This window comes from Helianthus annuus, chromosome 2, assembly GCF_002127325.2.
Source record: "Helianthus annuus cultivar XRQ/B chromosome 2, HanXRQr2.0-SUNRISE, whole genome shotgun sequence".
Classification (NCBI taxonomy): domain Eukaryota; kingdom Viridiplantae; phylum Streptophyta; class Magnoliopsida; order Asterales; family Asteraceae; genus Helianthus; species Helianthus annuus.
Genome location: NC_035434.2, coordinates 60,837,010 through 60,909,098, shown reverse-complemented (window position 1 = coordinate 60,909,098; position 72,089 = coordinate 60,837,010). Strand labels below are relative to the sequence as shown.

Sequence of the window (72,089 nt, the reverse complement as noted above, 5' to 3'; positions counted from 1 at the left end):
CAGTTATCGCTAATCCATTGGAAGATATCAAAACACAAGCTTTTCCTGTGCCTTTATCCAACCAAACTTTCTGCAAAAAAAAAAAAACCAAAATCATATCAATAAACTTTATTTAAAAAAAAAAAAAGCAAAAGAACCCATTTCAAGAAACATCAAGATCACACCATCTGCTTTAGTAAATTACTACCTAACTCAATTCAGTATCAAACCAAATTATCATGTCATCATTGTGGGATGTTTTGGATGTGAGTATGCATCATGCATTTAAACTAATTATTGCAATTTCAAACAAATTATAATCCGCTTTACAACTCTGTTTCTAACAAAACCTAATCACCAACCAAAATACATATTCAATTACACATAAACACATACAAAAGTGAAGTCTTTATGCAACAAAAATTGTTTCTAAATAAAACCAAAAAGAATCCCAAAATCAAATCAATACACTTCACTAAAAACACAAGGATCCAATTCAAAATTACCACTATTGTTATTTCAAGTTAAAATCATCAGTTTATAGTACAGATTCCAAACAAATAATAATCCAATTTACAAATCTGTTTCTAACATACCCTAATCACCAATCAACAAACAAATTCAACCAATACACACAAAACACTAATAATTGGCAAGAACAGAATTACCTACGTTTCAAACCCTCTTCTGGCCTCCCGAGTCCCGAGCGCACCACACCACCGAAGTCTCCATCTCTGGCAGCCGACACCAACCGTTCACCGTAGGCTGAACATCCAAAGGAGTTCCTTGAAATGGTGTGATCGATTCCACAGCTTCAGAGGTTGAGAGAACCCTAATTAAAAGGAATAAGGTGGATGGAGGCGGACTTATGATTTTGTAATATATTATTTTAATCAATATTAATTTAAGTATTGCATTTAAAACATCATAAATGTTGATTTTAAAATAGAACATGTAACTAAATTTTAGATTATATATAGATGTTATCAATATTTGTAAAAGAAATCTCAGTTAAAAATGTCATGTGCAATACACATGAGGGTAAAATGGTCATTCCCTCTTAACTCTTTTAATTCCCGATTTATAACCCACACCAACCCCTCACCAACCCAAGTTCATCTCTTTAATTATTCTGTCATCAAATTAGGGTTTTCTTCATCTTGCAATCGATCATGGTTTTCTGCCATTGTGGAAAAGAGGCAATAATTCAGACATCATGGACAAGCAAGAATCCTGGTTTTCTGGAATCGATCTGAATCGGGACTGTTCCAGATAGATAGAATTGTGAACCTATGATGGTTGATTCTTGGAAGAAATGGAGTTTGTCGGACAAACCGTGAGGAAAGAGTTCGAAGGATTTGGGGTTTTTTCGGGAGTTGTGAAATCATACGATTCCGAATTGTGATTGTTCGAGATCGGTTACGACGATGGTGATTATGAAGAAATTGATTTTTCGGAGTTGATTGTTGCTCGTGTGGATGCATATGGAGTTCGTACGGTAAATCAGTCTTCGTATCTGCATCATATCATTCAAAGTGTGTAGGTATTGCCACTAGTCTTTTGCCAGATGGAGATTGGTATTGCCCAAAGTGTGTAGTCGATAAGAAAAATCTGGATATTAATTCAAGAAGCAGATTTATTGGGGGTTGACACACATGGACAGTTCTATTATAGCACATGCGGATACCTCGTGGTGTAAGTTCTTTGTTTTCAGTTTTAGTAATGAAGTAATTTCTTTTCTTGTTTTGATTGTTTTCAAATTTTGTTGTTGATTGAACCTTTTGCTGAATTTGCAAGTCAGATCCCTGTGATGTTGAAACCTCGTATCATTACTATCACATGAATGAGTTCACTGCTCTCATCGATACACTGAATTTGTTGAGTGGTCCTTATAGAGATATATCAGATGCCATCACCAAGCACTGGCATTTATACAATAAGCTTTATGGAGAAAAAAGTAAATTAGATACAGAAAAATCAGGAGAACTAGAGAGATCGTTGGTGTGGGATATAAATGGGAAATTGAAGAGGTTGAGAGGAAAATGACCAGTTTACCCTCATGTGCATTGCACATGACATTTTTTAACTGAGATTTCTAACCAGATTTGGCCTAAAGGACAAAACGTGCAAGATTTTGAAAGGTTAAGGACACCTCCTGTAAACTTTTGGCCAAAAGGACAGCGCCTGAAATTTGATGTAAACATAAAGGACAAAACTTGTAATTTACTCTTTTAACATATTTCATTTTCTTTATACAGTAAAAATCTATAAAAAAAAGGGGGAATTTTATGTGTGAACCTACATTTTTTACTCATGTTTTGATCGATTGCTAATTATCTTTCTTTGCATAGAGCTCTTAGAAACATATAGGTGTGTTTAACAGATAATGTTTGCAGACTTGTGGGTAAAACCTCACATAAACATGAAATTGGACACATACCAAACATGATATGCGTATTCTTAGGTTGACACAAACATGAGCTTTTTTTGACTGATTATCGTTCTTCAAATTCATCTAATAAATGCTTCTTAAATATGTGAAACTGACCCAAATAAATGGAATCGAGTATTTTTACAACTCACTTTTATTAGTTAACCAAGCATTTTCACAACACATTTACTAAGGGGTTGTTTGGCAACTTCTAAATTGGTAAATGTTGAACTAGTAAAAGGTCTGAACCATTAAGTGTTAAACCAATAAGATGTCTAAACCATTAAGAGCCAGTATAATGTTTAACTGTTCAGAGGCAAATGTCTGACCACTTCAGATAAGAGGTCTTAGCCATTCAGACTCAGTATAATACTTAACTATTCAGAGGCAAATGTCTGAATCATTCAGACATCTACTCGTGAAACAAACAGTCTGAACCACTAAATAGTCTCTAATTATTTTCACAGCTCACTTATGGACAAAGGTAGTTCACAATTACATAACAGGGACTAAATCAGAATGAAAACCCAACAAGTAACAACCAATCAGAAATAAACGTCTAGCGTGGTTGCACCAAGTTGTAAACAAAGGTTATTACACACTTACACCATGGTAAGGATTCTATTCTCTTTTGCTTAATCTTCCGAGTTGCCCAGCTTCACCAATTTATAACGAAATCCTGGTTTGCCAGAGAGGAGAGACTTTATCTGAGAACCCCAATTCTTTATCTATTTTTCTGCCCCAAAAGCCACTACGATCTTTCAAGTTACACCCAGTTAATAACGCCATTAGCGTTGTTTGGTTGTTTCTGGTTGTGAAGATCATCTTTGGTTCCCAATTTTGGTGCATACCATGGCTTTCTTGTTAACCACCATGTTGTACAAGTTTTTGAACCTTTCACGAAACAGTACTTCCGATAGCCATATATCTTCCCAAATCTTATCATACCCCACGTCACAAATGAGTTTATCACATACATTAACATTCGTCTTTATTAAAGATATTTAATTTAATTTAAGAATAAAGAATTCAACAGGAACTACAAATTTTTCTTCAAAATATAACGATCCATTTGAAAAGAAAAAAAAAACAATCCTCACGATGGGTTTTAAAAAATCCATGAGCCGGTACGGCAAAAGGGACAATATATTAAGTGTAACAAGTAGTATCGGAGTAACCCTTAAGGATTGTTTGGGTGTGTGGCAACACTCAACAATGATATCGACACTTTGTTGAGAAGGTAAGAAATATGAGTGTGTTATAGAAAGAAAATTCCCATATTGTTGCTGATAAAGCAAAGAAATGATAGTTTCTAAGAAATACCTAGTAAAATTATGCACAAACGATTTGAAGCTATAATCACCAAGAACAATATGATTTGGAACTATAATCACCAAAAACTTTCTTATAATTTAACATCATGATGAACTCTTGAGAATTTCTGTCATGTGTGAATAACTTTTTTAGCATATTAGAATATGTAAGACATAAATAGACTTTTATTAACTTCTTTTCTTAATTGTTATTTTTTTTATAAATAGTATATTTTTATGTATTACAAGGTTTATAAGGAAATTTATTTTAAATTTAAGGGCAAAAAGTGTTTTATTAACTAAAAGTTGTATTAAATGAAACAATCTTATGATATATTTTTTCGATAAGAGAGAATTACGTTGTAGGATAATTTTGATCTTATAGGGTAATTTTGATCTTATTAGGTAATTTTGTAGAGTATCATAATCTTACTATATAATAAAAGAAACCTGATTTTGGACACGTGTCATTTATTGAAGATGTCTACATTTGTAATTTCCTACCTTTTCATACTTAATATTATTATTTATCAAATTGACACTTTTTTATTTAGTTTACCCTTATCTCTTATTTTATGAATAAAAAAATATCGATTATTCTATCTCTTATTTTCATATTGCATTTTTTTTTTAATTTAGTTTGTACTTATCTTTTCCGTTCAAATGGGACGGAAGTAAAATTATTGGGTTTCACATTTGTAATTAGTTATTTTTTTTATTAAGATGCTATCGTTCTATTTGCTCATGTTCAAAATGATCAGAAAAAAAAACTCAGTTATTTTTTTTTCTAGGAAATCATAATCCTTTTATTTGATTCAATCATTCTAGAAGTTTTAAAACTAAAATATAATCTATCACAATCAAATTCACATTTCAAAACCCTCAAAATTCAACCATTCAATAATCACAATTACTAACACGTATAAGCCCATATATAATCTAACCTACTTTTAATAAAGGATTCCTACATGAAATTCATAAAGACTTTTTGTTAGGGTTATTGGATTTTATCACCTCAAACTATTGGTTATTGGTCGCGACCTCCCAAACTATCACTTTGACGCCCGCCACCCCCAACTTAACACTTAGTGTGTTCTGTCACCATGCCGTTAACTGTTCACTAAGTTTTGATCATGTTACTATACTTTTGAGGGTGTCTTAAGATCCCTAAAACCTTTCTAAGATCCCTATGACACTCTCAAAAATATAGTAACAGGATCAAAGTTAGTGATCAGTTAACGACGTGATAACAGAACATACTAAGTGTTAAGTTGGGGGTGACGGACGTCAAAGTGATAGTTGGGGGTGGCAGCGGCCAATAACTAATAGTTACGCGTGATAAAATCCAATAACCCTTTTTGTTATACACTTAATTGCATATATAATCTAATCAAACTTTTAATAATGTATATATGTGTGGACGTTCGGAGGGCAAAAGTGAAATTGCACTAATTTTAACGTTATTTCACTAAGTTTGTGAAAATAACGTTAAAAGCGGTGGACGGTTAATCATGCATCATCATCATGTGGTGGCGTTGATAGCAGAAAGACAAAAGGGAACATGCACTAATCGGTCTTTGTTCCGATTGCTGAATGTTATGTGCCTTATGTCCAAAGCTTGATGCAAAACTGCTATCGAGTCAGGGGTCTTACTGAAAGCAGTCTCTACATCTTACTCTCCTTAGACCCTACCTTAGCTTTGCTATTTGTGGGATTTACTGAGTATGATGATGATGATGATGATTTAGTATATATAATTAGATTTATTCAACCCGTATAATACACGTGGTTTATAAAGATATAATTTTTTTTATTATTTAGTTTATAAAATTACATTTATCCAACTCGTGTAATATACAAGGTTACAAAATTACATTTATTTAACCCGTGTAATACACAGTGTTTTTAAAGATATAACTTTTTTTATTATTTAGTATATATAATTAGATTTATTCAACTCGTACAATACACGGGTTTTTATTATTTGGTTTATAAAATTACATTTATTCAGTACAATACATGAGGTTCTTAGAGATATCATTTTTTTTATTATTTAATATATAAAATTACATTTGTTCAACCCGTGTAATAAACGAGATTTTTATAGAATAATTGTTTTAATTTAGTATATAAAATTACATTTATTCAACCCGTGTAATACACGGGTTTCTAACCTAGTTACTCTACAAATGATAATATTGATCTTGTAGGGTAATTTTGATCTTTGTAGAGTAATTACGTGTAAAATAATTACGAAAATACCATCATGTCTTTTTTACTTTGTGGTTTTTTTTTACTTTTCTATTTCTTTCGTACGTTTTATACAATAACATACTTTGTACGTGATATTTACTATAATTTATTATCATAACATAATTAAATTTACACGTCAAACTTGTCCTGAAAGACAAGGATTAACTAATTAAGGGAAAACTATAAACATTCATGGTATTTTTTTAGTTTGTCGACATTGGGGGGGGGGGGTTTCACTAGTGATAGAATTTATCACTTACAAGTACCAATCAAGTTCCGCTATAAACATTCATGGTATTTTTTTAGTTTGTCGACATTGGGGGGGGGGGTTCACTAGTGATAGAATTTATCACTTACAAGTACCAATCAAGTTCCGCCATGTCATCGACCATTTTTCCATCACTCATAACCTTTTTTAGTGGGGGTGGTCATCACTCACCACCACACCCAACAATTTTCCCCCAAACAACAATTACACTCACAAAACAAAACCTTCACGCGTTGAAAAAAATAACAAAAATGGAATTGCGTGATGCTATAACGCGTTATAGCAAGGAGGCGGGGTGGGGGAGATAATAGTTCCACGCGTTATAGTTGTTTCCGTGATATTATCACGTACCCACCCCGTGGGCTCTTACTATTATTGTTAAGTTTTTATCAAAAATTATTATCCAAGTTTTATAAGGTTTATATATTATCGTAGCAAATCGTATTAAATGCATGTATTTTAACAATCTACAAATTTTGAATGCTTAGACAACAAAAATACCCCAAGTTTTATAAAGTATATACATGTTTTATTTTCAAACGACCAATAAATGCCTTAACAGAAACTTTAAACTCAAGGTTTAATCCTAAATTAACCCAGTTACTCCTTGAGATTAATCTTGATATTATTCTCTTTCAATTTATGTCTATCGGTTAAAGTCTTAATAAACTTAGTTGGTGTATGTATCCAATTAGAAGTCATTGTTTGATTAGGATATAGATAACTTGATGATCAAGTAATATATAGTATAAATATAGGTTTATGAATCTTGTAATGTATTGTTTATTTGTGTTTATGATCCAATTCTTCCCACACTCCAAATATAATCTCCATCAATTACCGCCATCTTCACAACATTTTCCTTGATTTGTTTCTTCTATCAACAACCTAAAACTTCATCTTCATCAACTTTTTGTTTGTTTATTTCAGATGGATATCAATCTATTTCCATTAATATCTATACCAAACATTTTCAACCAAGACCCACTTCAAAGACCGGTGCATTATAAGTTTGCACTGACCAAGGAAGAGATCTCTAAGAATTTAAAGTTGTCGAATTATTGTGGAAGCAAAGAAGAAGGCGAAGTGTGTGTCATATGTCAAGTTGAGTTTGAAAATAAGGAGACGTTAGGTGTTCTTCGATGCAAACATCGATACCACCCCGAATGCATCAAAGGATGGTTGATCAGGCAGAATGTTTGCCCTTTGTGCAAGGCTCAAGGCTTAAAGATCACTTTGAAGATGTTTTGGATGAATTTGTTAAATCATATGGTACAAAAACTGATTCTTTTTTCCTTTCGGGTATGTTGAAATTGTTTGATTAACGTACATATAGGCAAGGTAGTTGGGCATTCATATATATGTATTCGTCTTTAATATAAGAGAATGATTCAAGAAAAAAATTTAATAACAGCTGGTTATAATTGAAGAGTTAATTATACAAATAATCTTTGTGCTTTACTCAAAATAATTGTCGATTAAAATTCAATGTTGCCGTCAAGGTACGACCCAAAGAGTTACACTTTGGGCAACGAACATATAACGGTGTTTTAGTCGTTACTCACCGGATCACGAAGTAATAAGCGTAATAAAAGAAACGGGTAATTGTTTAGAATAATTACGGAGAACCGGATTTAATATTATAATTAATTTGTTAATTGTAATAAATTATATATATATATCTATACTATATAATAAAAGAAACCAATGGAGGGACACATGTCATTCATTGGAGCCATCTATTTTTTAGTTTTATCATCTCTATCTCCTACTTATTTATAATTAATATTAATTAAAAGATAATTATAAAATAAAATTTAACAAGTTTCGATTATTTATAAAGCTTTTCGTATTTTATTATGGCTTATTGCATATCTTACATGTAGTGGCCCATGTCAGCCCATTTGGTTCATGCAAAATAAATTAATAATGTCTTAATGTTTCACCAAGCAATTAATAATACAAATAGTGTTTGTTTTTTTTAACTACAATTAAGCACCCCACGTTGTGGCGGAGATGTAAAAGCATGTCAAATAGCACCAATTCAACACAACTGTCAGCGACTATCAACGCTGAAGTTGTGGCGTGCTAAAGCGAAGAAATAGACCGAAATGTAGAAGACTTAAAAAAATAACTAAGTCGATCTAGGACTCATGCGTTACGACGAACCTTAAAACGAAAATCTAGGAACGATGAAAAGTATAAGGGAACAAAATTGAAGTAAAAAAGTTGTGAGGTTAAATTACAAAAGATAAAAAGATTTGGGTTAAAAGAAAAAAAAATCATTTTTGTGAGGTTAAGATTGTAAGAAACCAAAAGATAGAACGTATAAAAAAACAAAAAAGTCAACCAATGACTCACGCGTTGCGACAAACCTATAAAATAAAAACGATAAACGTAAAATCTTGGACTATACATAGACGTTACGCCGTATTACCTCGCAAAATTATGAACAAAACGTAAAAACGTTGAACCACACATACACATTGCTTCGTGGTAACTCGCAAAATTTAGTACGAAACGTAAAACAAAAATATACGAAAGATGAAAAGTATGAGGGAACAAAGTTAAATATAAAAAAGTTGAGGTTAAATTGTAAAAAGAAGAAAAGTTTTGGCTTTAAAGTAAAAAAAAATTGAATTTTATGAAGTAAAAATTGAAAAAAATTCAAAGATTTGGGTTAAAAGTAAATTTCAAAATTTTTTGAAATATATCCAAAACGTATAGTATACACTCTATGCATATAAAACTATAAAAAAAGTTGAGGTTAAATTGTAAAAGAAGAAAAGTTTTGGCTTTAAAGTAAAAAAAAAGTTCAATTTTTTGAAGTTAAATTGCAAGAAATTCAAAGATTTGGGTTAAAAGTAATTTTTTTTAAACACCCAAAACATATAGTACAACACTTTATGCATAAAAAAGTTACTAATTTATAGTATATTAATAATATAAATTTAAACAATTCGTATAGGAGATAATATAGTCTTTTGAAAGATTTATTAGATTTCAAAATTATTTATCTTGAAATTAACAAAAGACGTACACTAAATATAAATTAATATAATATAAAGAGTTAAATATCATTTTAGTACCTGAAGTTTGGGCCATTTTGTCAATTTAGTCCAAAGATTTTATAATACACGGGGTTTATAAAGATATAATAAGATATAACTTTTTATTGATTGTATATAAAATTACATGTGCTCAACCCATACAATACAGTACAATACATGAGGTTCTTAAAAATGTAACTTTTTTCATTATTTAATATATAAAATTAAAATTACTTAACCCATACAATACACGAGGTTTTAAAAATATAATTTTTTCATTATTTAATATATAAAATTAAATTTATTCAACCCATGTAATAAACGAGATTTTTAAAGATATATTGTTTTATTATTTGATATATAAAATTATATTTATTCAACCCGTATAATAAACGAGGTTTTTAAAGGTATATTTTTTTATTATTTGATATATAAAATTATATTTATTCACCCCGTGTATTACACGGGGTTCTAACCTAGTATATATATATATATATATATATATTGTTAATTATTTAGATGATTAAAAGGAGAGATAATTGTTTTAGTTATGAGATAATTATGGAGGAGTTGTGATTAGATTACAATTAGGGATGACAATCGAACCCAAACTCAATGGGTAAACCCGAAACCCGACACATCTGGGACGGGTTTAGGGTCGGTTAATCGGGTTTGGGACTAGTTTTTATTTTTTTTCGCAGGTTTGGGATGGGTTTGGGATTTGATGATATACCCGTTTACCTGACCCGATTACCCGATAAAGTAAACCCGTTTACCCGATTGTATACCCGATATAATTTCTTCTATATTTTTAAATATGTAAATATATAATACATCATTTTTTTCTATACACATAGGTATTTTATCCCGTATACATTATAGTTATTTGATATATTTCTTTAGTGATAATACTAAATGTAACTGATTAGTAGTGATAGGTTTTGGGTCGGGTATACTCCATGGGTAAACTTTTTAAAATTAATGGGTTACCCGAAACCCGCGGGTATACCCGATACCCGATGGGTATTTACCCGCTAGAAACCCGACGGGTTTTGGGACGGGTTTGGGACAAACTTATCTAATCGGGTTTGGGGTTGGTATTACCTAAACCCGTCCCAAACCCGACCTATTACCATCCCTAATTACAATTCCTAATCCTTGTATATCTTTAAGTTAAAGACTTCCATAAAAATCTCTATATGATCTATCAAAAGCTGATAGATATTAATTAAAAAAGGGACATACGAAAGTTGATACAAGTGGATGACTAATTAGTCTCCAACTACAACTCTCAAATATATATACACGTGACTTTTGTAAGTAAGGAGTAGAGGCTTTTCAAAAGTCCGCAAGAAACAGAAACAATATACGTAACTTCAATTTTGACTTTTGATCGGCTGTCGCAAAAGAACAAAAAGAAGGAGAAGCAACAATTTACAAACAAGTCACTTGTTTCTTTGATTACGCATAAGGTTAGGTTTTGAACTTTATTCTTTTTAGATTTAGGTTTCGTTTGAAATCGTTTCAAACGAACAAATATGATTTCGTGGTCAACGATCATCTAGCGAGATCGTTCGTTAAACCAATGTGTCTTTCTTGGATGTCACGATTCTTTAATTTTATATAACCTATTTTGATTGTAATGATATCACTGGTGGAAACGGTTTAGAACCGAACCTCGTGTACATGTTTTCCGCTGCCTTCGGTTTGTTTGACAAATTGACTAAAATTATTTTCTAAAAGTTACACGAAAATTCTAAAAAAATAACGTCTTTGGGGTCTTAAGTTGCAAGTAAAGATTCTGTGGTTTCCATTTTATAACATTTTGGGGTACTAAGACCAACCCGACATTAATTGTATGTTAAATTTATACAAAATGACTAAAATAATGTTGCCTTACTTGAGGGACCATTTATGTAATAAACTCTATTTAATTTGGTCGATTAAGGTACCATCTCTACTTGGAATTGACAAATGAGACGAACTTGTTTTTCAAAGGAGAACTAAGCATACAATTAACAAAAATTATGAAATTAATGAAGAGCAAAAACAGATTATTAATGGAAGAAAGTAAATATTTCATGTGGAAACCACTATGATTAAGTTTGAAAACCAAATAATATGAACGAATGTTAAAACTCAAGGTGGAAAAATATAGGTCCAGAAAAGGGAGTTGGTTTTCAAGTCTGGCACGTGATGAGTGAACCCTAGACCCGGTTGGCAATATCCGACACCATACTAACACGACATATAAATAATCAGATTTTGGGTTGTCAAATCTAACATGTTTAATAATTCAAATCGATTGGTTTAGTTAAACAAACTGTGTTTGGGTTGACTAGTTTAACACATAAGTCGATCCGCTAACTTGCTTATGCCGTTAACCTAGTTTTTTTTTAACTCACCAAAACCCAATTAACATATTTACAACTTAATTACTACCCATCAATGTGTTTGACACGTTTAGATAAAGGGGTTAAAATGGTCGTGTTCGGGTTACTTAATGTTACGTGTGTGTGTGTGTGGGGGGGGGGGGGTGTTAGGGATGATATTTGAACATGAATAAAGATGTGGTGTTTGGGGTGAGCAATTCTACTGTTAACTGACAAGATTGAGACCCGTAGACCGTAGTACTATCTATCAACTTAATATTTGTTAACTAACAAGATTGAGACCTGTATGCAGTCATTTTATAAGAATTTGAAGGAGTTAATAAATTTCTAAAACCTAAGTAGTAAATACATAATTATAATTAATAGGAATAATTACAAAAATAACTATTAACCAAAACTATTTCGAATTTGGCAGCCTCACACGTCTTTGGAGCGGCGCATCATGCGTCAGGGGCGGGCCCAATGCTTGCTACGACTCAAGTGCGTATTCGTAGTATATTTGTTTCGGTTTTATATCAAGGATACCCCTAACCAACCAAAACTTGTAAATAAGGGAGCCCGATTGAAACAATGGCCCGGCCAATTGCCCAAATTATTAATAATATGATTGAAATTGTGGCCAATTAGTTAGATATTTGTTTTACTTTATTTGTTTATTGTCGTTCTTTTATATTGTATGATTGCACGGTAAAAAAAATGGGATACCCCTGATTTAATGGGCTAGTTCCGCCACTGTCATGCGTGGTATGCGTCTTTCAAGCATGGGATGCGTCTTTGGAGCGAAACCCAATAAAAAATAGACACATGACCACGGGATGCATCCTTGGAGCGAGGCATCATGCATGGGATGCGTCCGGCGAGTTTTCCGGCAAGTTGCAGGTTTCCGGCAAGTTTCAAAATTAAAAAACCTTCTACTAATCAGTTCATTTACACTTAGTGGCTAATAAAATATGGGTGTACATATTCCCACACCCAACTCCCTATTTCCACACCTTACTAGACGCCTCGTATAGGCCTATACGAGGCGTCTAGGGTTACTTTTTCTGACCAACCTCTGAACCTCGTACAACGTCACATCAGACGGGGAGTCTAAGCCTGTACGAGGGACCAATACGAGGGTGCTAAGACGCCTCGTACGAGGCGTCTTAGAGACTGATTTGACTATGTGTCTGACATGTGACTTAAAGCAATATGGGGCGTCTAGAGCTATACGAGGCGTCTATATTTCATATAAAGTGCAACATACAGTGCATTGTTGGTCCACCCGAGCATTCAACATTCATTTCATTCTGTTTCTTCTACTATTTCTTCGAAAGAAACTCTTGTTGTTTGCATTTGTGTTCTTATCATCCCGAAGTGTTGAAATGTCATCATACTGGGACGGCAACTATGTCTTCGGGCAGTATTCTAGCGACAACTGGGTGCCCGAAAGCGTTCTGGTAACAGTTATTAGCTTAAATGTTTTAATTACTTGTTGTTTTAGTTTATTATTTACTAATGATGATACGGTCCTCTATTTTGGAGAAGTCTGGCGTTCTCGATTCTAACGAGCAAGAGGAGGTTGTGTCTAGTATACAAGGAAAACAAAACAGACCGTTTTTAGATTTGAACACGCATCCCCCTGTTGATGAAACAGCCCCTGTAGATGACTCATACCATGCTAGTCAACCAAGTTATCCGACGTAACAAGGGTATCCGGATTATAGATACGGGTGTGAATATTCTTACGGAGGAGACGGTGGATACGGAGGAGACGGTGGATACGGAGGAGACGGTGGATACGGAGGAGATGGTGGATACGAAGGAGACAGTGGATATGGTGGATACGATGGATCCGGAGGAGACGGTGGTCATCAGCAATTCATTTCCCCGGACAGTCCTTACGTTCATCAAAACAATCCGGACGTTGGAGGATATGGTGGTTATGGTGGATATTGGTAGATATGGTGGTGAGGAACCCCCCATCCCGGACAATCCGTACTTAAAAAAGCAGGTATCAATTTTATTTTGTTATGTTACATAGATTAATTATTTTGATTATTATTATTATTATTATTGTTATTATTATTATTATTATTATTACTATTATTACTATTATTTTATTATTTATATTATAATTATTATTATTACTACCACTATTATTATTATTATTATTGTTGTTGTTGTTGTTGTTGTTATTGTTATTGTCGATGTTACAGGTTTTCAACTCTTTAGATGAACTAAAGAAACGGATACAAGAAATAGCAAACGCGGATGGTTTCGTTATTGTCACCCGTCGATCAAAGAAAATCGGGGGAAGAACCGGGAGGGTATGGCTTGAATGTGACCGTGGTGGTGAGCACCACACTACAGCAACACTTAAAAAGCCAGAAGCAAAAAAACCGGTTGCCCGTTTTACTTGCTGCTGTGCGAAACCACCCGTATGAAACCTGGGAGATAAAAGACGGAAAAATTAAACATAACCAAGAACTTTGTGAGGACCTGTCGGCCCACGCGTTTGTGCGAAGGTTTACTCCAAGCGAAAAGAAACTGATCGAGAAGCTGACAGCTCAAAACATGGAGCCGCGCAAAATATTTCAAACGATAAGGAAGCAGGACCCCGACAGGTTTCATGTTCAGAAAGACGTTCAAAACATTGTGGCGAAGATTAGAGCCAAACAAAGACAAGGATTGACTTCCATGCAGTCATTAGAAAACGTGCTGATAAACGACTTTATTTACGAGACACGGGAGGAATCCGGAACAGAGATCGTAACAGAGATCTTTTTTTCTTCATCAGTACTCGAGAGACATGTGTCATGCATTCCCCCACGTCATGCTGATCGATGCGACGTACAAGACAAACTTATACAATATGCCATTTATCCAGATTGTTGGTATGACGTCTACCAACCATTCGTTTTGTATCGCGCATGCCGTTGTTAGTAAAGATCGGGGTGATAACTTTGTGTGGGTGCTTGAGAGGATCAAGTCAATGTTGGATGAATGTATGGAGTCACGTGTGATTGTAACGGATAGAGACCTGGCCCTTGTGGGCGCGTGTGCTAAAGTATTTCCAGACGCCTCCAGGCTTCTTTGCAGGTGGCACATACAACATAATGTTATGAAGCACTGCAAGGCTGCCTTCACAGAAGAAGACTGGGATAAATTTTTGTCATTCTGGGGGACAGTGATTGAGTCTCCATCCATACCCATCTACGATTACCACTTGCGCAACATGCGAATGCGACTTGTGGAGTGCAAACGTTCTAGTAAGTTTTTCTAACAACATACGACTCACCTATGTAAATTTTATTAAATTATTTTTACTTTTTAGGGGTCTTCAATTATGTGTACGATAACTGGCTAAAAGACTATAAGGAGATGTTCGTCTTTGCTGTGACAACTGTAAAAAATCCAGGTATCCGTACAATTAATTAACCTTGATTAATGCTTAATGACTATGCTGAATTACAAATTAACTGCTTTCTGATTTCTGCCATACACAAACATGTGCATCATACATTGTTAAATGTCATACCAATATTGCATGAAAGCTATATTGCCTCAAATGATGCATTAATACAGTTAGCACAGTTATCTGATAAATCAGGAATATGCTGACGAAGTTCAGTACATAGACAGACAGTGTTTTGAGACCCAGTGTGGGTCGGAGACTAAGCACTACACTAATATAGAGTGTAGGGAAGTAAGGACCCCAAAACTGCTTTTCTAGGTGATAGTTTAAGTGCCGGAAAGTGCCTAGAACTCACCCAAAGTGCTGAATTCCGCAAAATTCAGCATAAATCAGCATTTTAACACATTAATATTATGTAAAAACATGATAAAATGGTCCTGAATGCTTTCCTAAGTGTCAGGAATTAAAAGTGTCACAAAAGGGTACATAAAGAACACTAAATTGTAAGTTTAGCACTTTAACGAATCACTATCCAACCGAATAAACGGACACTACCTGAAACACCAAATTTACACTAGAAGCATTGTTTTAATGTTTCCAAGCTAGTTATGATCCCCGAACATTATAACACCTCCTAAAAATATCTAATAACTGAAACCCGTAACTAATACTTGATTTTGAACTAGTAAGTAATCAAACTAGTTAAAGCCTACTCTACTACCCCCCTCTATAATCGGCCATACCCCCTCCATATCTTCAAGATTTGATTTCTATATTTAATTAGATCTTGTTCTTACTTTTTAGAGCATATTACTCATGAGGTATATGAAGAGCATGGATATAAGTATGATATGAGAGGTTAAGAGTTCATAATTCTTCACACACATCACATCACACACTCGATCTCTCTCTCCCTCTCTTGCTCTCCCTCTCGGCCGAACATAGGCACCACCACCACCATCATCATCCAACTTTCTTCAACCATTACAAGATCATACAAAGGTTCTAGGAGGTATACAAGGAAGTGTGGTGGCTTTGGAACTTGAAGGACCTTCTCTATTTGCTTTTATCCTCTTGATTTTTACACTTGATTCATCCCTAGCCTTGTGCTAGTGGTAAGATCCTTGTACACTCTAGTTTACTTCTATTTTGAGTGGTTAAAGTAGTATCATAATCAAAACTTCAAGAACACTAAAGAACATAAGCATGTAACTTGAACATAAGCTTGATTTATGAAGTAATCTTGGTGAAACTAAGTTGTTTAGGGTATGAAGGCTTGTTAATCATTGATTGTTTGTAAAGATGATGTTGATCATCATAACATCTTGCTAAATCATGATTAGAAACATAGTTTAGCAAGATGAGAAAGTAAGAAGGTTGTAGGATGAAAGATCATCCACACTTGAATCATGAACTTGAAAAGGATGCTTTGGTTTCTTGAAAAATAATGATCAAAGTGAGTTAATAATCATATAGATCTAAAATTTATGAATGGTTTTTTTCAAAAGAATCAAGCTTAAAATATGAGTTTTAATGGATATTGGTTCTTACATAAACAAACACTATTTTTAATGGTTAAACAAGTGTAGAAACACTTGTGTAACAAGAAGATTACATAAAGAAACATTTCTAGAAAATGTGTTTTGAAGTTGTAAACATCCAACTTCTTTAAAAATGAAGTTTTTAAAGAAGTAAACACATTTTTAAGGGTAACTAAACTCACTAAACACACTACCAAGTTACTACAAGTTTTCATAAGCTTTCAAGTTCATGAAGTAGTGGAATAAGCATGATTTTGGCAGGATTGGTAAGTGAATGTTGTTTGTTGATGATTGTAAATTGATTGTGGTGATTTTTACAAAAGAAAATGATATGCTTGAAAGCATGGAAACCTCCATTTTTAGGGGAAACTATGGCAAAATTTTCTAAAAAAATATAAATACTTAGAAAAATATTTTAAACAAATATTTACAAGTGTGTTTTAACCATGAGATTTCCATACAAACTTTGCCATAATTTTTGTTACAAAAATATAAGTATTGGAGGTTGGTTTTTATAAATAAAAGTGGCTAGATATATTTAGAACGTATACTTATACATTAAAGACACACATGTGTGTGATTATGTGTATACTTTGTGTAATAGTTATATTATTTTAGGACTTGAAATAATATAACACATCAAGATACCAAGAATTACAATCCAAAATGTTACCAAAATCCCAAGGAATAAGTATATAAGTTACACACAAAATGTTAGCGAAACCGACCAAGAAAGGTATCTTACAAAATATTCCGGAACTTAATTCGCAAGTATATTTTGGTAAATAATATTTTGGACACAAGGAATCGAAAGTATGATTTTTATTATCACAAGAGTATATCATATTTTAACAAGAAGGAAAAATATGATTTTTGGTGAATATATATATATATATATATATATATATATATATATATATATATATATATATTCCTCGGAAATATTAGAAGATATATTATTTTTGGGAAAAATAAATATTTTCTTGAGTAAACTTGAAATACATTATTTTGGATGAAAATAAGTTTATAAGTATTTTCTAAGTGAGACTTGAAAATATATTATTTTGGGAACTACAAATATTTTTGGCAAAGAAAAAATTAATTTTTCTAAGTAATATTCCTTAAAATATATATTTTGGAAATATGTAATGGTTATTTATTAAAGATAATATTCCGGAATAATTAATGTGAAATTAAGTATGAAGATACTTAATAAATACAATAAGAATACGTATTCTCGTACGTATAAATATACACCGGAATACGACCCCAAAATATGGCAAAATACGCATGTATAAGATACTCACATCCTTGGGAAGGAAATACAAGTATAAATACTTGAGAAGTATTATTACAACAATATTGTTAAGCAATTATTCCAAAAATTTAAAAATATAATTTAAGTTAAAATATTAATTATTTTAACAATAATTATATAACATGGAATAATAACAAAGGCATAAAAGAAACGTAACTCGAGAACGTTAACACTAAGTCAAGGCACGGCCTGTTCGTCTAATAGACATTAGTACGTTGTTTGTAGCCGTATTAACCGGAGAAGTACGAGTTACGATTGTTGAAGACGCAAGACTGTAAGTTTCGTGGTCCCCCTTTTACTTTAACTGTTTTCAGTTTTATAACTTCGGGGGTGAAATACATGTTATAATTGTTTACATACGTTATTATTTGGTATGCTTAGCTAAGGAAGGGTACACTTAGATCATGTGAGTGGTGGGCATAACGCTTAAGGCCATCAATCCTAGTTGTAGGACCAAGGGACATGAGTGATAGATCTATTTGGGTGTAGCGAGCCCCGCCCATGTTGGACCAGGGTTTGGCCCATGGGTAGACTATGTCTTTCAGCCGGAAGCCCGGTGCAAAATTTGCTAGGTTTGAGCTACCTGCATCACGTCACACATATCAATGGCCTTGCAACCCATTGGTGATCTGTTTTCCTTGTTGCTTCATACCGGGATTTATAAACTAACATACATACTTACAGTGATTTCAAAGGTTTTTACATACACACAAACAAACGCACGAACTCGCTCAACTTTTGTGTATGTTTTCAAAATACATGTATTTCAGGGAATTAGTAAGTGGATCTGGCGGGCGTTGGAAGTTTCATGCTGCGTTGTGAATAAAGATGTCATCCATGGTTTTGAGGTCTGGGTTGAGTGTCTTTTTCCTGGACGAGACACGTCTACCAAACCTTGGTTTTATTTAATGTCTTTTGATGAGTCCTTATTGAACTCTTAAAACAATTCATATGGTTTGTAAAACTTGTGTTTGAAGCCTACGTTTTAAAACAATGTTATTATGTTTTAAACTTATTTAATGGATGAACGTCTATGGTTTTATCATATAGTTTTTGTTATGATTGAATGCAATGGTATTAAGAAAGTCACACCATAATCACGCTTCCGCAAAAGTCAGGGTGTGACAGCTTGGTATCAGAGCTTCGATTGTAGCGAACTAGGATTCCTTCTCGAGTCTAGACTACAATCATTAGGGCTCTCACGAAAATGTTTTTACAACATGTTTTCATTGCATACACGAAACGCCCAGATCCAGGAGACAAACATTTTTACAAACAAAAGACACGAAACACATTTCAAAAATTTATGCTATGGTTCAGTCTAAGAGACTGTGTGGTTCAGTCTGAGAAGACTGGGTAGTTCAGTTTGAGAAACTGGGAGGTTTAGTATGAGAGACTAGGTAGTTCAGTCTGAGAGGCTGGGTGGGATAGTCTGGGAAGACTAGGATGGATACGTGAATACATTGTTATTATTTACATGCTAAATGATGGTTGTTGATATATGTGCATATGTTGTGATTGCTTTGTTACAGACACTATGTCTTCGTCTGAGAGTGGGTTGTCTGATATGTCGACCCCATGGCCATTGTCTCTGATGATGAGATTATCCCACAACAGGAGATCTTTACCTCCGACACCGAGAGTGACCCGGAGATGATGTCAGATGACGACGATGATTTCCAGCCTTTTGCGCTGCTCGATTTTGGCAACGATGTACCGCATGCTGATGGTCTCCTCGATGAGGATCCCTTTCTTATTCCTATTCCTGACCAAGACCATCTCATCCTCGGACATCCCGATGGTGAGCATGTCGTGGTTCCGATCCTCGCCCCTTTGCCTCTTGCGGCCTTTCCTCTCGAGGATTTGCCTTTTGATGACTTGTCTGATGATGATGTCGATCTTTTTATTGATGGTCCCCCTGATGCTGCCCAGGGTGATGGAGTTCCAGCTGAGGATGTCGTTGTTGTTCCATTTTTTGAGAATCCTATTATTGAGGATCCCTCTGATCATTCTGTTCCAGACTCCTTTGAGTCTGTGTCATCCTCCACCTTGCACGCAGTGGGACTGCAGCGATACCCCACTGATTCTGATACTGATACGGCCCTGTCTGCCGCACCTACTCCTCCGCACGACTTTGAGTTTGACCTTGAGCTAGACTTTGACCCTAACGATCAACCTGTTGATGCACCCGCTGATCCTAAGATGTTACCCGCGGATCCCGAGCCGATACCCGCTGATCCTGAGCTGGTACCTGCTCCTGAGCCTATACCTGCTCCTGATCCTCTTCCTGATCATGATCCTGTACCTTTTGGCATGCCTGATGTTGCACCACTTATACCAGACCCGATTCCTGCACCCGCTGACCCTGCTGCTTTTGCTGATCAGATAGACCCCCGTTACGCTTTCACCAGCAATGGATGGATAGATGATGATGATGATGTACCCCCTTTTGTTGAGCCAGTTACTCCCCCTCATGTACCTGCACCTATTAATATTGCCCCTTTTCACCCGATTGTGTCCGATGTACACCGCATCGACCTGCCTATCACATTCTTGTAGGACATCCCTCCACCCCGTCCAGGGGAAGGCCCCTCTAGCCAGCAGCCTGGCCATGTTCCACTCATGTCAGCAACTTTTCCTCACATGCCTCAGTATACATCTACTGCTCATTTTAATTCTGCACCGCCAGGCGAGCCACTCATATGGTTTCCGCCGAACACTATGCCAGTTTCTGATCCCTACCATCCCTCGCACTTTATTGGCTACACGAGGGATGAGTTACTCCTGTCCTTGCAGCTTCAGCAGGAGATTTTGTGTCATAGAGTTATGGAGCTTGAGAGGATTCCACGTCCTCCACCTTGTTCATGTCCGTCACCTTTTGCGACTCCACCTGCTCCTCTCTTTCCTTATCCAGATTTTGATGTTCGATTTCTCACCATGAAGCAGTAGATCAGTTATCTGTTGCGGCACGTTTATGATCTTGAGGAGGAGCTAGCGCATGTGCGCAGCTTGCTTTTTGTTCCTCCACCTCCTCCTCCACCACCATCAGCATAGCCAGTTTTTTGTTTTATGTAGGTAGCCTGCTTTTGATGAGAGTATCGCTATTGAGCCTAGCTTGCAAAGCCTTTTGGATACCACTTTTTGAGTATATGACTGTTGTAGATTGATAGAAATTTTGGACAAGGGTAGTGTGACCCTGTAGTCCCTTTTGATGCGATATGATACATTTGTAGAACATGTAACTGTATTTGTGGTTGATGATTTATGAAAGCTCAATCGTAATCTCATTATATACATTGCTGAATTATACATTGGTGATATGAATGTGATGTTATGTGCTTGCTTGCGTTGATAAATGCTATTACGTACACGTACTACATACTTATTATATGCATAAGACCTGACCTACACAATCTTCTTTTAGAAGATGCCTCCTCGGAGAAACAATCAGTTGCCCATAACAGAGGCTGAACTACAAGAACGGATTTCACAAGCAATAGCACAACACGAGGCCTTGCGCTCTGAACACAACGGAGGTACCTCAGGAAATAACCCACCTCATGGTAATGTTTAAGCCACTAAAGACACATTACATTACATTTGGACATTCCATGTGCGTTCGCTAATGCTTTCTTTGAATGATGTGGCTTAGGCTGTACCTACAAGCAGTTCCTTGACTGTAAGCCTCTGAATTTCGATGGCACCGGAGGTGCTGTAGCTTTTGTTAGATGGGCGGATAAAACTGATTATGTGCTAAGAATGAGCAAGTGTGAGCCGGAGCACCAGGTCACCTACATTTCTAGACTTTTTCTTGACGGAGCTCTATCGTGGTGGAACCTCCAAGTTCAGAATCTGGGAGAAGAGGCTGCGTATGCTATGACTTGGGATGAAATGAAGGAACTCATGTGCAAGAAGTACTGTTCAAGGGCTGAGATTCAGAAATTGGAAACAGAGTTTTGGAACCTCAAGATGGATGGTCCAAAGATTGCTGAGTACGTACAGAGATTCCATGACCAATCTCGCGTCGTTCCTTACATGGTTGATCCGGAGTTCAAGCGAATCAAGCGTTTTATTTGGGGATTGGCACCCCTAATCATGAGCATGGTGACGACATCAAAGCCTCCAACAATCACCGAGGCCATTGATCTAAGTGTGGCATTGACTAAAGAAGCGATTAGATTGAACAAGTTTTCAATCTCTGATGGAAAGAAAAAGGAGACTCATGTCAAGTCATCTGGAGAGAACAAGCGGAAGTTCTCTAACTTCAAGAAAGGTACCCAAGGAAGTAGTGGTGGTAACAAGAAAAAGGATGAAAACCCACCAGCTAAGGTCAAAACTGGTGTTGCAAGTTCAGAGAATAAGGGGAAAGGTTACATGGGCACTTTGCCTAAGTGTGATGTATGTCTGTTACATCATGCCGGCCCATGTAGGTATAGGAAGTTTGAAAGTTGTGGAAGGAATGGTCATTCAAAGGAGACGTGCTAGGCTGGTAATGGTCGTGGTAATGGTGGCCAGAGAGGTAATGGTAGTGGTAGTGGAAACCGTGGTGGAAACGGTACTGGGAATAGAAACAATCAGGGAGGAAATGGCGGTAATGGTAATCGTAGTGGTATTGGGAACCAAGCTGGAAATGGAAACCACGACAACAACCAAGGTGGTGCTGGAAACAAGCAAGGATGCTTTAGTTGTGGGGATATTGGGCACTTTAAGAGAGATTGCCCAAAGAACAACCAAGCTCAGGGGAGAGTTTTTAACATTGGAGCTAGGGAAGCTCGCCAAGATCCGAACGTAGTCACGGGTACGTTCCCTATCAACCAACACTTTGCATCTGTACTGTTTGATACTGGTGCAGATTATAGCTTTGTATCTCTAGAATTTAAGAATATGCTTGGGTTAGTAGCTAGTAAGTTAGATATTCCGTACTCGATAGAGCTAGCTAATGGAAAGCCAGTGGAAGCAAATGAAGTAATTAGAGGCTGTGTAATAGAGCTTGGAGAGCATGAGCTTACGCTTGACCTTCTGCCAGTCGAGTTGGGAAGCTTTGACGTGGTAGTGGGAATGGATTGGTTGTCGAGCAACCGAGCGGAGATCGTATGCCACGAGAAGATCATTCGTATTCCGATGGCAAATGGAGAGACGGTTGTAGTGCATGGAGAGAAACATGATACGCCTCTAAGGGTTATCAGTTGTTTGAAGGCCCGAAGATGTTTGCAGAAAGGATGTGTTGCTGATGTGCACAAAATGCAACATATATATTACATCATTTGTGGCATAAAACTAACCCTTTTTTAGTACTAATGTTGGAAAAAGTGTGCTTTTGTCTTCCTTTTGTATTTTCAGGATTAAATGAACTCAAATGAACAAAAGAAGCAAAAATACAGCTAAATCTAACATAAATACAAGAAAAGGAACAAACGTGGCATGCCCGACCCCCCGGCAGCATCTTCCCAAAGCAAAACAAGAAGACAGAAGACTAAACACGCCCCGTGCTCAGTGAGCACGGGGGCGTGCCCAAGTGCCAGCAGAAAAGACAAAGTGATAGAAGCTTCTACTGCCCACCACGGGGCCGTGCTCAGCGGACACGGGGGCGTGGTCAACTGTTGCAGACGCATTTAATGAAATTGCGAATTGCAATTAATGAAGAGAGAGACTCGGATGGACACGGGGCCATGCCCAGTGGACACGGGGCCTTGCCCAGGCTTCTGTTCAGCCTATAAATAGGAGTGCTTGGAGCTCTTGCAACTCATCCCTTGGCACACCACCTCTCTCACACTTCACCCACCACCCACCACCATCACAACACCACCATCACAACATCACACTTCATCCACCACCATCATCCATTGTCCATCATAGAGTGTGTGAGTCGTCTTGGGATCCAAGATTGATCGTAAGAGTTCTTGACAATCAAAGGCCATGTTTGCCTAAGTCTCTTACATCACTTGGTGAAGACAAGTGTTTAGTGTAATACTCTTTATTTTTAATCTTTTGCACTTTTTAATTGGTTTTGTATTAATGACTTTAATTACTAGTTTCTTATGTTGAAGGTGATTCTTCCATATCGTTTGTCCGTGGTGTCTTGGCATTATTTTACTGTCTATATAAAATAAAAAATTTTCACCATTCATATCTCCACGGTCTATATGGAGGTATGTTGGCTATCTGGTCGGGGGTTAAGGGAACGGTTTGGTAAGAGTCTTGCCATTGTTCAGTGTATAGATCTCGCAAAGGACCTGGATCAAATTTAGTAGAACCTCCTTCAATACCCAACGGTATTGGATGGTGGGGGCCAAACTCTTTGATCCCCACATAAGTTAAACTACTATTAAAACTTTAACCCGGCTTCTTAGGACTGTATCCCTGCTGACTCAGACTACTTAGCCGAGGGCAACGTCGCCTTCAAAAGAGGGGCCTACCACATTATACATTAATAACCTAATTAATTATCTTTCAATAATCCGACCCTATAGGATTGTATCCTTGCTGACTCAAACTACTGGGTTGAGGGTAACGTCACCTTCAAAAGAGGGGCCTACTACAATAACTAAGATAATCTCTTAAACAAGTGCAAAAGTGCGAAAATAATCAAATGTTACACTACACATGAGTCGGATCCAAGTGATTCATCTTATCTATCTGTTTTTACTTTTATTTTTTTTTTCAGCATTTTAGTTAGTTTTATTTTTTTTTAGTTTAAAAACTTTTTTCTAACATTTTGATTTGATTAGACGTTGAGGATAAACCGGTACTAAAAGCTCTTGTGTCCTTGGACGACCTCGGTATCTTACCAACGCTATTCTACGTCCACGATGGGTGCACTTGCCCATATGTGTGTTTAGTGTTAGTGAATATCGTGTTTATAAATTTAAAACTTGGCTAAAAAGTGTAAAAAGGGCTTAAAATATACACCTAAAATATATACACACTGACACGCATCAAGTTTTTGGCGCCGTTGCCGGGGACACAAGGATTTTAAGAAAGTTAGGAATCAGCGGCCTAATCATTTTTTCTATTTTAATTTTATTTTTTTAGGATTTTCTTAGTTTTTCAGCTTCTGCAGAACTCAGCACGGGTCGTGCCCGCTGAACACGCCCCGTGCCCAATCATTGGAACTGGCAATCCTGTTTTAAGTCAGACAGTAAGCTGAACACGGGGCCGTGCCCACTCAACACGCCCCCGTGCCCAAGATTCAGTTACTGAAAACAGAACCGTAAGATCCCGACGGTTGGTAATTTCTGACACAAACATGAGTGATAATGATACTTTTTACTTTCGGCACTCTTATGGTACGCGGTGTCAATTATGTGGAGGCGGTCATAAAGAATTAGAATGCTATTTTCTAAACTATAAGCCCCACTATATAGACCCATCGTTTTCCTGTAGCCTTAAGAGGGGCGAAAGTAAAAATAATCCTTATCTCTCCCTCGAATGCGCTCAACCGGATATTCTAGGAGAAATGCTCCTCGACGAACTATTTCAACTAGAAAATCTAGTTCTTAATTGGTTAAAAGAACTTAAGATGGATTTCCTTAATTCATCTCAAGACGAAGACCAAGGAGAATTGTTGGGTTCGGATTCAAATAAAAACAACCTCGTTGCTCCCAACAGTACCTTCCCCTCTAGCGAGGACTTGGACGATAGTCGTCCCTGTGCTGATTGTGCCGTGAAGGACTCCCCATCGACTTCGTTCGATGCATACATAGACCTGAGCGATTCGGCATACACATTCTTTAACGAGAGCCCGGAAAAGGGTTGGACTTGTCCACCTACATTTATCATGGGAATCACCCTCACCGACAACCCCTTGCGTTCTCGTCTTAGTCTAGAGCAATTAAGGTATCTTAGGCACTTTGGGGTTGTCCCATCCAGTAAGGAACCGCCCGATCCGGATAAGTTCCTTGAAAATAGGCAACTTCCATAAGACAGCTTCCAGACACGGGGCCGTGCCCAGGTCAACACGCCCCCGTGTCCACCAAAAGATTCTCTTCTGATTTAATCAGAATACGAACAAAAATGTGTCAGAATTCTGTCTGCACACGGGGCCGTGCCCAGCCAACACGGGGCCGTGTCCAGCGTGCTGTCGTTTTCTATAAATACAACAGGATTCCTGCTCATTTGGACCACTTCAAAAGACAAAGATTCCTGAGATCTTCACTCATACTATCCTAGGTATGTTCTAAAAGAAGGTTCTCAAGAGCCATCTTGTCTTTTCCACTTTTGTTCATTGCCTTCTTCCTTAATTTTCAATCACTACCTCCATTAAAGTTTGGAAGCTTCATGATTCCAACCTTTATTGTGGAGTTTGTAACGTTATTATTCAAGGGATCTTGTTTAAAATAAGTTATGCAACTTTGTGTTGAATTATTTATGCTTAAAATTTACCTATGAACCAAGAAAATAATTTAAAACTCCAAGATCCTTTGCTTTGAAAACCTGCAGACGACTGGACACGGGCCGTGTTCATTGAACACGGGGCCGTGTCCGAGGGACTGTTTCGTAAAAATTGAGCTCTTTTCGGTCTGTTTTCCCAGAATGGCGAGCAGAACAAGCGGAACGTCTTCATCGCACTCAAGGAGCAACCAACAGGGGAGGAGGTCGTCAACGGCGGAAGACTCTCTTGTAAACTATGTTTACGCCTTAAGAGAAGCTATTGATGAAATGACGGGGGTGGAAGAAGCATTGGTCGATCGTATCAATCACCTAACGGTGGGTCTGGAAGGGTGTCTCCGGGAGGTCAACCTCTTGCACCAGAGGTTGAACATTCTCGCATCTCCTCCTTTGGTGCCTATAATAACCCAAAGGGCATGGAATGTGGTGCCTGAAATCATCATACCAGCCGAGTGGTACACCATGCACCCGGGGCCTCCTCGAGACATTTTACAAGGGGTTCCAGTTGGTGTTTCCCCTCCTCCGCAAGATGTTGAGGAAAACGAAGCCGCCTTCTTCCTCTCAAGAGAGATAGAAGAATGGCTTTAACAACATCTAAGAAGATAACCCTCGTCCAAGAGTCCTACTACACTTCTCAATACTGGAAAACTAATTCTGGGATTTTGGCTCTTAATGAAAAAGTAGGACTCCTTATGATAATTTTATGTATCACTTGACCTATCTAGTTTAGGACTTTTTATTTCTCTTCTTTGTTTTTAATTTTCTAGGAACGTTATGTATCTCTCTATGATTTGAATGAAATGATGGTTTTTATGTTTGAATGGTGTTGTAGTGAATAACACACACTCGGGATGGTCAAGGATAACAAGGGAAACGAGAAACATCACCCCATACACGAAGACAGGGCCATCCGATGAAAATTTCTTCATTACAGCAAGTTCAGCACGGGCCGTGTCCGCCCAACACGGCCCCGTACTGCACAATCTGCAGCAATCGCCCAGTTCAGGTAACTAGACACGGGCCGTGTCCACTGAACACGCCCCCGTGTCCAGGCTTCTGTTCCTCTTTACTAAATTTTGTCACTGGCACCTGAACATGGGGTCGTGTCCAGAGTGCCAGTAACATAAAATTTTGCTTTTAACACTCTTTTACACATTCAATCAACCTAAAAACTTATTTTTGGGACACATTGAGGACAATGTGTAATTTAAGTGTGAGGGGGGGGGGGGATGCTAAAACTTTGAATCTTGCAAGTCCTAATTAACAAGCCTTACACAAAACTCTATTGGAACAGCTAATCACCCCAAATTTTTTCAAAAAAAAATTCATTTTTTTTACTTGTCTAAGTTTAAGTTGGGAATTTCAAGTTCTAACAAGGTTATATTTTTACAAGTTTACAACCGATAGCGTCGTGATAAAAAGAACCAACATAAGAAAATTATGAAACGGCATGACAAGCTTAGTTAAAATTTGATTATATATACTTGATCATATAAAAACCCATTCCCACAAAAGTGAGTTTTGAGCCTTTATTGAGTATACAAATACATATCTTTACATTAAATGCTCATTTTTCGTTTCTTGTGTGAATAACCGCTTGGTTCATACGATTCTAGAACTTGCCAGGACAATGCATTCCCGATCCTTACCAACTTAAACCCGAGTAAGTAAATGATGGAGGCATTAGGACTAACCCTTTTTTTCTTTCTACACCATTATTTTTCATTTTTTTACCACCTACCCAAAATCCCCGTAGTTAACCCCTTTGAGACTAAACCTTTTCATTTCTTAACCCAAAACAATCACCCTTTTTACCCACCTAAACCTTTTTTATTTTTTTACCCTTTCTTTTAGTAACAAAGCTCGGTTTTTCTTATGACTTTTCAAAAAAAAAATATATAGTTGATGAAACAAATAAACAAACAAGTTCATCAAAATTAACCTTGTTTGAAAGAAATGGTTCATCAAAATAAAAATAAAATTGTGAAAAATAAAAAGTCTTTAAAAAAACCGATGTTTTTTACGCTTTTCGCCCTTTTACTAACCACTAACCCAACCACCCACCTTTAGCCCAAGCCTAACCCTTCACCCAAAAAGTCCTCTTGATATTTACAAAAGTATATAGTTAAAAAGGAGGAGAATTGATTGCTTGGCAAGCCTATGGTAGGAGTAAGTTCCATGCCGCTCTCGAGTGATTCACTAAAAATACACCTTCGGCCGAGTGTTGAGTGATCCCTCGTGAGGTATGTGAATTTGTATATAAATGGAATTTTAAAAAAGGCAAGTTATGCCCTAATAAGTAATTTATCTTATGAAACGTTTTTAATAAATCATGACGAATAGGATTGTAAATAAATAAAAATAAAACTTAAATAAAGAATCTTGGAAATCCCGACACTCTATGACAAGTCCAAAAACCTTCTCTTCTACCCATTCCATTTAGGAGTGAAAAAGCCACATTATAAAGAGTTTTGCTTGAGGACAAGCAAAGATTCAAGTGTGGGGGTATTTGATGTGCACAAAATGCAACATATAAATTACATCAATTGTGTCATAAAAACAAACCCTTTTTTAGTACTAATGTTGGAAAAAGTGTGCTTTTGTCTTCCTTTTGTATTTTCATGATTAAATGAGCTCAAATGAACAAAAGAAGCAAAAATACAGCTAAATCTAACATAAATACAAGAAAAGGAACAAACGTGGCATGCCCGACCCCCCGACATCATCTTCCCAAAGCAAAACAAGAAGACAGAAGACTGAACACGCCCCGTGCTCAGTGAGCACGGGGGCGTGCCCAAGTGCCAGCTGAAAAGACAAAGTGATAGAAGCTTCTACTGCCCACCACGGGGCCGTGCTCAGCGGACACGGGGGCATGGTCAACTGTTGCAGACGCATTTAATGAAATTGTGAATTGCAATTAATGAAGAGAGAGACTCGGATGGACACGGGGCCGTGCCCAGGCTTCTGTTCAGCCTATAAATAGGAGTGCTTGGAGCTCTTGCAAGTCATCCATTGGCACACCACCTCTCTCACACTTCACCCACCACCCACCACCATCACAACACCATCATCCACCACCATCATCCATTGTCCATCATAGAGTGTGTGAGTCGTCTCGGGATCCAAGATTGATCGTAAGAATTCTTGACAATCAAAGGCCATGTTTGCCTAAGTCTCTTACATCACTTGGTGAAGACAAGTGTTTAGTGTAATACTTTTTATTTTTAATCTTTTGCACTTTTTAATTGGTTTTGTATTAATGACTTTAATTACTAGTTTCTTATGTTGAAGGTGATTCTTCCTTATCGTTTGTCCGTGGTGTCTTGGCATTATTTTACTGTCTATATAAAATAAAAGATTTTCACCATTCATATCTCCACGGTCTATATGGAGGTATGTTGGCTATCTGGTCGGGGGTTAAGGGAACGGTTTGGTAAGAGTCTTGCCATTGTTCAGTGTATAGATCCTGCAAAGGACTTGGATCAAATTTAGTAGGACCTCCTTCAATACCCAACGGTATTGGATGGCGGGGGTCCAAACTCTTTGATCCCCTCATAAGTTAAACTACTATTAAAACTTTAACCTGGCTACTTAGGACTGTATCCCTGCTGACTCAGACTACTTAGCCGAGGGTAACGTCGCCTTCAAAAGAGGGGCCTACCACATTATGCATTAATAACTTAATTATTTATCTTTCAATAATCCGACCCTTTAGGATTGTATCCTTGCTGACTTAAACTACTGAGTTGAGGGTAACGTCACCTTCAAAAGAGGGGCCTACTACAATAACTAAGATAATCTCTTAAACAAGTGCAAAAGTGCGAAGATAATCAAAGGTTACACTACACATGAGTCGGATCCAAGTGATTCATCTTGTCTATCTGTTTTTACTTTTATTTTTTTTCAGCATTTTAGTTAGTTTTATTTTTTTTTTAGTTTAAAAACCTTTTTCTAACATTTTGATTTGATTAGACGTTGAGGATAAAATGGTACTAAAAGCTCTTGTGTCCTTGGACGACCTCGGTATCTTACCAACACTATACTACGTCCACGATGGGTGCACTTGCCCATATGTGTGTTTAGTGTTGTGAATATCGTGTTTATAAATTTAGAACTTGGCTAAAAAGTGTAAAAAGGGCTTAAAATATACACCTAAAATATATACACACTGACACGCATCAGTTGCCTTCTTGGCGCACGTCGTGGACAGGGAAGCCGCTGAGCCAAAGCTGGAAGATATCCCAGTCGTGAGGGAATATCCTGAAGTCTTCCCCGAAGACTTGCCAGGATTGCCGCCCCAACGACAAGTCGAATTTCATATTGACTTGGTTCCAGGCGCCGCACCTGTAGCCAAGGCACCTTATCGACTTGCGCCTTCCGAGATGCAAGAATTGTCGACGCAACTTCTAGAGCTTTTGGACAAGGGATTTATCAGACCAAGCTTCTCGCCTTGGGGAGCTCCAGTACTATTTGTCAAGAAGGACGGTAGTTTTCGCATGTGCATTGACTACCGCGAGCTGAACAAGTTAATTATCAAGAATCGGTACCCATTACCGAGGATTGAAGATCTTTTCGATCAACTTCAAGGTTCAAGTTATTACTCCAAGATCGATCTTCAATCAGGTAATCATCAGCTGCGAATTCAAGAAGAGAGTATACCAAAGACTGCCTTCAGAACTCGTTATGGATACTACGAGTTTTTAGTATTGCCGTTTGGTTTGACAAATGCGCCAGCAGTATTTATGGATTTGATGAACCGAGTTTGCAAGCCATATCTCGATAAGTTCGTGATTGTGTTTATCGACGGTATTTTGATTTATTCAAGGACGAAGGAAGAGCACGAACATCACCTTAGAACCATTTTAGAGCTGCTTAAGAAAGAGAAATTATACGCAAAGTTCTCAAAGTGCGAGTTCTGTTTGCGTGAGGTTCAATTCCTTGGTCACGTGGTAAACGAAGATGGAATCCATGTGGATCCCACCAAGATCGAGGCGATCAAGAATTGGGTAACTTCGAAGACGCCAACCGAGATCCGTCAGTTTCTAGGTTTAGCTGGGTATTATCACAGATTCATTGAGGATTTTTTGAAAATCGCTCAACCATTGACCTCCCTTACTCAAAAGGATAAGAAGTACGAACGGGGAGATAAGCAAGAAGAAGCGTTTCAGTTGCTGAAGAGCAAGCTTTGCGATGCACCTATTTTATTCCCACTCGAAGGCACCGATGACTTCGTGGTGCACTGTGACACCTCGCGTCAGGGATTGGGCTGTGTGCTAATGCAGCGACAGAAGGTTATCGCTTATGCATCGCGCCAGTTAAAGGTTCATGAAAAGAATTACACCACGCATGATTTGGAATTAGGCGCTGTGGTGTTTGCCTTGAAGATTTGGCGACACTATTTGTATGGCACCCGATGCACGATCTTTACTGATCACAAGTGTTGATGCACTGATGTCTGTTAACTTCGTCTTTATTGAGTCTTGTAATGTATTAGATAGATCAGGGCACGCAAAACGAGAAAACATGTTAAAGGTTAATTCCGCTTGAAAGGTGCTTGATGTGACTTCAAACGGAATAGAGTTACAAGCGAAATTAACTAATTCTGCACGGAATTAGCTAATTCCGTTTGAAAGGTAATTCCGTGTGAGGATGGTTCAAGCGGAATTCCACACCTATAAATACATGTGTGCCTGATTCATTTGAAAGGGAATTAGAACAGTTGATTGAAAGCCGAGGTGCTGTCCGTGTGTCATTTGAATCTGTAAAAGCTTAGAATCAATCAATAAGAAGATAATTAGAAAGGAATAAGCTGTTTTACGTCAATTACATTGATTCCGCCTTTGTTTTTGATGCTGAACTCATCGGATTGACTCGTTAGGGTCACACGATGATCCAACAACAAGAGCTTACAACATATATTCGATCAGAAAGAGCTTAATATGAGACAGCGACGGTGGGTTGAGTTGTTAAACGATTATGATTGTGAAATCAAATATCACCCAGGAAAGGCGAATGTCGTAGCAGACGCCTTGAGTCAAAAAGAAAAGATTAAGCCCATAAGGGTTAGGGCTTTGGAGATGATTATACAGACAAACCTCTCGTTGCGCATTCGTGCTGCATAGAGAGAAGCTCTTAAGAAGGAGAATCTTGTGTATGAATATCTCCATGGGATGGAGAAACAGTTGGTACCCATTGAGGAAGGAACGTTGTGCTTCATGGGAAGAGTGTAACGCCTCGTATTTCTGCATTCTTTATTTTATTTTTTTATTTTTATTCGTAGGAATTACGGGCCACTTAAACGTAAGAACGGGCTTATGGGCCTTGGGCCCAAGCCCATTTAAAACAAGAATTAACCTAGTGTATATATATATATATATATATATATATATATATATATATTAGTAAGTGTAGTCAAAACCCTAAATCCTTCATTTTACTTATCCTCAGCCAACACCCACACTTCTGTTCCCTCCTACTTCACTTTTTCTTTCTACATCTTATCTACACCCTTCATCTTCTTCACAATTCAAACCACAACAGACAAACACCTCAAAACTTTCCATGTTCTTTGCTATTGCTGTGCGAAATTGTCAAAGGGTTTGTAGTTTCCATCTTTAAACCAATCATGAACCTGAACTACAATCCAAAAAAAAAACATCTTTCATCCTTTTCTTTTTTCGGAAGCTTCAAAGCATGCTAGCAGCCTAGCATCACGAAACGTATTTTAGGAGAAACGTTATATACATGACATATTGTTTTGTCTGAGAATCCCACAACTCGTTTCCGTATAACCCACATACTCACCAGGAAGATCAGACGTCGTCGGAGTTTCATCAGAGACGACCGGAGTTCGAAGATCTCGTCGGAAACAAGCCGAAGACCACCAACTGTCGTTTCATGCACCCGTACCGTCGGAGATGTAGAAGCTTCGCCGAGTTACGAGACGTTGTCGGAAAGATCACCGGAGACCGCGGTTCATTCCTTTTCGTTTCGGTATAATCTATCCTTTCAGTCGAGTTGTTTTATTTAGGTATTTATTTGTTTCGTTATAAGAAATCATAACTAAGGTGAAAAAAGAATATGAATTGCACATATGGAAGATATGAACTAAGAAGATGATGATGATGTTTTATTTGTTTTGTTCTCTCTCTTATCTCTTTCAAGAAACAAACTAACAATGTAGTTTAAATATGAGATAACTGTTATGAAGTTAAAAGTCTATTTCAAATATTGGGAATATACGTTCACAACAACAAAGTCCAATTCGATTTTCCGACTAATGGCGTGATCAGAGAAGATGATCCTTCTTCAGTTTTGTTTGCTATTTTATTTCTTTCTTTGTATTTATTTTCGTTGGATTTTGTTGGCTCAATTAGAAATTCCAAAATAACTTGAGTTAATATAAGCTAACTTATGATTGTCAAATTACTAATTATATATTTAGGCTTGCATAACAGAATGTTCTCTTTTAACAAATGAAAATGTCGAACTGCTACTGTTGTTCTCTTATTAAATGAAGAAGATGAATTGGTAGAATATGTAAATCGTTTAAAACCCATTTAGTCCAATAAGTATTTTATTTTTAGTTTATTATTATTTTTTTACTCTTGTATAATTCAACCCTTAAATCTGTTAATACCACATTTAACTATTAGTTTTTTTTCTTCCTTTTCTTTTATAACTAATCATTTTAAGATTTAATAATAACGCAAATAGTTAATAATTTATTTTTCTCTATGTCCAAATAAATTATAATATGCAAATAATCAATATGTAAACAATAAAATATAACGAATAGTTATTAACTAGATCGTTACGTGTTATTCTAAATATCTAGGTTAGTCGCTCCTGTTCGTTCTCTTGGAATTCCCAATCTTACTCGTGCGAGAAATCGCAAACGCAACCAATGTGAGTATACTTGACCCATTTTCTTTTTATTCACTTTGGGTGCAACATGTTTTACTTGTTAAAGTGCACAATTCACAAACATGCTTTTCTTCATTCGATCCATGTACATGCTTTGTTATGCTTAGGTTCATGCTAGAATACATACTACTTGTTAACTCGGCTTAAACAATTATAGCGTTATAGGAGTAGCACACCACCCGACGGGGTTTTGTTGAGTCTTTATTCTATAACGGTCTCGTTACTTTTGTGACGAGGGATGCTAAATACTAGTGGACACTAGAGTTGACATATTGTTATGCATGATAGTTTGACCTTGTATACCAAAGTGCCATGTTGGATTGAAAATACTTTTATACTTATGTCACGAGTCTAAAACTTGTGTATTCGCCAATACTTTTGTATTAAACTATGCTTTTTAAAACATGTAGCATGTTTTGAGATAAAGTTGATGATGCATGGAACCTAGTAGGATGCCTAGATACTCACTTTAAATTTCGTATACTTTTGTAATGTTATTCATGTATCTCAAGTTTGTGTATTTTGCTTCAAATCTTTGTAATTGATTCTTTAGAAATGGAAATGAAATTATTATTTAAATACTTGTCACAATTATTAGTGTTATGATGTCTCGAGCAATCTATTTCGTCTCACTCCGATGTTTCCGCCATCGGTTGGGGTGTGACAAGAAGTTTGGATTCCCCTCTTTGGTGGTCTTAGAGACGTGATTTTTGATGAAGCTCATAAATCGAGGTACTCAATCCACCCAGGATCGGACAAGATGTACCAAGATTTGAAGGAATTCTACTGGTGGCCAAGACTGAAAGGTGATGTGGCAACTTATGTTGGAAAGTGCTTAACCTGTGCCAAGGTAAAAGCCGAATATCAGAAGCCTTCAGGACCTTTGTAGCAACCCGAGATACCCATGTGGAAGTGCGAGCAAATCTCAATGGATTTTATAATAAAGCTGCCAAAGACACCCAGAGGTCATGACAGGATTTGGGTAATCGTAGACCGTCTGACAAAATCTGCGCACTTTTCGCCAATCAGAGAAAAGGATAACACTAGTAAGCTAGCTGAGCTGTACCTAAGGGAGATAGTTGTAGGATCATTTTCAGACCCAAATGAGTCGATTAGAAGAGATCTTCACTAATACAAAAGGCAGAAACAGATGTATCGGTGTTATTTCAGCTGAATTGCACGAGAAATCACTTTAAACTGTCTTTTGATTGATATCAGATCGATTACAATGCTGTAGACACTTCGGCAGAGCTTCGCTACCGGAATCAGATTCGTTACAAATGAAATGGCACTTCAGGTATTTATAGGCTGGTGATTTCGCATGAACCAGTTCATGCGAAATAGTGATTTCGCACGAAATCATCCAAACGAAAACACTTTCACACGAAACCCTATTTCGTGCGAAATAGTAAGCTGATTTCGTATGAAATGACTTCAGTGTCATTTCGTGCGAAATACCTATAAACATACATTTCTCGTTTTCCGTGCCCTGATCTATCTAATACAATACAAGACTCGATACAAGACGAAGTCGACAGACGTATACACCAACAGACTCCCCCTCGGATGTTGACGAGTATTCAGTGTCGAGTCTTCGGTTGTCAAACCTTCAATCTTTATCAGTCTTCTCGCTCTCCAAAGATTCTCCATTGAAAGCATCCTTAATCAATCTTCTTCTCTTCTTCTTCTTTTACCAGGATCTGAAACTAGCTCTTACAATCTCTTGATCAGATCTCTTGATTCCTTAAGTTCATCAACATCATTATCTTGTGAACTTTAGGATTCGAACCTGACTATCTACATCTTCAACCTCCCTCTTGATGTCTTCAGACTCCCTCTATCGATAAACTGGGATCACAGTCTGGAATTCTTGGCCTAGGATCTTGACCTGGCTTACCCTCTAATCAGGTATCGGAACCTGGTTCTTTCCAAACTTCTTTCCTGCACAATCTCTGTCACAAACATAAGTTTCACAAATTTAAAATTTTTCAAATTCAAAAACCACTTGCAGGAATCATAAAAAATGATTTAGTCTCTGATGAACCACTTTGTAGAAAAATATTCTTTTATGCACACTCTCCTAAACCTATTCATCATGTTTAGCACTTGGAACTTTGAAAATCAGGTTTTCCACATCAGATGTCGAAAATCTTTTTGAATTTTCAAAAAATTTATGTTAAAACACAATTAAAATATTTTTGAATTTTTGATTTTAATGAAATGTAGTAAAGAAATATTTACAGATAATCTTTTTGTGAGTTTGTGTAAGAGGATCATATCAGTTTATGATACAAATCACTAACACCGTTAAGCTTTAGACATTTTAAGTTCTAAATGATTCACATAGATTGTCAGTATACTGATCCACTTAAATTTTTACACAATGTTCAACTGTTTCGAGATACGAGATTAATGTTTTTAGAATTTTAAACTTATTCGAGTATCCCACCTCAAAATATACTCCCGTATCCAGATTTCTATATTCAGTCTTAGAGGTGAATGTACACTAATGATATCTGTAAACGGGTAATGCGAGACCGTGAGAGCTCACGTTAGAACTTCCGTTCAGACAAAGAGATGACGGCTCGACTTTCGGTGTGTCCCGTTTGGGGATCTTTTCTTCAACAGCACATGATTAGCATTTTTCAATGTTTCATCATTTTTTGTACTGAGGGATGGCTTTAAGATTAAAGCTTATGCAAAGTATTATACGAAGAGTAGGCTATTGCTCCCGCAAAATCAGAAGTCCTGGTATAATACCCCAGATATCACCACGCACAAAGACCTAGTATGTCAGAAACAGAAAATCTTTCAAACAAGATTTCGGGGGTTACCCATATATCCGAGAGATGTTCCCCACGATATAAGTAAGTATTCGTATTTAGGTTTATATCTCGAAAACAATCTACTAAATGAATAAAAACTTACTGACACATCATTAGTGAGATCATTTATCACTTTTTGACTTTCCAAATCTTTAGCATGTTGTGATAGTTCACTGATGTACTGTCATTTCCTCTTTTTCACAATCAAAGTCATTTTTTTAATTTTTCAATGTTTTTGGCTTTTTCTAGTTTTATCATGTTTTTGGATTTTTCAAATTTTCGAAATTTCTACAAATTTTTACTCCCCCTAAAATCAAAATATGTTTCAATTTTGATTTTCTGGGAAAATTTGAAAACAAACTGTACAAACTTGACAAACTGATGTGAATTACTTCAAGTCTCAATTCACTTGGTGTAAACAATCAAAACTCCCCCTGACAACAAACTATTTTCCCATTATGATTTCAAAACACTTAAGTTTGTTTTAATCATAATGGTTTTTCCGGAAAATAAGTTTTGTTGATTTTACCATTTGTAAAGATGGGGATGTGATCATCACTTTGTTTACCAATCATTTTGAATGAAAGTTAAATCAAGTTCAACTTAATGACCTTGATAACCACTTGTAGGTGCAATTACTAACCACTTAAAGGTAAAATCTCTTTTTCAACCACTTGTAGGTTTTCTTACCAACAATTGCCATTTATAGGTTGAAATTCTCAAGATGCCGATTCGTACTCCTCACTTACCAACCTGGGAGTTCCGGCAAGTCACACTTATCAAAATTTTCAAATTTTTTCAAAAACAATTTTTAAGAATGATGCCGATTCATGCTCCACGATTACCAACTTGGGAGCTCCGGCAAGTCAGGTTTTTTCAGTTAGATTTATTCTCCCAAGCCTGACGGTCCTTGGGAGATTCCGAGTTATCAACACATGGTTTCTTGCCATTCAATTTCTTCTCATAAAATTCCTTAACCTCCCCATCAATCATTTTTTCCAAAAATGTTTTGCACTTTGGGGTTAAAGACCTTTTCAACATCAAAATCTTTCTTTTCAGGAAAGAATTGATTTGAAATTTCAACTTTGCCAATTTTAGATTTCAAATTTTCAGCCCGCAATGGTGGAAAATTTGCATCATCCAAAGGCGGAACTGATTCTTCTTTCTTTTTCTCAACTTGTGATTCCTCTTATTTTGTGGAATCGGATTCATTACCAAGATTATCTCTTGATTTCTTAACAACCCACTTTTGGTTGTTAAGTTTCTCCTTTCTTTTATAAACACTTTTCGAACATTCACCAACCTCAAAAGTTGAATTTTCAAAAATTTTAAACTTGTTGGTTAAAAGTTCGGTTTTCTCAACAACTTTTTCTTTGAGTTTTTCAGAGACTCCCTGTTTTGATTTGAAAGCCTTTGGACAATTCCTGGCAATATGACCAACTGTTTTGCACTGAAAACAGGTTCTCGTCTCTATTTTCTTTTGAGCAACTTTTTTCATTTCCTCTTGCTTCTTTGCAAGGAATTCTTTGTTCGTCTGCTTCCTGAACACTTGCTCCTTTTCTTCTTCCGATGATTTTCCTGAAACAAAAACAGTTTTTGGTTTATAAATTTTATCGTTTTTATGGTTTTTAGGAGGAATGAAACCTAGACCTTTCTTTTTGAAATTACCCTTATGGTTTGGTTTATTTTGAAAACCAGAACCAGAACCATAACTGTAACCCATTTTCTTGTTTAATCTTTGTTGATATCTTGAAGTGTATTGTTTAGGTTTTCCAGAAAGATTTAAATCTTTTATTTCAGAAATATTAATTTCTGTGATTTTGAAAACCTTTTTAATCATTTCGATTTTAACACTTCTTATTGGAAAAATCTCATCAGAATATAATTTGTCAGAATCTTTCAAAGTAAATGCTACTTTGATCGGTTCGTCATTCAAATTAGATTTTGATAACAAGAATTCTTTGTCATAAACCCGTTTGTCCTTTTTGACTGTTGGATTTGGCATGTTGGACTCAGACTTCGACTCGGACTTAGACTCCGACTTTGACTCCTCTGTTTCATCTTTATCCAACACCTGATCGACCACACTCTTTATTAACTCAGACTCATGATCAGTGTCAGACGATGTGAACGTGACATCAATGTTTTCTAGCAAGTTATCTGAAGACTCAGACTCTCACTGTAAATTTGTTGCCTTTTTTTACTCTTTCTGAATTTGGATTTCGAGGAGAATATCCATTTTCGACCGGGGGTGGACATTTGTTATAAACAACACTTGGTTTCTTACCAGATGTCTTTACTTCATCATCTTCTTTTGTTTCAGACTTCTTTTCTTCTGAAACCTTCTCTTCTTCAAACGTCTTCATTCCTTCCACTATGGGGTAGATCCTGTCAACCACAAAAGTAGAACATGAGTAACTTTTTAACAATCTGTTTACTCTCTCGGTTTCTATTCTCCGAGTTTCCAGTTTCAACTCAAGCTCAGCACACTTTTCAGTGTAATAGTTGACATTGTCAAGCTGTCACATATACGCTCCTTTGAGTGTCTTCATTGTTGTGGCTTGTTCACTGCTTGTTTTGTTGTATTGATTCATGGCTTTGTTCAAGATATCATATGATTCTTTCAGCCTTTTTATGTTGTGTAGCAATTCATTGTTTTGCTTTATCAAAGACTCACAGTTCATACACTTCTCAGAAATCTTGACTGCATCAGCATCTGTTTTAATTTCAAACGCTGGAACTTCTTTGACTTTTCTCACTTGAATTTCTTCTTCAACCTTTTTCTTTTTCTCAGCTTCAGCTTGTCTCATTTGCTCTTCTTCTTCTTCTTCATATTTCTTCTTTTTCTCAGCTTTAGCATTAAAATATTTTCTGATTTTTTCTGCCCAATAGTCATCAGTATAATCATTAACAACCTGAGCAACAAAACCTTTAGCCAGGAATTCTTTGTCTGGACAATAATTGTCCCAGCTGAAACCTTCGGGCAATTTTTCATCCTCTTGATCTACCATACATGCTTTACTATCATTTGAAATGTATTTATCCCAACTGAATCCTTTTGATGAACTTCCATCATCTTGATTACCAAAACAAGCTTTCTTTGAAATTTCAATTTCTTTCCTAGCATGAGCGGTTTGTGGCTGTTGTTGTTGATATGGCTATTGAGCAACTTGATGATAAATCGCCGTTCGATAGTAGTCGTTGTTTCCGAAAGGATTTTGAGCTCCGCTTGCTTCGCGATTTGTGCACTCTCTCTTGAAATGCCCCTTTTCCCTGCAACGAAAACAAGTGACTTTAGATTTATCAAAGCCTAAAGTAGAAACATTCGCATCACGGAAATCATCTCTTCCCGTAATTTGTTTAAACTTTTCAGCCCTTCTCAACACGCTTGCTAAACACCACTTTATATCCATTAGCTCCATTTCTTCAGCATCAACCTGATCGTAATCCTCTTTCGTAAGCATTGGATTCCCGATTCTCCCTGCAACTAAACTACCATAAGATTCAAGTACAGTCACCAACAAAGATATATGGCTTTTAGCTACTTCCTCTGAATAGTTTTGATCATTTTCCAGATTTAGTGCAATGTTGCATTGAAGTACTTTGCCACTCTTTGTTGCTGTAAAATGTGGATCAAATGATGGAAATGAAGTAAATCCTGTTTTGTTGCTTGATCCCTGAGATGAACTTTCAGAAGAACTTTTTGCATTGAAGGTCGTTTCGATCTTTGGTGAAATGTTGGTCTTCTCACTAACACCACCTTTGTAATACAACCCAATGTCTTGTTCTCCATCATAGTTCTTCATTCTAGCAATTTTCCTTTGTTCCATATCTTGAGCTTCAAGATGTTTAATAAACTCGCTCAGCGTGATATTGTTAAAATCTGTTTTATTCTTCAACATCATCAGATACGTCCCCCAAACATCATGTGGCAACGCATCAGCCAGCTTCTCAATCAACTCATCTTTATCTTTGTTGATGCCCAATCTGTTCATGTTTTTCACCAAGTTGCAATATCTTTCGATAATCTGCTTGGTGTTCTCCGTTCTCAAACCACGAAATAGATCAAACTTTTTTTTCAAAAGCGACTTTTTGTTCTTGAGCATATCGGTACTTCCTATGAACTTTGATTCTAAATCTGTCCATATCGAAAATGCACTTCCATTATGTTGAAGTAAGATCAAAATGTCTTCTTTAATTGCTTGCTGCAACAAACTAACCATCATTTTCTCATCTTTGTATTTCTTTTTCTCCTCAGCACTCAATTCTCTAATTGGTATTTTCACATCATTGTTCCCGACTGGTCTAGCATATTGAAATTCAGTATGTTCCCATGCATCTAAGTGATATGCTCCAACCCAGTTAGCAAAACGTTCGAACCAGCCACTAAAATCATCAATGTCCATAAGCTTAGGTGGTTTTTGCGTTGTCCCCGTCTCATTTTCAAGCAATGTACTTTGAGTAATAGTTATTGGACTAGCGAAGGCATTATAAAACCCGTTCTCCATGATTTGGTTTTCAAAAATTCACAAACTGTCAGTTTCAAACGAAATACCCTCTCCACACGAAATCAATTTTCACACGGAATCAAGTTTCAAACGAAATCAATCCCCTTTCAAGAGAATTCAACTTTCCAATCGAAATAAATTGCTATTTCGTGCGAAATAACAATCTGATGTACACTTTCAAGCGAAATAGCTATTTCGAGCGAAATCAAATGCTGATTTCGTACGAAATACCGAACTGATGAATTGCTTCACACGAAATAGTGGTTTCGTGCAAAATCAAGTCTGATTTCGTGCGAAATTACAGCAATGTTCAAACAAAATAATATCAACTTTCGTGCGAAATAAAACTTTTGTGCGAAATAAAACTTTTGTGCGAAATAAAACTTTCAGACAGTTTTTCACAAATTTGATCAAGTTTTAAGGCAAATTAAGATCTGATTGTTTCAAGGGTTTGTTAAAACACTGTTTCACACGTTATATTTCAAAATCAAGTCATTTTTAACCACGAAAACTTGTTTAATTTTGAAAAGAAGGTGTAGAAATCAGAATTTGCAATTGAAATGATAAGAACTCTTCTTCCTGAGCTCTGATACCACTTGTAGGATCGTTTTCAGACCCAAACGAATCGATCAGAAGAGATCTTCACTAATACAAAAGGCAGAAACAGATGTATCGGTGTTATTTCAGCTGAATTGCACGAGAAATCACTTTAAACTGTCTTTTGATTGATATCAGATCGATTACAATGCTGTAGACACTTCGGCAGAGCTTCGCTACCAGGATCAGATTCGTTACAAATGAAATGGCACTTCAGATATTTATAGGCTGGTGATTTCGCATGAACCAGTTCATGCGAAATAGTGATTTCGCATGAACCGGTTCATGCGAAATAGTGATTTCGCACGAAATCATCCAAACGAAAACACTTTCACACGAAACCCTATTTCGTGCGAAATAGTAAGTTGATTTCGTATGAAATGACTTCAGTGTCATTTCGTGCGAAATACCTATAAACATACATTTCTCGTTTTCCGTGCCCTGATCTATCTAATACAATACAAGACTCGATACAAGACGAAGTCGACAGACGTATGCACCAACAATAGTTGCACGTCATGGAGTGCCTATCTCGATTATTTCTGATAGAGATGGAAGATTCATGTCAAGGATTTGGAAATCTTTCCAAGAAGCGTTTGGTTCTCAATTGAACTTTAGCACTGCCTTTCATCCGCAGATGGATGGTCAGAGCGAGAGAACAATTCAGACGCTTGAAGATATGTTGCGAGCTTGTGTAATGGACTTGGGTGGCAGTTGGGACACTCACCTACCTTTGGTTGAGTTCTCCTATAACAACAGCTACCATACAAGCATTCAAGCTGCGCCGTTTGAAGCTCTATACGGACGCAAGTGTAGATCGCCATTATGCTGGTCAGATGCAGGCGGTTGACAGTTAGTTGGTCCCGAGTTGGTTCAAGAGACGACATATAAGAACATGCAGATCCAAGAGCGCATTAAGGCGGCTCATGATCGACAGAAGAGCTATGCGGACCAAAGAAGGAAACCTTTGGAATTTGAAGTGGGGGATAAGGTTCTGTTAAAAGTTTCACCTTGGAAAGGCGTGGCACGCTTTGGGAAGCGTGGAAAGTTAAACCCACGATTCATTAGACCGTTTAAAATCCTGGAAAGGATTGGTCTTGTGGCTTACAAGTTGGACCTACCGGCGGAACTTAATGGTGTTCATGATACATTCCATGTATCTAACCTGAAGAAGAGTCAAACACAGGAAACAGTGGTTATTCCTGCTGATGAAGTTCACATTGACGAAACACTCCATTTTACAGAAGAACCCGTCGAAGTTACGGATTGGATAGTCAACAAAACCAGAAGGAGTAGTGTTAAACTTGTTAAGGTTAGATGGAACGCGCGTCACGGCCTAGAGTTTACTTGGGAGCGTGAGGACCGCAGGAAAGCAAAATACCCGCACTTATTCCCTAATACCCCTGCAGCTAGTAGTAACGCTTAAAATTTCGGGACGAAATTTTCTTAACAGGGGGAGAATGTGACAACTGTCAAAAATCCAGGTATCCGTACAATTAATTAACCTTGATTAATGCTTAATGACTGTGATGAATTACAAATTAACTGCTTTCTGATTTCTGCCATACACATACATGTGCATCATACATTGTTAAATGTCATACCAATATTGCATGAAAGCTATATTGCCTCAAATGATGCATTAAAGACAGTTAGTATAGTTATCTGATAAATCAGGAATATGCTGATGAAGTTCAGTACATAGACAGACAGTGTTTTGAGACCCAGTGTGGGCCGGTGACTAAGCACTACACTAATATAGAGTGTAGGGAAGTAAGGACCCCAAAACTGCTTTTCTAGGTGATAGTTTAAGTGCCGGGAAGTGCCTAAAACTCACCCAAAGTGCTGAATTCCGCAAAATTCAGCATAAATCAACATTTTAACATATTAATATTATGTAAAAACATGATAAAATGGTCCTGAATGCTTTCCTAAGTGTCGGGAATTAAAAGTGTCACAAAAGGGTACATAAAGAACACTAAATTGTAAGTTTAGCACTTTAACGAATCAGTATCCAACCGAACAATCGGACACTACCTGAAACACCAAATTTACACTAGAAGCATTGTTTTAATGTTTCCAAGCTAGTTAAGATCCCCGAACATCATAACACCTCCTAAAAATATCTAATAACTGAAACACGTAACTAATACTTGATTTTGAACTAGTAAGTAATCAAACTAGTTAAAACCTACTCTACTCCCCCTACCTATAATCGGCCATACCCCCTCCATATCTTCAAGATTTGATTTCTATATTTAATTAGATCTTGTGCTTACTTTTTAGAGCATATTACACATGAGGTATTTGAAGAGCATGGATATAAGTATGATATGAGAGGTTAAGAGTTCATAATTCTTCACACACATCACACACTCGATCTCTCTCCCTCTCTTGCTCTCCCTCTCGGCCGAACATAGGCACCACCACCACCATCATCATCCAACTTTCTTCAACCATTACAAGATCATACAAAGGTGCTAGGAGGTATACAAGGAAGTGTGGTGGCTTTGGAACTTGAAGGACCTTCTCTATTTGCTTTTATCCTCTTGATTTCTACACTTGATTCATCCCTAGCCTTGTGCTAGTGGTAAGATCCTTGTACACTCTAGTTTACTTCTATTTTGAGTGGTTAAAGTAGTATCATAATCAAAACTTCAAGAACACTAAAGAACATAAGCATGTAACTTGAACATAAGGTTGATTTATGAAGTAATCTTGGTGAAACTAAGTTGTTTAGGGTATGAATGCTTGTTGATCATTGATTGTTTGTAAAGATGATGTTGATCATCATAACATCTTGCTAAATCATGATTAGAAACATAGTTTAGCAAGATGAGAAAGTAAGAAGGTTGTAGGATGAAAGATCATCCACACTTGAATCATGAACTTGAAAAGGATGCTTTGGTTTCTTGAAAAATAATGATCAAAGTGAGTTAATAATCATATAGATCTAAAATTTATGAATGGTTTTTTCAAAAGAACCAAGCTTAAAATATGAGTTTTAGTGGATCTTGGTTCTTACATAAACAAACACTATTTTTAATGGTTAAACAAGTGTAGAAACACTTGTGTAACAAGAAGATTACATAAAGAAGCATTTCTAGAAAATGTGTTTTGAAGTTGTAAACATTCAATTTTTTTTAAAAATGAAGTTTTTAAAGAAGTAAACACATCTTTTAAGGGTAACTAAACTCACTAAACACACTACCAAGTTACTACAAGTTTTCATAAGCTTTCAAGTTCATGAAGTAGTGGAATAAGCATGATTTTGGCAAGATTGGTAAGTGAATGTTGTTTGTTGATGATTGTAAATTGATTGTGGTGATTTTTACAAAAGAAAATGATATGCTTGAAAGCATGGAAACCTCCATTTTTAGGGGAAACTATGGCAAAAGTTTCTAAAAAAATATAAACACTTAGAAAAATATTTTAAACAAATATTTACAGGTGTGTTTTAACCATGAGATTTCCATACAAACTTTGCCATAATTTTTGTTACAAAAATATAAGTATTGGAGGTTGGTTTTTATAAAATAAAAGTGGCTAGATATATTTAGAACGTATACTTATACATTAAAGACACACATGTGTGATGATGTGTATACTTTGTGTAATAGTTACATTATTTTAGGACTTGAAACAATATAACACATCAAGATACCAAGAATTACAATCCAAAATGTTACCAAAGTCCCAAGGAATAAGTATATAAGTTACACACAAAATATTGGCGAAACCGACCAAGAAAGGTAACTTACAAAATATTCCGGAACTTAATTCGCAAGTATATTTTGGTAAATAATATTTTGGACACAAGGAATCGAAAGTATGATTTTTATTATCACAAGAGTATATCATATTTGACAAGAAGGAAAAATATGATTTTTGGTGAATAAAAATATATATATATTTTCCTTGGAAATATTAGAAGATATATTATTTTTGGGAAAAATAAATATTTTCTTGAGTAAACTTGAAATACATTATTTTGGATGAAAATAAGTTTATAAGTATTTTCTAAGTGAGACTTGAAAATATATTATTTTGGGAACTACAAATATTTTTGCCAAAGGAAAAATTATGAATAATTTTTCTAAGTAATATTCCTTAAAATATATATTTTGGAAATATGTAATGGATATTTATTAATGATAATGTTCCGGAATAATTAATGTGAAATTAAGTATGAAGATACTTAATAAATACAATAAGAATACGTATTCTCGTACGTATAAATATACACCGGAATACGACCCCAAAATATGGCAAAATACGCATGTATAAGATACCCCCATCCTTGGGAAGGAAATACAAGTATAAATACTTGAGAAGTATTATTACAACAATATTGTTAAGCAATTATTCCAAAAAAATTAAAAATATAATTTAAGTTTAAATATTAATTATTTTAACAATAATTATATAACGTGGAATAATAACAAAGGCATAAAAGAAACGTAACTCGAGAACGTTAACACTAAGTCAAGGCACGGCCCGTTTATCTAATAGACATTAGTACGTTGTAGGTAGTCGTGTTCACCAGAGAAGTACGAGTTACGATTGTTGAAGACGCAAGACTGTGAGTTTCGTGTTCCCCCTTTTACTTTAAATGTTTTCAGTTTTATAACTTCAGGGGTGAAATACATGTTATAATTGTTTACATACGTTATTATTTGGTATGTTTAGCTAAGGAAGGGTACACTTAGATCATGTGAGTGGTGGGCATAACGCTTAAGGCCATCAATCCTAGTTGTAGGACCGAGGGACATGAGTGATAGATCTATTTGGGTGTAGCGAGCCCCGCCCATGTTGGACCAGGGTTTGGCCCATGGGTAGACTATGTCTTACAGCCAGAAGCCCGGTGCAAAAATTGCTAGGTTTGAACTACCTGCATCACGTCACACATATCAATGGCCTTGCAACCCATTGGTGATATGTTTTCCTTGTTGCTTTCATACCAGGATTTATAAACTTACATACATACTTACAGTGATTTCAAAGGTTTATACATACACACAAACAAATGCAAGAACTCGCTCAACTTTTGTTGATGTTTTCAAAACATATGTATTTCAGGGAATTAGTAAGTGGATCTGGCGGGCGTTGGAAGTTTCATGCTGCGTTGTGAATAAAGATGTCGTCCATGGTTTTGAGGTCTGGGTTGAGTGTCTTTTTCCTGGACGAGACACGTCTACCAAACCTTGGTTTTATTTAATGTCTTTTGATGAGTCCCTAGTGAACTCTTAAAACAATTCGTATGGTTTGTAAAACTTGTGTTTGAAGTCTACGTTTTAAAACAATGTTATTATGTTTTAAACTTATTTAATGGATGAACGTCTATGGTTTTATCATATAGTTGTTGTTATGATTGAATGCAATGGTATTAAGAAAGTCACACCATAATCACGCTCCCGCAAAAGTCAGGGCGTGACATTTGCGTGGACTGATAAGAGGCACAACTTCGGTAATCGTACCACAAACAGAGTTGAGAGCCAACACGCCAACTTAAAGAGATACGTCCTAGATAGGAGCTCGCTGGACTGTGTAGTTGGTTGTGTCTGGGATATAGTTGAGACATAGTTCGGTGAAATATGGAAGAGTTTTCGAGACTGCAACGAAAAAAAGAATGAACCACCACAAACACCCGTTGTTTCAACACCTACATGGAAAAGTATCCCATACAGCCCTTGACTTGTTTAGTGGAGAGGCAATTAGGAAGCTAGATGTCTTAGAGCGCTTTCATTCATCATGTGGTTGCCAAATGTGATACAGTTGTGGGTTGCCCTGTGCTTGTAGGATAGAAAAGTACATGCGTGAAGGTAATAATTGTTAAACGTACAACACTTGTGTGATATATTTCCGTTAATCATGTGACTTAAACAATGTTGTTTTTAACCGTGCAGAGCGTCCGATTCAACTCGAAGAATAATTATTATTTTTTAAATTATTATTATTATCCTTATTGTAATTATACGTATACGATATTTATTTGCAGATTGATTATGGAGGACAATCAGATTCAGGGCGATGACATTCAGATGGATCTTGATGGGGCACCACCGGGGGTCAGCCAGTTCAGCGGAGTCCGCGACGGAGGCGGCTACCGCCTCCGGATACGCTGCAGGGTCACCCGTATCTAGAGTTTCCCGATGGCACCCCTGCCACCCGTCATTGCCAGAAGCTTAAGAAGATGCACATTGGATCGCATGCAGTGATCGACTGGGATGCGATAGATGCGATTAGTGAGACAGCTAGAGTGCGTCGGTTTATACCTGTCGATTCACTGTGGCATCGTCTTTTTGAGTTGGCGCACACGCCGAGCTACAGGGAGCTGCTGGTTGAGTTCCTTTCGTCATTCACATTTCACCCTCATGGGGCCCAGTGTCGCTTCCACACCCAGATGCTCCCCCTCCGCCTGAGATTTCTTTCAGGCTTGCTAGCGTTTTGCGTTCGATGACGCTAGCACAGTTTGCGGTGCATTGTGGTTTATACAGGCAGGAGGAGATCGAGAGTGACGTTTACACAGCGGGGCTAGTGGTGGTTGATAGACCCACTCTTTTAGGGTTTTGACAGGTGATTGCGGGGCCAAATACTTGGGAACACGACAAGTCGAAGGGGAGGGTTTCATTTATTGATGGCCCATTGTACAGGTACGTACGTTTATTACAGCAATTATTGTGATTATGTGTATTGTTTATAAATTTCTGTTTATGTATTTCGCTAACACTATCTGCAGGTATATGCACCATATGCTCGCTCTTCTATTGCAGGGCGCAACTACAGCCGTGAGTGGTGTACGAGAACAGATCTTTTTTTCTTTTATTGTTTGTTGTACAGGAGGTCGTGCGCACTAGCACACGGTCTAGCCCAGTACTGCAACTCCGCCCATCACCGGCAGGAGCGCGGACTTTTGTATGGCGGCGCGTACGTGACCGTCATTGCCCGTTCACAAGGCCTCGTACCGGAGAAGGACCCGCATTTAGGGAAGCCGCCAGTCATGCCAACGCGGATGGGTTTTCCGTCGCTTTGGGGGATGGGACTGATCAAGAGATTCGTCGTTGGTCCGCGGTTTAAAAACCGCGATGGGGGCATATGGACAGAGCAACCCCTACCAAAGCAGTTCGAGCTAGTCTATCCTCCGCCAGATCATGATGCAGTGCTCGTGTCGGACCCTCCGGTGAATTTAGACGATGCAGCGATGCCACAGCCACCCCCACCTCGCGGGGCGCCTCAGTTTCACGTCATGTTATTCCAGGTCATGCTCTAGGAGCTACGCTACATCCGGAGGTACGAGCCGAGCTTGACAGGCTCAACGATTTGGTAGGTTGGTTGGTTCGGGAGGCGCAGGATAGACGAGAGAGAGGGGTTACCCGCGATACCGCTCCCACCACCTCGAGCACCACATCAGCAGCAGCAACCGCAGCAGCCAGATCCAGATTCGGATTCTGATGCATAGACCTGTTGTTGTTTTTATTTTTGTTATGGATGTACAAACTTATATTATATATTTTTGTTATGGATGTACAAAAGTTATCTTATATATGTCATATTTATGTTTGTTTTCGGTTATTCGGTTACTTAATGATTGTTGTCTTAAATTGATATAATATGGAAACAATATATGTTTTGAATATAATACGGAAACAATATATCCCCTGAATATAATACGGAAACAATATTTGAATGAGATAAAATTTTAATCGGAAGAATAATATTTAAAAAAGTAAAATGTTTAAAACATTATAATATTTAATCGATAGAATCTATTTAAAGAGCCGATTTTTAAAATAGTTGATTTTTTTATAGTGTAAAAACAAAAAAACAAAACTTTTTTTAAAACCAAAAAAATTTCGCTAAAAAAACACACCTTCAAAAACTATCAAAAAAACCACACCAAAACCCACCAAAACATCCCTTCTTTCAACCAAAAAAAACTCAACGCCTAGACGCCTTGTATAGGCCTGTACGAGGCGTCTAGGGTTTCTTAAACTTTGTGCCTGACATCCCTGAAGACACCCTTGAATTCAGTGCCTAGACGCCTCGTATAGCCCTATACGAGACGTCTAGGGCACAAAAAGTGTCCAAATAGTGTCAGAGGGTGTCCAAATAGATCCAGCCTAAAATATTCATCACCACCACCATGTCTATAGCCACATCAAACCGCTAAGGTGCCACTACCATTACCACACTACATGACAACAAACATAATAGACAATTTCAAAGATACGCAAATCCTATACAAAAATGAAAGTTTAAAAACCAGGTTGGTTCAAATTTGCAATTTTAAGCCTCGTCGGACGCTTCAGAAACTCGTCGGACGTATCTCGTGCATGATGCCTTGCTCCAAGGACGCATCCTGTGGCCACGTGTTTATTTTTTATTGGGTTTCTCTTCAAAGACGTATCTCATACTTGAAAGACGCATCCTGCGCCGCTTCAAGGACGCGTGAGGTTGCCAAATTTCAAAACGGTTTTGCTCAATGGTTATTTTTGTAATTTTCAAAAGTTATTAGTTTTCTCCTTCAGAGATTTGCTACAAGTTCACGAGCATGCTGGATTGATCGTTTCATTGTTGATCGTTTCTTTATTTAATTAAACTTAAAAGAAGAGGGAGTAGGCGAGTAGCAAGTACAGTCTATTATTGTTTCAATTTTCAATTTTCAATCCCATAAGATAATATAAATGATCTTCACTTTGCTTGACGGTGTACTTAACTTACCCTATCTATCTAGATTAATTGGTTTTTTTTTGCATGATCGGGACAACACGGTCATCAAACTGTTGTTGTTGTTGCAGCCATTGCTAAAGGAGTGGAAGGAACAAGAGAGTCCGCGCATCTGGTGGAACTTCAGGCAAATGTGGGGGTCACCCGGGAACAGCTAACGCGTGAAGTGGTGGTGGCGCTTCTTATGCCCAGTGCACCTAAGATTCCTAATGAAAGAGCACCAAGTGATTTTCCCCTGGGGTCAGCCCTCTGGACCTGACCGGATAGCTCTCTTTCAGGATGACGTTAAGGAGGATCCCGAGGAGAGACCTCTTGATGATGTGTCAGGTATGCCCTGGCGGTGGTTTTGATGATTATTTTTCTTTTGAGATGTTTGGGATTTGAGACATTTGTGTGATGCCACGTTCTGACGATGTTTACTCATTGATGACTTAGACGTTTCGATGTTTTGACGTTGGCATTATGCCTTCGGGCGAGATTCTTTTTGTGCAGTTATGTGATGTCATGTTATGTAGTATGATTTTGTTTTAGCAATGTCTTTAAGTGTGTTACATTAGCCCTTAGTTGACTACTGTATGTAACCGACATGTCGATCCTACAAAGAGTATAGTGTGAAGTATTGTGACAGTATGTGTTGGTACGCCTACTCAGACATCGGTGGACTAGTATAGACATAGATGCCGTTTTGCCTAGACTCTTGGTTTGTATGTGCCTTCGGGTGTGTATGGATGTCTTGTAGGACGCTAGGTGTAAGGTTACTTGATCGTAAGTTATAAAGGATGTGTAGATGTGTCTAACTTGCTATGATAAGTGGCTAGATGAACCCGCATGAGGGTATGATAAGTGGCTAGGCCAATAATGAAGTGGACATTTTTCCCAGATTCAGGACTTGAGACTGTGATGTATGACGGTAGTGACTCCATTCACCGATGGACAAATTCTTAGAATTTTGGTGTATTATTGTGGATGGTCTTTATTAAGACATGTGTGTCTAAGTATTATAGTATGCCTAATATGTTGATTGCCCTAGTCGTAAGTTGGTATTAATCACCATATTTAGTTTATTGTTCAACCCGTGTAATACATGGGTTACTAATCTAGTAATAATAGGAAGGAAAATATCACTGACCCAAAAATCCCAATCTTTTGAAGAGGATCCCAAATCTAAGAAACTGTAGGATCGTGAAACGACCTAACGAGTCGATCAGAAGAGTGCTCAGACAGAATTAGAGGCGGAATTCATTGATGCTGTCTTTGTTTAGCTTGAATTTACTATTAATTGTCTCTTGTATTGATTATAATGCAAATACAGTCACGGAGATACTTCGACGGAGCTTCGTTGTCAGAAATCACAACTGAACCACTGCTACCTAATTCCGCTCAAGAGAACCTATTTATAGGCTTTGTGATTCCGCTTGAACATGCATATGCATTTCGAGCGGAATCAACATTACATATTGGAGCAGAATTAGCATCTAACATTTGGAGCGGAATCAGGATAATGTGTGATTTCGCCTGAAATGACATTGTTTCATTTCGAGTGGAATCAACACTAATTCACATATCCTCGATTTCCGTGCACTAAACAAACAGTTCTACACAAAGACTCGAACGAAGACGAAGTCGACAGACGGATGCACCAACAAACTCCCCCTCGGATGTTGACGAGTCTTCGGTACGAGTCTTCAACATGACGACTCTTTCTGTCTTGTAAAGTCTGCTTTGATGATGTTCCAGGATCTCTCTTTGGCTCTAACTTCATCAGACTCTCCCTCTCATCATGCTGGGATCGCTGTCTGGAATTTGTTCGTCAGACTCTCCCTATCATCATGCTGGGTATGCTGTCTGAAATTAGCTTTTGCCTTTAAACCAAATCCTGGCTTTATCCCTGTTCAGCTCAAACACCTACACACATCTCAACAACTCATAAGTTTTTACTTAAATCAATAAGAAAAAACTTACTGATTGAAGCCATTCAATCATACTGATTATATCAAGTTTCAATTTAATGATCTTGATTAATCAATCTGCCTTCTTTCTCAAAAATACAAATTTCTTCAATTCAAGCACATATTTCCAACCCAAAATTCATCCTGTTTAGCCTTTGGAATTTTGAAAATCAGCTTTTCACCATCAGTTATCAAAAATCTTTTTGGATTTTTCAAAATATGAATGCAGTAAAGAAACTATTTACAGACAATATTTTTGTGAGTTCGTGCAAGATGATCATATCAGTTTTAAGACGTATCACTTACACCGTTAAGCTTGATTTCATTTTAAGCTCTAAACAATTCACATAGATTGACAATATTGTTGTCTACCTAAACTCAATCTAAAAACTTTCGACATGCTTACCGATACGTTAAGGTATATTAATTATGCACTAAATTCTTATGGACCCCACGATCTCAGCATATCCCCTCATCATGCAATACGCTGACTCAAGTAATGCCTTTAAACTTTGATCAACTGTGATTTGTGCAAAAATAATGCAGAATGTTTAAACATTAACAATCAGGTCGATACTTCTGTATACGCAGAGAAAGTCCAATGTTTAAACAAAATAAAGAAACTAAAAACAAGTTGAAATTGTTTAGCCTTTAACCACCAGGTCGATACTTCCGTATACGCAGAGGTGATCCAAAGCTAAAACGAAACACCAAAGAAAATAACGCAGAACGTTTAGGCACTAACATCCAGGTCGATACTCACGTATACGCAGAGGATGTCTAATGCTTAAACAAAATAAAGAAATAAAACAAGTTTAAATCTTTGCAAAAGAAATACACAATCACAGTGTCATTTTCAGCAAAGTTGTGAAAGCTCACAAACTTAACCGGTTTTTATGCTTTTTGGCATTCAACGATTACTGAGCAGGCGCACAATCAAGAAGGACAAAACTAATTACTATGCTTTTGATCATGTTTTCCACTAGAACTAGGCTTTTTCTTTATGTTTGTATCGTTATCGCAAATCTACTAGTCTAGCTGAGCCTATCGTCACATCTTTAGTGAGACCGTTTATCACTTTTAGATTTTACATTTATTTAGCATGCTGTAATAATCCATTGATTTTCTATCATTTCCTCTTGTTTCAGCAAAAATCATTTTTAAATTTTTCATGTTTTTGACATTTTCAAATTTTCTAATTTTTTTTACTCCCCCTAAAATCAAAATAGTTTCAATTTTGATTTTCTGGGAAAATTTGAAACAAACTGTACAAACTTGACAACTTGATGAGAATCACTTTAATTCTCCATCCACCTGGCGTAAACAATCAGAACTCCCCCTTACAACAAACTATTTTCCCATTGTGATCTCAAAACACTTAAGTTTGTTTTAATCAAAATGGTTTTTCCGGAAAAATTAGTTTGTTTACCAATCATTTGTAGGTTCGGGGTCATTTCATCACTTTGTTCTCCTCAAACACATGCAAAGATTTATCGTTTTCTGATTTTACCATAAAAACCACTTGTAGAAAATCAAGTACAACTTAATGTCCCTGATTTACCACATGTAAGACGAAAAATCACCAGAGTGAAATTTCTCAAGAAAGATGCCGATTCATGTTCCACGCTTACCAACCTGGGAACTCCAGCAAGTCAGGTTTTTCTATTTGAACAGATTCACCCAAGCCTAACGATCCTTGGGTGATTTCGAATTCTTGTTCAACAATGGTGGAAAGTTTGCATCATCCATTGTTAAACCAGAATTCTCGACTTTTACCTCAACACATGGCTCTTTTGGTTTTAATGAACCAGAATCATTGCCTGAGTGTGGCTTGTCTGACTTTGATGAGTCAGATTCATCGCCGATCACTTTCTTTTTCTTCTTTCTCTCTTCTGTCCTCAGATTTGTATCTGATGAATTCGTTTTGCTTGATTTGTCGTTCTTTGGAGAGCAAGACGATGTATCAGAACTTTTATCTGCTTTTCCTGATGTACCCGAGGACAAAATCTTTTTGAGATACTCCTTTACTTTCTTCCTCTTCTTCCTCAGTCTGTCTTTCTGCCCTTGTGAAAGCTTCACTTTCTGTTTTTGAACTTTATGTTCTTTGGGCTTTACTTCGACTTTGATTGATTTCTTTATCTTTTTCTGAGATTCAGCATTCGATCTTTCCATTGATCTCATTGGGCAATCTCTTGCAATATTTCAAAGATACGCAAATCCTATACAAAAATGAAAGTTTAAAAACCAGGTTGGTTCAAATTTACAATTTTAAGCCTCGTCGGACGCTTCAGAAACTCGTCGGACGTATCTCGTGCATGATGCCTTGCTCCAAGGACGCATCCTGTGGCCACGTGTTTATTTTTTATTGGGTTTCTCTTCAAAGACGCATCTCATACTTGAAAGACGCATCCTGCGCCGCTTCAAGGACGCGTGAGGTTGCCAAATTTCAAAACGGTTTTGCTCAATGGTTATTTTTGTAATTTTCAAAAGTTATTAGTTTTCTCCTTCAGAGATCTGCTACAAGTTCACGAGCATGCTGGATTGATCGTTTCATTGTTGATCGTTTCTTTATTTAATTAAACTTAAAAGAAGAGGGAGTAGGCGAGTAGCAAGTACAGTCTATTATTGTTTCAATTTTCAATTTTCAATTTTCAATCCCATAAGATAATATAAATGATCTTCACTTTGCTTGACGGTGTACTTAACTTACCCTATCTATCTAGATTAATTGTTTTTTTTTTTTTTGCATGATGGGGACAACACGGTCATCAAACTGTTGTTGTTGCAGCCATTGCTAAAGGAGTGGAAGGAACAAGAGAGTCCGCGCATCTGGTGGAACTTCAGGCAAATGTGGGGGTCACCCGGGAACAGCTAACGCGTGAAGTGGTGGTGGCGCTTCTTATGCCCAGTGCACCTAAGATTCCTAATGAAAGAGCACCAAGTGATTTTCCCCTGGGGTCAGCCCTCTGGACCTGACCGGAGAGCTCTCTTTCAGGATGACGTTAAGGAGGATCCCGAGGAGAGACCTCTTGATGATGTGTCAGGTATGCCCTGGCGGTGGTTTTGATGATTATTTTTCTTTTGAGATGTTTGGGATTTGAGACATTTGTGTGATGCCACGTTCTGACGATGTTTACTCATTGATGACTTAGACGTTTCGATGTTTTGACGTTGGCATTATGCCTTCGGGCGAGATTCTTTTTGTGCAGTTATGTGATGTCATGTTATGTAGTATGATTTTGTTTTAGCAATGTCTTTAAGTGTGTTGCATTAGCCCTTAGTTGACTACTGTATGTAACCGACATGTCGATCCTATAAAGAGTATAGTGTGAAGTATTGTGACAGTATGTGTTGGTACGCCTACTCAGACATCGGTGGACTAGTATAGACATAGATGCCGTTTTGCCTAGACTCTTGGTTTGTATGTGCCTTCGGGTGTGTATGGATGTCTTGTAGGACGCTAGGTGTAAGGTTACTTGATCGTAAGTTATAAAGGATGTGTAGATGTGTCTAACTTGCTATGATAAGTGGCTAGATGAACCCGCATGAGGGTATGATAAGTGGCTAGGCCAATAATGAAGTGGACATTTTTCCCAGATTCAGGACTTGAGACTGTGATGTATGACGGCAGTGACTCCATTCACCGATGGACAAATTCTTTAGGATTCACCACAGTGGGTATGTTAGAATTTTGGTGTATTATTGTGGATGGTCTTTATTAAGACATGTGTGTCTAAGTATTATAGTATGCCTAATATGTTGATTGCCCTAGCCGTAAGTTGGTATTAATCACCATATTTAGTTTATTGTTCAACCCGCGTAATACATGGGTTACTAATCTAGTAATAATAGGAAGGAAAATATCACTGACCCAAAAAATCCCAATCTTTTGAAGAGGATCCCAAATCTAAGAAACTGTAGGATCGTGAAACGACCTAACGAGTCGATCAGAAGAGTGCTCAGACAGAATTAGAGGCGGAATTCATTGATGCTGTCTTTGTTTAGCTTGAATTTACTATTAATTGTCTCTTGTATTGATTATAATGCAAATACAGTCACAGAGACACTTCGACGGAGCTTCGTCGTCGGAAATCACAACTGAACCACTGCTACCTAATTCCGCTGAAGAGAACCTATTTATAGGCTTTGTGATTCCGCTTGAACATGCATATGCATTTCGAGCGGAATCAACATTACATATTGGAGCAGAATTAGCATCTAACATTTGGAGCGGAATCAGGATAATGTGTGATTTCGGCTGAAATGACATTGTGTCATTTCGAGTGGAATCAACACTAATTCACATATCCTCGATTTCCGTGCACTAAACAATCAGTTCTACACAAAGACTCGAACGAAGACGAAGTCGACAGACAGTTGCACCAACAAACTCCCCCTCGGATGTTGACGGAGTCTTCGGTACGAGTCTTCAACATGACGACTCTTTCTGTCTTGTTCAGTCTGCTTTGATGATGTTCCAGGATCTCTCTTTGGCTCTAACTTCATCAGACTCTCCCTCTCATCATGCTGGGATCGCTGTCTGGAATTTGTTCGTCAGACTCTCCCTATCATCATGCTGGGTATGCTGTCTGAAATTAGCTTTTGCCTTTAAACCAAATCCTGGCTTTATCCCTGTTCAGCTCAAACACCTACACACATCTCAACAACTCATAAGTTTTTACTTAAATCAATAAGAAAAAACTTACTGATTGAAGCCATTCAATCATACTGATTATATCAAGTTTCAATTTAATGATCTTGATTAATCAATCTGCCTTCTTTCTCAAAAATACAAATTTCTTCAATTCAAGCACATATTTCCAACCCAAAATTCATCCTGTTTAGCCTTTGGAATTTTGAAAATCAGCTTTTCACCATCAGTTATCAAAAATCTTTTTGGATTTTTCAAAATATGAATGCAGTAAAGAAACTATTTACAGACAATATTTTTGTGAGTTCGTGCAAGATGATCATATCAGTTTTAAGACGTATCACTAACACCGTTAAGCTTGATTTCATTTTAAGCTCTAAACAATTCACATAGATTGACAATATTGTTGTCCACCTAAACTCAATCTAAAAACTTTCGACATGCTTACCGATACGTTAAGGTATATTAATTATGCACTAAATTCTTATGGACCCCACGATCTCAGCATATCCCCTCATCATGCAATACGCTGACTCAAGTAATGCCTTTAAACTTTGATCAACTGTGATTTGTGCAAAAATAATGCAGAATGTTTAAACATTAACAATCAGGTCGATACTTCCGTATACGCAGAAAAAGTCCAATGTTTAAACAAAATAAAGAAACTAAAAACAAGTTGAAATTGTTTAGGCTTTAACCACCAGGTCGATACTTCCGTATACGCAGAGGTGATCCAAAGCTTAAACGAAACACCAAAGAAAATAACGCAGAACGTTTAGGCACTAACATCCAGGTTGATACTCACGTATACGCAGAGGATGTCCAATGCTTAAACAAAATAAAGAAATAAAACAAGTTTAAATCTTTGCAAAAGAAATACACAATCACAGTGTCATTTTCAGCAAAGTTGTGAAAGCTCACAAACTTAACCAGTTTTTATGCTTTTTGGCATTCAGCGATTACTGAGCAGGCACACAATCAAGAAGGACAAAACTAAGTACTATGCTTTTGATCATGTTTTCCACTAGAACTAGGCTTTTTCTTTATGTTTGTATCGTTATCGCAAATCTACTAGTCTAGCTGAGCCTATCGTCACATCTTTAGTGAGACCGTTTATCACTTTTAGATTTTACATTTATTTAGCATGCTGTAATAGTCCATTGATTTTCTATCATTTCCTCTTGTTTCAGCAAAACTCATTTTTAAATTTTTCATGTTTTTGACATTTTCAAGTTTTCTAATTTTTTTACTCCCCCTAAAATCAAAATAGTTTCAATTTTGAATTTCTGGGAAAATTTGAAACAAACTGTACAAACTTGACAACTTGATGAGAATCACTTTAATTCTCCATCCACCTGGCGTAAACAATCAGAACTCCCCCTTACAACAAACTATTTTCCCATTGTGATCTCAAAACACTTAAGTTTGTTTTAATCAAAATGGTTTTTCCGGAAAAATTAGTTTGTTTACCAATCATTTGTAGGTTCGGGGTCATTTCATCACTTTGTTCTCCTCAAACACATGCAAAGATTTATCGTTTTCTGATTTTACCATAAAAACCACTTGTAGAAAATCAAGTACAACTTAATGTCCCTGATTTACCACATGTAAGACGAAAAATCACCAGAGTGAAATTTCTCAAGAAAGATGCCGATTCATGTTCCACGCTTACCAACCTGGGAACTCCGGCAAGTCAGGTTTTTCTATTTGAACATATTCTCCCAAGCCTAACGATCCTTGGGTGATTTCGAATTCTTGTTCAACAATGGTGGAAAGTTTGCATCATCCATTGTTAAACCAGAATTCTCGACTTTTACCTCAACACATGGCTCTTTTGGTTTTAATGAACCAGAATCATTGCCTGAGTGTGGCTTGTCTGACTTTGATGAGTCAGCTTCATCGCCGATCACTTTCTTTTTCTTCTTTCTCTCTTCTGTCCTCAGATTTGTATCTGATGAATTCGTTTTGCTTGATTTGTCGTTCTTTGGAGAGCAAGACGATGTATCAGAACTTTTATCTGCTTTTCCTGATGTACCCGAGGACAAAATCTTTTTGAGATACTCCTTTACTTTCTTCCTCTTCTTCCTCAGTCTGTCTTTCTGCCCTTGTGAAAGCTTCACTTTCTGTTTTTGAACTTTCTGTTCTTTGGGCTTTACTTCGACTTTGATTGATTTCTTTATCTTTTTCTGAGATTCAGCCCTCGATCTTTCCATTGATCTCATTGGGCAATCTCTTGCAATATGGCCTTTGATTTGGCAATTATAGCATCTCCTCATCTCAAACCACTGATTCTGGCAGTTAACAGTAATGTGTCCTTGAAAACCACAGTTGTAACACACCCTGTTATCGTACCAATCTCCACCATCAATCCAAACACTCAAATCATAACACTGATTTGATTTGTAGTATTCATGACTTCTCCTATAAGCTTGATTTGACGCTTGAGCACTGTGGTCAAACCTGCACCACATATTACCAACTTTTTGTGAGTTTTTGTTTTTAGATTTTTGTGATTTTGCATAATGATTGGATGACTGAACTGATGAGCTTTTATTTTCATTTTGAAAATTTTTTGAATTTTTAATTTTTTGTTTCTGTTCTACAATCTTCTTAAAAGGCTTTTGCTTTGAGCAGTCACCTATTTCAGTAGATTGCAAAACAGTATTTCTAAAATTTTCTTTTAATTCTAAAAATATTTTTCTTTTCTCATTTTTCTCATTTTCATCATCAGTTTTATCATCACAATCTTCAATTTTGACTTTGTCAAAATTTGTGACATTGTCACTTATTGGAACAACATTGATCGGTTCTGGACAAACATATGATGCAGAAGTCACAAAACCTTTCAATTTATTCTCTAACTCTTTGATTTTATTTCTAGCAATTTTAGCTTCTTTTTCAATTCTAACGATTTTCTGAAGATGAGAATTGATTGCAATTTGTTTTTCAATATTATTTTTACCAAAAATATCTCTCTCATTTTCTAAAATCTTGATTTGACTTTGAAAATCTTTTTCCATTTTTGATTTTTCATTTTCAAAAACTCTTATCTGATCTTGAAATTCTGTTTCTTTTTCTTTTAAAAATTTGTTTTCCAATGTCAAACTCTCCACATCCTTCAAGAGTTTGACATTGTCTGATTCAAATTTATCACATTTTGAGCACTTCTCGGTCATCTTTACAGCTTCAACTTTCTTCTCAACCTTGATAGCTGAAATATCTTTAACCTGCTCCTCTTCCTGTCGAACAATTTCCTTAGATTTGAATTTTTCTTCATTAGTTGCTGCTTTACTCTTCTCTCTTGAATCAGACTTCAATTTTCTAATCTTTTGGATCTCAAGTTCTTAAGCTTGAATTTTCTCGACGAACAAGCTCAAATTGAAACTATAATATTCACCGCTCTTCTTCCAAGCTAACAAATACGTTCCCCACACATCATTTGGTAAAGCATTCGCCAACTTGTCAACCCACATCTCATCCATTTTCTTAATGTTCAAATGTCTCATTTCTATATGCAACTTAGCATACCTCTCGATCAATTCTTTTGTAGACTCTCCCTTGATACCCTTAAAATTATCAAACTTGTTCTGTGCAACATAAAACTCAGAATCCATATTTCGGTATTAAAAGATTCACGAAAACAGATTTTCGAATGATACGATAATTCACACAAATTAAAACCAGTTCAATCACTTTATCAAACAAATGAATCAGATGAATATCCGATTGAGTGGTAAAAATCAGGCGACAACTGATCAGGTGGGAATTCGCTCGGGCGTGTATTCGATGCTTCACAAATACCTCGGATCACCTACAAACAAACAAACAAACAAAATTGATTAGGATCGGATGATAATCCGTTCAGATTATTACTCGATTCGTTGCACTTTAAGCTTGAACAAAAACAAGATTCCTTGAAATGAAACTGTGACCCAATGTAACACCCCGAAAACGGGTTTAGTAATTAAACCTCGTTAATACAAAAGAGTGGGTAAAATACCGTTAGTGGTGAAAGTAACCCGGTAAATATTAGGATTTAAGTAAATAAACCTAATATTTAATAAAACGTTAATAAATGTTTTTAAGTAAATAAGGTTTATAAGAAGTCCGAATTAACGTGACTTAAAAACATAACGGGTTATGACTTCCCGAACCCGCTAAAGTAACAATGAATAATTAACCTAGTTAGTAGCATGTGATTAAGTGACTAATGGTGAGTTATAGTTCCATTTGATCAAAAGGAAACATGAGGGACCAATGTTGCCAAGTGGGAAAGTTGTTTTATTAAAACAAGAGTTAAACACCAAAACACATACTTAAAGTGTGTGTTCTGGTCGATATATCCACAGGAGCCAAGAACATCTTGAGCTCAAAACCCTAACAAGCACAAATCAAGAAATTGGAAAGGGAAATCAGTCCCAAATCGAAATCCAAGCTAGTATTCATGAACACCAAGTTGAAAGGATCACAAGGTATGTAAAATTGTGACGTTTTGATCCATCTCAAAATCCTAGGTTATTTGTAAGAAACTGAAATTGAGCTTGATTATGTCATGCATGAGTGAATCTTGAAGTAATATGATGTCTAGGAGTAAACCCTAGTCAATAACATGTTAGATTGTTGGAAAAACTATGAGATTCATGATGATCTATTGATAAGCTAAGTGGGTTTTATGTTAATATGATGAACACTAGGAAATAGATTGTTGATCTAGTGTAAATCAACGATTTTGAAGTGAATTCAGAAATTATAGAAGTTAACCACTTTGTAAGATGGTTGATTTATGTGAAATTTGGGGTAAGAGATAAGCTAGAGACATGATAAATAAACATGTAAAATTCTGCCCTTAAGGTGTTCGTTGAAATGCCTCAAAGAAGGCTCGAAACTAGAATTTTGTAGTTAAAACACCTAGTTGTGATGTTTCGACTATTATGCAAAAAGTGATTAAAGAGAGTTCTAAATGTGTTAAACGCGATTAGAACTTTGGTTAAAACGGAGGTCTAAAGATAGCGCCTACCGAGTAGTTAAAGAGTGCTAAAACTAGTTGATAACTCGAAAATGCAAATTAGTATACTAATGGGCATTTGACTATTAAAAAGGTCAAACTGACCTATAATACGATAAATAGCAATTTTGATATGAAATGCATAAGGTGGAATAATCGTATTAGAGTATGATTAAACTAACCACCTTGAAAACGATGATGATAGTTTGACGCGTCGCAAGCTAGGTGGAAGCTTGGAGTGAAAGCGGGTCAAACAAGTCAAGCATGGAAGAAAAGCGTAGCTCGGATGCAAGGTAAGTGAAACTTACATAATTGTGTAGATTACTTGTTCATTCTATACATTATAGATGTAATAATGCTAATATTGAAAATATGGATTTCCGACGTGATTGATACGAGTCGGAACATATAAAGATGATAAAAACCATGTTTATGGCAAAAAGGGGATTCGGTAATGAAATCCGGGACGGGATGGAGGTATGAATTAGAAGTCAAAAACCATGTTTTTGATTTAATAGGCTACGTTGGGCATATAGGCCGAACGGGTCAAATGGTGGTGATAACACTATTTGACAATATCGACTAATGCGATTGTCAAGTCTTGTGTTAACAGGAGCGATTAGCGATTCAGTTAATTTCGCCCACACTAAGTGTGATGATAAAAGCAAGGTATAAATTGGGTCTATATGTTGACCCTAGCCAGGTACGTATGCATACGATTATAGTTAACATACAAACTTGGTCAAATGGGTAGTGAAAGCCCCTCGTAGTAAATGAGGGGCTAATGTCGACTAAAATGCCCTTGAAGGGTAAATTGAACAAACAACTTATAAAGGTTGTTTAGGAACTTATCTTACGATCTTGTAACCTTTAGACGCGTATGAAAGTTGTAGACATAAACTTTCAAGAGTTAAATGCTTAAATTGTGTGTTGCCGCAAAAATACACATCCGTAGGATTAAACTCGGAATAAATAGTCCATTTCGTTAAATCCACCACATTCATAGTTGTGGTGGAAGACTAGCTAATAGCAAATTGGTGGAACTATGAGGTACATGAGAAATGAGCACCGTCCGTGCTAAAATGGTCGTAAATACCCTTAACGGGTCAAAATAAGATTTTAAACGAAAATGGGTAAATAATTGTGTAGAAACCCGTGTTCAGTACTTAATATGATTGACAATATTAGAATTTAAGGGTTCATGATGAATGGTGGTCAAACAAACATGTTTGTTTGATAATCACATAGTCGGGTCGAAAATTGTTGAAAAGATAATAAGCCGAAGGCTTAAAAGTCTCAATTTTATTTAATCCGGATGTCAGATCTTAACTCCATTTAATGGAGAATTAAATTACAAACATGTAGGAAGAAACGGTAGGTCAAACGGATAAGCGGTTTGAAAGATACGAAAGATTTCGTGTCAAATTACGGCAAAATGGAAAGGTGGGATGCAGGTGCCACCGTAAATTACGGTGCCACCGTAATTTACGGTGGACCTGAAATGGTTTACGGTGAAACACTCCTGATTTACGATGGAAACAAATCAAAACAAGGACTACCGTAAATTACGGTGTCCACCGTAATTTACGGTGGACCCTGTACAAAATGTATTTTTGATCAGTTTTGTTTCCCGAACTTGTTTAGATACGTTTTAAATCCCGTATGACTAAAGCATTTCATGTTTTTATGAAATGTAGGTACTTTGTGGAAGCCGGAAGACGATCAAGCTCAACGAAGAACCGAACACGATACAGTTACATGCTTCCGCACTTCGCCACGTTGTAAATCTTAAACAACGAACTTCGATCACGTTATGTAGAATAAATTATAATTTGTAAAAGTTTTAAATAAACCCGCATTTATATAATATGTGTGGTCTTAACTACACATCTAATTGTGGTATTTACATATAAAATAGTGTTACAAGTTGGTATCAGAGCCTTGGTTTAAGAGATTCGAGTATGGTGGGGAGGAACCATGCTTGGACTTAAACCTTATGCTCTTGACAAAGAATAGTGTTCGGTTCGAGGCTTGATCGCAAATCCGGTAAGTGTATGTATGTTAATCGTTTAGCGTATTAAAGTGTTGTAAACAACACATAGGGTTATCGTGAAATACACGTTACCCCAAATTAAATGATAGATATGGTTAACAACATTTCGTGCGTTGACACATATAGTACAAAAGCCTTGTACTATGATACGGGCATTTAGTAAAGTTGACATTACTAACCTTGTGAATGTCTTGATTGAAGGACACTTACATTTAAAGATGGCAAAGGTTAAACAAATGCAAGATGTGATAGAGGAACAGTCCGAGGCATGACAAGAGGAACATGCCCATCAAGGACTAAATCGCGTAACGACCGCGAACAAGGCTAATGGCAAGAGAAGCCCGTTAGGGCAAGCATTATCAGGTGCGCGTTTTAAATCATTGCATAAATAGTAATATGCAACAGATATGTAGAGATTGAAAGTTGCATATGTAGATTGAAAACTCGGAAAGACCTGAATAGAAAACCTATCCGGGATATTGTTTCCAAGAAAAACAGATAGAGGTATTACTTACATAGGGCGTGATGTGAAAACTGTAAAAAGGTCATGCGTGTCATGTGTTAATCGCTTACTCTGGCCAAGTAAGTAGCGGCATATGATACCATGAACTTCTTATGGCGGACACGTTTACATCCGATGTAGTAAGGGCAGGGTGAATGGGACTAATTGAAAAGTACCCAAATGAATCAGATAAGCAAAATATTTGATAATAATGTAAACGCACAACCAAGTGACGGGAGCGTATTGCATTAGGATAATGAGCCCGGGTGAAGGGACAAACAAGCATGTAAAATGATTTAGACAAGTATTGGGAGGGAGTGTACTTACACCCGAACCCAGAAAACATCAAGCATGTAAAATGATTTAGACAAGTATTGGGAGGGAGTGTACTTACACTCGAACCCAGAAAACATCAAGCATGTAAAATGATTTAGACAAGTATTGGGAGGGAGTGTACTTACACTCGAACCCAGAAAACATCAAGCATGTAAAATGATTTAGACAAGTATTGGGAGGGAGTGTACTTACACTCGAACCCATAAAACATCAAGCATGTAAAATGATTTAGACAAGTATTGGGAGGGAGTGTACTTACATTCGAACCCAGAAAACATCAAGCATGTAAAACGATTTAGACAAATATTGGGAGGGAGTGATACTTACACTCGAACCCGGAGAATGTAAACATGTAAGATGAGTAGACATGTATTGGGAGGGGGTGTACTTACACTCGAACCCGGAAAATGCAAACATGTAAAGTGATGTAGACATGTATTGGGAAGGGGTGTACTTACACTCGAACCCGAAAAATATAAACATGTAAAATGATCAAGATATGCATTGGGAGGTAGTGTACTTACACTCGAACCCGAAGAATACAAATAAGACTCTTAACAGGCCGATTTTGTAAAACACCAAGTTTGAGAACGAAGTAGGAATATAAAAGCGAAACGAAGTCATAATACATACCGTAAGGGTTGCAATAATAACGACTTCGGTAAAACACCCAGTTGGTGGGTAAGGATTTAAACACATGCGTAGACTGAGAAACAGGAACGCGAGATAGAAAGTCAAAAGACTCGGAATATGAGTCATGACTAAAAGATGATAAGAATCTTCGCAAATATAAATTTTGGTAATTGCGTTCAACCATTTCAAAGTTGGACGGGTCAAATAAAGAACGAAGTCTGACATTCATAGGTGATGAAAATTCACCTAAAATGAGTCAAACGAGTCAATTAAGGAAAAATGGAGGGGCCAAAATGACCGACGGGTCATGAACTAAAGCAAAGGGATCATAAGGGCCTCGTCTTAAAGAGACGAAAGCTTAAGAAAATAGCCTACGAGGTTAGGTGAAAGAACCTACGGGTCAATAGCGTAAGGTGAGGGAACTTGTTACGATCCCTCGCGTAAAACGAGAACGAAAAACAATAAATTAGGGGTTGTCAATTCCCTTGACATGAGTAATTGACATAGTTAAGAGAAAAACGTTAGACTAAAATTCAGATTTAGTAAGAAATAATATTTTTATAAATATGAATTCTGACAGGAATTTGAATAGTAATAAAAAAGGGTTCAAGTCTTGACGCTGATAGGCGCAAGACGATATATTCGAAAAGTGATCTTTTTGAAAATGAAAGGTTGATATAAATTAAACATGCGTGACACGATCACGGTCAAGAAATGCAATGTGAAGTGGAATCACATTATAACCAAGCGAGCGGTAAAGGTCATTTAAGTAATCTGGATGCTTGTAAGCGGTAGATTCGGTATAACTAAACCGAATAAATGAATTTTGAAAACAGAAGAAATTGTTGCTAAAAGTGAAAGACTTCACTAAAGACCTTTTAACGGGTCAAGGTAACGGATTCACCAAGAGTTCGATAATATCTAAAAGCGATGGAAATCGCTAAGTTAACTAAACAAGTAAAAATAACGGAATTACGTTATTTCAAGTCACATTATGTCGTATCAGGTACGTAGAGGTTCTGTAACCAGAAAGACATTACCATAATTTTTCTGGTAATACTAACAATTGGTTAAAGTATGAGTAATGCTTAAGAAATTACTCAAGTCAAAACGCATTGAGTTTAGAACTCAATGAACTATGTAAGAAAAGGTTTCGAGGACGAAACCTCTTTAAGGGGGGGTAGACTTGTAACACCCCGAAAACGGGTTTAGTAATTAAACCTCGTTAATACAAAAGAGTGGGTAAAATACCGTTAGTGGTGAAAGTAACCCGGTAAATATTAGGATTTAAGTAAATAAACCTAATATTTAATAAAACGTTAATAAATGTTTTTAAGTAAATAAGGTTTATAAGAAGTCCGAATTAACGTGACTTAAAAACATAACGGGTTATGACTTCCCGAACCCGCTAAAGTAACAATGAATAATTAACCTAGTTAGTAGCATGTGATTAAGTGACTAATGGTGAGTTATAGTTCCATTTGATCAAAAGGAAACATGAGGGACCAATGTTGCCAAGTGGGAAAGTTGTTTTATTAAAACAAGAGTTAAACACCAAAACACACACTTAAAGTGTGTGTTCTGGTCGATATATCCACAGGAGCCAAGAACATCTTGAGCTCAAAACCCTAACAAGCACAATCAAGAAATTGGAAAGGGAAATCAGTCCCAAATCGAAATCCAAGCTAGTATTCATGAACACCAAGTTGAAAGGATCACAAGGTATGTAAAATTGTGACGTTTTGATCTATCTCAAAATTCTAGGTTATTTGTAAGAAACTGAAATTGAGCTTGATTATGTCATGCATGAGTGAATCTTGAAGTAATATGATGTCTAGGAGTAAACCCTAGTCAATAACATGTTAGATTGTTGGAAAAACTATGAGATTCATGATGATCCATTGATAAGCTAAGTGGGTTTTATGTTAATATGATGAACACTAGGAAATAGATTGTTGATCTAGTGTAAATCAACGATTTTGAAGTGAATTCAGAAATTATAGAAGTTAACCACTTTGTAAGATGGTTGATTTATGTGAAATTTGGGGTAAGAGATAAGCTAGAGACATGATAAATAAACATGTAAAATTCTGCCCTTAAGGTGTTCGTTGAAATGCCTCAAAGAAGGCTCGAAACTAGAATTTTGTAGTTAAAACACCTAGTTGTGATGTTTCGACTATTATGCAAAAAGTGATTAAAGAGAGTTCTAAATGTGTTAAACGCGATTAGAACTTTGGTTAAAACGGAGGTCTAAAGATAGCGCCTACCGAGTAGTTAAAGAGTGCTAAAACTAGTTGATAACTCGAAAATGCAAATTAGTATACTAATGGGCATTTGACTATTAAAAAGGTCAAACTGACCTATAATACGATAAATAGCAATTTTGATATGAAATGCATAAGGTGGAATAATCGTATTAGAGTATGATTAAACTAACCACCTTGAAAACGATGATGATAGTTTGACGCGTCGCAAGCTAGGTGGAAGCTTGGAGTGAAAGCGGGTCAAACAAGTCAAGCATGGAAGAAAAGCGTAGCTCGGATGCAAGGTAAGTGAAACTTACATAATTGTGTAGATTACTTGTTCATTCTATACATTATAGATGCAATAATGCTAATATTGAAAATATGGATTTCCGACGTGATTGATACGAGTCGGAACATATAAAGATGATAAAAACCATGTTTATGGCAAAAAGGGGATTCGGTAATGAAATCCGGGACGGGATGGAGGTATGAATTAGAAGTCAAAAACCATGTTTTTGATTTAATAGGCTACGTTGGGCATATAGGCTGAACGGGTCAAATGGTGGTGATAACACTATTTGACAATATCGACTAATGCGATTGTCAAGTCTTGTGTTAACAGGAGCGATTAGCGATTCAGTTAATTTTGCCCACACTAAGTGTGATGATAAAAGCAAGGTATAAATTGGGTCTATATGTTGACCCTAGCCAGGTACGTATGCATACGATTATAGTTAACATACAAACTTGGTCAAATGGGTAGTGAAAGCCCCTCGTAGTAAATGAGGGGCTAATGTCGACTAAAATGCCCTTGAAGGGTAAATTGAGAAAACAACTTATAAAGGTTGTTTAGGAACTTATCTTACGATCTTGTAACCTTTAGACGCGTATGAAAGTTGTAGACATAAACTTTCAAGAGTTAAATGCTTAAATTGTGTGTTGCCGCAAAAATACACATCCGTAGGATTAAACTCGGAATAAATAGTCCATTTCGTTAAATCCACCACATTCATAGTTGTGGTGGAAGACTAGCTAATAGCAAATTGGTGGAACTATGAGGTACATGAGAAATGAGCACCGTCCGTGCTAAAATGGTCGTAAATACCCTTAATGGGTCAAAATAAGATTTTAAACGAAAATGGGTAAATAATTGTGTAGAAACCCGTGTTCAGTACTTAATATGATTGACAATATTAGAATTTAAGGGTTCATGATGAATGGTGGTCAAACAAACATGTTTGTTTGATAATCACATAGTCGGGTCGAAAATTGTTGAAAAGATAATAAGCCGAAGGCTTAAAAGTCTCAATTTTATTTAATCCGGATGTCAGATCTTAACTCCATTTAATGGAGAATTAAATTACAAACATGTAGGAAGAAACGGTAGGTCAAACGGATAAGCGGTTTGAAAGATACGAAAGATTTCGTGTCAAATTACGGCAAAATGGAAAGGTGGGATGCAGGTGCCACCGTAAATTACGGTGCCACCGTAATTTACGGTGGACCTGAAATGGTTTACGGCGAAACACTCCTGATTTACGATGGAAACAAATCAAAACAAGGACTACCGTAAATTACGGTGTCCACCGTAATTTACGGTGGACCCTGTACAAAATGTATTTTTGATCAGTTTTGTTTCCCGGACTTGTTTAGATACGTTTTAAATCCCGTATGACTAAAGCATTTCATGTTTTTATGAAATGTAGGTACTTTGTGGAAGCCGGAAGACGATCAAGCTCAACGAAGAACCGAACATGATACAGTTACATGCTTCCGCACTTCGCCACGTTGTAAATCTTAAACAACGAACTTCGATCACGTTATGTAGAATAAATTATAATTTGTAAAAGTTTTAAATAAACCCGCATTTATATAATATGTGTGGTCTTAACTACACATCTAATTGTGGTTTTTACATATAAAATAACTAGGGTGTTACACCCAAACACAATTGATTGATGTCCAATATACACTAAACACAAATCTAATTGGACCGATGGACTAATGTATAGTGATTGGGCTAAAGAATTAAATCCACTATGTGATTGGGCCGAAAACAGTTTTGGACTGTTTTGCTGAATAGGTGTTCACGTCAAGTATGAAGAATATATGATTGGGCCTTTCAACACATGCAAACTGATTATTAAAAAACTTTTGCCGAAAACAGTGAGGTTTCACACAAATCTGATTGGGCCGCAAATTTAAACTCACATGAATAGGCTGAACATATGACTTAATCTAATTGGACCCCCAAAATCAACTTCTGATTGAATCAAAACATCAGATAATGTGCCGACAAAAACTATTATGTGAAATTATTGATTGGGTCGTGATTTAAAGTACTACTATATCATTGGGCCGATAACATTTGAATTTAACAACTTATTCACATAACCGGTTATTGATTGCAATTTGTTATGATTGGATCGCTGATTGGGCCATTAATTATGTTGAAACTTGGGCCAATGAACTCACATGCAATGTCTGATTTCAATTTGACCTCTCAATTTTATCGATTAACGAATCACATGCAATATTAATTGAAATGTCCAGACAACTTTCTAACTTCACATGCAAATCGACAACTTGAATTCTGATTGGGCCGATAATAAGAAATCACATGCAACATTCAATTATGAACCGACAAACTGTTAATTTTTACATAATTCTGATTGCGCTTTAAGACATTTTAAAGGCTTATTGGACCGACTAAATGTCTTGGGTCTCAAAACGATGACAGGTCAAGCGAAATCAATCAATAGAATTCGAGCGGAATCACCCGTTTTGATTTTCAAGCGGAATAATGTGTAGTTTGGAGCGGAATCCGATTTCGCTTGAACTAAGATGGACAATTTCGAGCGGAAAAAGTGTATTTCAAGCGGAATCAGCGATTTTTCGAGCGGAATCCGATATATCTCAAGCGAAATCAGTATTTTCGAGCGGAATCAGGCTGATGTCACTTGATATCAGACCAAAAACCTTCGATTTCTCCTAAACGGCTAGGAATTTGGATCTGAAACTTGGTAGGGTTATAGATCAAGGGTTTTCGCACAACATATCAAAAAATCAGCCAATTCGGACCGTAAAATCCCGTTCAATTTTGAAAAATTTGGTTAAAAAACGTGAAAGAATGAGTAGAAGTCAGAATTTTCAGTGAAAACAAGCTAAATCGGTAAGAACTCTTCCTCCTGAGCTCTGATACCACTTGTAGATCGTGAAACGGCCTAACGAGTCGATCAGAAGAGTGCTCAGAGAATCAGAGGCGGAATTCATTGATTCTGTCTTTGTTTAGCTTGAATTTACTATTAATTGTCTCTTGTATTGATTATAATGCAAATACAGTCACGGAGACACTTCGACGGAGCTTCGCCGTCGGAAATCACAACTGAACCACTGCTACTTGATTCCGCTCAAGAGAACCTATTTATAGGCTTTGTGATTCCGCTTGAACATGCAAATGCATTTCGAGCGGAATCAACATTACATATTGGAGCGGAATCAGCATCTAACATTTGGAGCAGAATCAACACTAATTCACATATCCTCGATTTCTGTGCACTAAATAATCAGTTCTACACAAAGACTCGAACGAAGACGAAGTCGACAGACGGATGCACCAACAGAAACATTCATTCCCAAACGGTCAAATGATCCCAATTTTTTAAGAAAATTTGATTCTCAAGATTTTATTCATAGATTATCATTCTTAAAACAACTCTTATTGTGCTATTATGTCCAATTTAATACCCTTCGATCACCACCATATTTTCACCTTCTTCTTTCACACCTTGTTTCAATGC

The 72,089-nt window shown here is 36.8% G+C and overlaps 2 protein-coding genes and 1 long non-coding RNA gene across 8 annotated transcripts in view; 2 read left to right on the top strand and 1 right to left on the bottom strand.

The window, feature by feature from the left end:
- The window catches only part of LOC110918552, a 3,642-nt gene extending 2,795 nt beyond the window's left edge, over positions 1 to 847 (bottom strand). Inside the window, exons 1-2 of one of the 6 annotated variants that reach the window (XR_004881534.1) lie at positions 652 to 805; positions 1 to 70 (exon numbers count right to left, since the gene is read on the bottom strand). The exon at positions 1 to 70 is cut by the window's left edge and continues 49 nt beyond it. The gene's annotated coding sequence lies outside the window, so the exon portion shown is untranslated. Of the gene's footprint in view, positions 71 to 647 lie in introns of all 6 variants that reach the window. The other 5 variants (XM_035984141.1, XM_035984138.1, XM_035984134.1 and 2 more) reach the window with 5 other exon arrangements.
- An 18,674-nt stretch (positions 848 to 19,521) lies between these two features.
- LOC110893376 (cell surface glycoprotein 1-like) lies at positions 19,522 to 20,892 on the top strand. Its single transcript, XM_022140489.1, has 2 exons — positions 19,522 to 20,418; positions 20,503 to 20,892. Exons 1-2 carry the CDS (start codon positions 19,522 to 19,524, stop codon positions 20,890 to 20,892), a joined length of 1,287 nt encoding a protein of 428 aa, XP_021996181.1.
- Positions 20,893 to 32,773: 11,881 nt separating this feature from the next.
- On the top strand, positions 32,774 to 47,469 carry LOC110904597. Its single transcript, XR_002572664.2, has 3 exons — positions 32,774 to 33,324; positions 34,169 to 34,239; positions 47,267 to 47,469. It is a non-coding gene; the product is annotated as an uncharacterized LOC110904597 (long non-coding RNA).
- The last annotated feature ends 24,620 nt before the right edge of the window (positions 47,470 to 72,089 follow it).

Coding starts and splice junctions, on each gene's coding strand:
- LOC110893376 (XM_022140489.1), top strand. CDS start 19,522: ATGGCCATTGTCTCTGATGATGAGATTATCCCACAACAGGAGATCTTT. Junction 20,419..20,502: donor AGCCAGTTACTCCCCCTCAT/GTACCTGCACCT, acceptor ACATTCTTGTAG/GACATCCCTCCACCCCGTCC.